The following is a 72,089-nucleotide window of genomic DNA, read 5'->3' on the forward strand; positions in this document are numbered from 1 at the left end:
GTGACGGGCAACAACTATAAAGGTGATGTAAAGGAGACATTGTCGCATCGTTTAAAAAAATCTCCAGAGTGGTTTATGTTCGAAAATCTGAAGTTACGGTTAAAAAAATGAAATTGTAAAATTGACAAAATGAGATTGGGGGGTAGGCCAATTTAAGTTAATTTTGGACCAACTTCAAGAGATTGTGACGGGCAACGACTATATAGGTGTTGTAGAGGAGACAGTGGCGCATCGTTTAGAAAAATCTCCAGAGTGGTTTATGTTCGAAAATCTGAAGTTACGGTTAAAAAACTGAAAATTTTATTGTGAAATTGACAAAATGAGATTAGGGGGGTAGGGCACTAAAAGAAAAATTTGGAATATTTTAAAGAGATTATGACGGGCAACGACTATATAGGTGTTGTAGAGGAGACATTAGCGCATCGTTTAGGAAAATCTCCAGAGTGGTTTATGTTCGAAAATCTGAAGTTATAGTTAAAAAACTGAAATTGTAAAATTGACAAAATGAGATTAGAGGGGGTAGGCAAATTTAAGTTAATTTTGGACCAATTTCAAGAGATTGTGACGGGCAACGACTATATAGGTGTTGTAGAGGAGACAATGGCGCATCGTTTAAGAAAATCTCCAGAGTGGTTTATATTTGAAAATCTGAAGTTACGGTAAAAAACTGAAATTGTGAAATTGACAAAATGAGATTGGGGGTTAGGCCAATTTAAGTTAATTTTAGACCAACTTCAAGAGATTGTGACGGGCAACGACTATATAGGTGTTGTATAGGAGACATTGGCGCATCGTTTAGGAAAATCTCCAGAGTAGTTTATGTCGAAAATCGGAAGTTACGGTTAAAAAACTGAAATTGTGAAATTGACAAAATAAGATTAAGGGGGTAGGCAAATTTAAGTTAATTTTGTACCATTTCAAGAGATTGTGACAGGCAACGACTATTTAGGTGTTGTAGAGGAGACATTTGCGCATTGTTTAGGAAAATCTCCAGAGTGGTTTATGTTCGAAAATCTGAAGTTACGGTATAAAATCTGATATTGTGAAATTGACAAAATGAGATTGGGGGTTAGGCCAATTTAAATTAATTTCGGACCAACTTCAAGAGATTGTGACGGGCAACGACCATATAGGTGTTGTAGAGGAGACAATGGCGCATCGTTTAGGAAAATCTCCAGAGTGGTTTATGTTCGAAAATCTGAAGATACGGTTAAAAATCTGAAATTGTATAATTTACAAAATGAGATTTGGGGGTAGGCCAATTTAAGTTAATTTTGGACCAATTTCAAGAGATTGTGACGGGCAACGACTATATAGGTGTTGTAGAGGAGACAATGGCGCATCGTTTAGAAAAATCTCCAGAGTGGTTTATGTTCGAAAATCTGAAGTTACGGTTAAAAAACTGAAACTTTTATTGTGAAATTGACAAAATGAGATTAGGAGGGTAGGGCACTAAAAGAAAAATTTGGACTATTTTAAAGATATGGTGACGGGCAACGACTATATATGTGTTGTAGAGGAGACATTGGCGCATCGTTTAAGAAAATCTCCAGAGTGGTTTATGTTCGAAAATCTGAAGTTACGGTTAAAAAACTGAAATTGTGAAATTGACAAAATGAGATGAAGGGGGTAGGCAAATTTAAGTTAATTTTGTACCAATTTCAAGAGATTGTGACTGGCAACGATTAAATAGGTGTTGTAGAGGAGACAATGGCGCATCGTTTAGGAAAATCTCCAGAGTGGTTTATGTTCGAAAATCTGAAGTTACGGTTAAAAAACTGAAAATTTTATTGTGAAATTGACAAAATGAGATTAGGGGGGTAGGGCACTAAAAGAAAAATTTTGACTATTTTAAAGAGATTGTGACGGGCAACGACTATATAGGTGTTGTAGAGGAGACATTGGCGCATCGTGTAAGAAAATCTCCAGAGTGGTTTATGTTCAAAAATCTGAAGTTAAGGTTAAAAAACTGAAACTTTTATTGTGAAATTGACAAAATGAGATTAGGGGGGTAGGGCACTAATAGAAAAATTTGGACCATTTTAAAGAGATTGTGACGGGCAACGACTATATAGGTGTTGTAGAGGAGACATTGGCGCATCGTTTAAGAAAATCTCCAGAGTGGTTTATGTTCGAAAATCTGAAGTTACGGTTAAAAAACTGAAATTGTGAAATTGACAAAATGAGATTAAGGGGGTAGGCAAATTTAAGTTAATTTTGTACCAATTTCAAGAGATTGTGACGGGCAACGACTATATAGGTGTTGTAGAGGACACATTATCGCATCGTTTAGGAAAATCTCCAGAGTGGTTTATGTTCGAAAATCTGAAGATACGGTTAGAAATCTGAAATTGTATAATTTACAAAATGAGATTTGGGGGTAGGCCAATTTAAGTTAGTTTTGGACCAATTTCAAGAGATTGTGACGGGCAACGACTATATAGGTAATGTAGAGGAGACATTATCGCATCGTTTAGGAAAATCTCCAGAGTGGTTTATGTTCGAAAATCTGAAGTTACGGTTAAAAAACTGAAATTGTGAAATTGACAAAATGAGATTAAGGGGGTAGGCAAATTTAAGTTAATTTTGTACCAATATCAAGAGATTGTGACGGGCAACGACTATATAGGTGTTGTAGATGAGACATTGGCGCATCGTTTAGAAAAATCTCCAGAGTGGTTTATGTTCGAAAATCTGAAGTTACGGTTAAAAAACGGAAATTGTGAAATTGACAAAATGAGATTGGGGGTTAGGCCAATTTAAGTAAATTTTAGACCAACTTGAAGAAATTGTGACGGGAAACGACTATATAGATGTTGTAGAGGAGACATTGGCGTTTCGTTTAGGAAAATCTCCAGAGTGGTTTATGTTCGAAAATCTGAAGTTACGGTTAAAAAACTGAAACTTTTATTGTGAAATTGACAAAATGAGATTAGGAGGGTAGGGCACTAAAAGAAAAATTTTGACTATTTTAAAGAGATTGTGACGGGCAACGACTATAAATGTGTTGTAGAGGAGACATTGGCGCATCGTGTAAGAAAAACTCCAGAGTGGTTTATGTTCAAAAATCTGAAGTTACGGTTAAAAAACTGAAAATTTTATTGTGAAATTGACAAAATGAGATTAGGGGGGGTAGGGCACTAATAGAAAAATTTGGACCATTTTAAAGAGATTGTGACGGGCAACAACTATAAAGGTGATGTAAAGGAGACATTGTCGCATCGTTTAAAAAAATCTCCAGAGTGGTTTATGTTCGAAAATCTGAAGTTACGGTTAAAAAAATGAAATTGTAAAATTGACAAAATGAGATTGGGGGGTAGGCCAATTTAAGTTAATTTTGGACCAACTTCAAGAGATTGTGACGGGCAACGACTATATAGGTGTTGTAGAGGAGACAGTGGCGCATCGTTTAGAAAAATCTCCAGAGTGGTTTATGTTCGAAAATCTGAAGTTACGGTTAAAAAACTGAAAATTTTATTGTGAAATTGACAAAATGAGATTAGGGGGGTAGGGCACTAAAAGAAAAATTTGGAATATTTTAAAGAGATTATGACGGGCAACGACTATATAGGTGTTGTAGAGGAGACATTAGCGCATCGTTTAGGAAAATCTCCAGAGTGGTTTATGTTCGAAAATCTGAAGTTATAGTTAAAAAACTGAAATTGTAAAATTGACAAAATGAGATTAGAGGGGGTAGGCAAATTTAAGTTAATTTTGGACCAATTTCAAGAGATTGTGACGGGCAACGACTATATAGGTGTTGTAGAGGAGACAATGGCGCATCGTTTAAGAAAATCTCCAGAGTGGTTTATATTTGAAAATCTGAAGTTACGGTAAAAAACTGAAATTGTGAAATTGACAAAATGAGATTGGGGGTTAGGCCAATTTAAGTTAATTTTAGACCAACTTCAAGAGATTGTGACGGGCAACGACTATATAGGTGTTGTATAGGAGACATTGGCGCATCGTTTAGGAAAATCTCCAGAGTAGTTTATGTCGAAAATCGGAAGTTACGGTTAAAAAACTGAAATTGTGAAATTGACAAAATAAGATTAAGGGGGTAGGCAAATTTAAGTTAATTTTGTACCATTTCAAGAGATTGTGACAGGCAACGACTATTTAGGTGTTGTAGAGGAGACATTTGCGCATTGTTTAGGAAAATCTCCAGAGTGGTTTATGTTCGAAAATCTGAAGTTACGGTATAAAATCTGATATTGTGAAATTGACAAAATGAGATTGGGGGTTAGGCCAATTTAAATTAATTTCGGACCAACTTCAAGAGATTGTGACGGGCAACGACCATATAGGTGTTGTAGAGGAGACATTGGCGCATCGTTTAGGAAAATCTCCAGAGTGGTTTATGTTCGAAAATCTGAAGTTACGGTTAAAAAACTGAAACTTTTATTGCGAAATTGACAAAATGAGATTAGGGGGGGGGGGGGGGGGGGGGGTAGGCCAATTTAATTTAATTTTAGACCAATTTCAAGAGATTGTGACCGGCAACGATTATATAGGTGTTGTAGAGGAGACAATGGCGCATCGTTTAGGAAAATCTCCAGAGTGGTTAATGTTCGAAAATCTGAAGTTACGGTTAAAAAACTGAAATTGTGAAATTGACAAAAACGGAAAAATTGATAAAATTTTCGTTTCCGTTCTCTAACTTCAGTTTGCCTCAACCAAATGTTATGAAACTTAGACACAGTGCTTATTACCACAAAACGGTCTCAACTGTATGTGGAAGTTGACTCATGCATATTTAAAATCTTGAAAAATACACCAACACTCATCCTTAATGTTTAAAATTAATTATTTCCCAATTAATCAAAGTGACAATTTATATACCTTCAGACATTTATTGACATGTACAATATATTTCAGATCACTTGAATTAGTATTGGCAGTAATTTTAAAGTGATCATTTGATTAAGCATTTGATGGGCTTGATAATGCTTTCTTTTTGTGTGAACCCCTGAGGGTTCACGCATATTTATTAATTAGAAATATAGTCTATGGAGAAGTATTCGGAAGCTAAATTATTGTTCATTCGGAACAACTATTCATCTTATCTGTATTAGCTTCCTGCAATTAAGAGCACCTCCATACGGTGTATCTAAGATATTTAAAACATGGCAATAAAGAATTTTCACAGATCGCTTATTCACTTATCTGATATATGATAATAAACAATCTATAGATCCTTTTCAAACATGTATATTTATTGTAAAGCTACATTTTATGCATTGCAAGGGTTTACTGACTTGAGCAAATTTGACAGTTGTACTCTTTGATAAAAAAGTGAAAGTTAAATGGTCAAGATTTAATTATAACGACCTATGGTATCAAACATCTGTTTGTAGATATTCACAGAGAGATATTTTAAAATAGTGCTGTGGTTTCTACATAATGAGTTATAGTGGGCTTTGTGATTTGATTTGTAACAATAAAATCATTATGCACACTTGTCATTTTGACAAATCAGATAAAAAAAAATCTGTTTCAAATGAAAATAAAACAAGTAAAATAAAGACTGTTCGTTAATATACATTTTTACAACTTTTACTTATTCCGTTTTACAGTATTCTCTATGAATTAAGTTATCTTGAAAGTTAATTAAATGTTTATTTAATTCATTGATGTCACTATTATTTCAGTGACCGCTGCAGAAAGTCTTCAAGAGACTACTGCATGCACATTAAATTTCAAGTCCCATGTTTTTATTTGCACCATGTATAAATGTTATGTACAGCACAAATTATTACCTTTCTGTTAAAATTATTTTTGGACTTGTTAAGTATGCAAGCGCACACCAAACAGTGACAGGATAGTCAACCAAATGACGGTGGTCACTTAGTGGTAGAAGTAGAAATTTCTTATATTATTCACACACTGTAATGCTCTTAAATTTATGTGTTTTTTTGGATGTGCACTAGTGATTGGTAAATATTGATACGTTTCTGTGTTTTTAATATATGTGACTTAACATTAAGAATTCCATTTTTATGGAATCGTTCACTTTTGTACACTTCGGTATCTAAATAGGGGGTGGTAAAAGGGAGGGTCTGAACACGGAAACACGTGAAATAACAAATCGCAAAAACGTTGCACGGAAAAAAAAACACTCTGGAAAAACGAAGCCAAGGAATAAAATCGTAAATATTAAGGAAAAAAGTACCAAAAGTTATTACTCAGCCGTTCTTGGAGATCATGCAGTCATTATAAATGGACATGGCGACCCTGCATGTGGTCACCTTTTAGCGTCCGTTAGTTGCATCCGATTTATCATAGTAATACAATAGGCTATTAATAAATATCTTGGGACCAGTTAATTAGTTTATAATTCAAAACAATATTTGGGCTGACTTTGAATTAGTCCCGGTTTACTTTTTAATCAAATGCTTGACAAGCACGGGAAAAAAAGAGAACCGACACGAAACACGGAAAATAATTAAGGGAAAACACGAAGCACGCACATCGAACCAAACACGAGAAAACGAGAAATAAAACGTCGAAACACGGAAACACGTGAAATAAAAAGGCCGAAAACGTTGCTCGAAAATAACCCTTTACCACCCTCTAAATAGGCCATACTAGATGTCGACACCTCATATTAGAACTTAAGTAGATTAAAGAAATCTTCAACTTGCTCTAATTTGCCTGTGAAGACCATAAAACCGTCATCCCTATTGACAGTGTAATTTGATGTTTTCTCTCCATTGGAACTTATCTAAGATTTTAATGAATAGGACAGACAGATGCGGATCTGTGCATGTTGGTGACAATGGGTGCTCCTATAATGTGTTTAACAGTCCATTAAACTCAAATTCATTGTTTCTAAGAATTAATTTAACAAATGCAGTTAAATCTATTTTGTTTTGAATCTTTAAAGTATATTCTCCTGTGTGTCATTAAATTCTAATGCATTGATAACAGTTTCTTCTTAATTATCAATGATCATATTTGTGTACATTGACGTACATCATAGGCAATAAGAATGCATACTTTTTTACCTCGTGTGACTCTATTTTATTAATGATTTTTTTTTGTATCTTGAATGTAAAAATTATGCCTCTTCAATAATTGGATGTTGGATGTGTACTAATTGATAATTTAGTCTTAGATGCATGATTTTTTTAATTAGTTGTTAGTGGCTTTGAACTAGCTGTCAGTAACTGCGAGTACTCTCAGATTTGTACTTAGTGTTTATTTATTGTTGGGATATACAAGTACCCGGCCACGTCCACTCTGTGTAGTATTTCTGTTTGTACCCATCTGATGAGTTAAGCCTTTTTCAACTGATTTTTATAGTTCGTTCTTATGTTGTACTGTTACACCACTGTCCCAGGTTAGGGGGAGGGTTGGGATCCCGCTAACATGTTTAACCCCGCAACATTCGGTATGTATGTGCTTGTCCCAAGTCAGGAGCCTGTAATTTAGTGGTTGTCGTTTGTTGATGTGTTACATATTTGTTTTTCGTTCATTTTTTTGTACATAAATTAGGCCGTTAGTTTTCTCGTTTGAATTGTTTTACATTTGTGATTTCGGGGCCTTTTATAGCTGACTATGCGGTATGGGCTTTGCTCATTGTCGAAGGCCGTACGGTGACCTATAGTTGTTAATGTCTGTGTCATTTGGTCTCTTGTGGAGAGTTGTCTCATTGGCAATCATATCACATCTTCTTTTTATATTTATAATTAGATCAAGTAAGTATCTCTCGCGGGAGAGTTACACTTATTGATGATTGGTCGGTAACGAACATTAATGTGTCCTGCTGGCTGACCAGTTCGAAATGCCTCATTACTTATTTCTAGATTAATTTTATGAATTTTTGGAAGAAGGTACATGTGTCCTCCCATGTTTTGAATTATCATTATTCTTTCAGAAATTATACGTCTGGGAATCTTTTTTTTTACTCTCCTTGCTTTATATTTAACACTTCTCTCAACATGCCAAAATTGTAATGATTTACAATAAAAAGAAAATATTATCCTCCACACACATGGCCAAGATAACACTGATATATAATTTCTTATTCAGTTGAATTATTAATTAGAATAAAAAAGTTCTAAGACGTATTGTCTTTTTTTTTTAAAAACCAACTTGTTTCGATATCTCACCTTGTGTAGTAGTCATTCAAAATTCGTAATTAGTCTAAATAAACATATCTTTAATAAATAAATATCACTAAATAATAAAAAAAAAAACATACGGAAACAGAAGAGGGCAAGTGGCCGAAAATGGTTTATTTATTACAATAACAAAAATAGACATAATTTGAAAGTCACAATTATGAAATGCTTACGTTTTTCTTTTTCTTTAGATTACTACGTATTCGTGAACATACACATGCAAACAAATAAATATTTTCCTCTCATTCTACGTTTAGAATTAACAATGGGAATGGAATTAAATGAGGTTTTTCTAAACATTTAATTATGTTCTTAATTACTTCATCTAAGATTTAATTTAAGGATGAAAATGCAAAGGGATACTGAATTGCACATAACTATAACATCTTATTTACTTTTGTTTTAATGAGTTTAGACAGACGGGCATAAATCCTTCATTTGAAACAATTAAACTTGTTATAAAATATTGTAAGAGGAAATCTGTCACTGAAACCAATTAATCCACCTTAAAATTTGATGGTTCACACAATAAAATTCTAACCTTAGAGATTTGGTAAATTGTTTTAAATGGCTTTCTATAATCATTATCATGATAATCTATCATGTGTCTCTAGATTTCAATTCATGTTTTATTAAAGAAACAGGGGGGGGGGGGGGGGGGGGGGGAGGAAACGATAAAGTCGTGTTTTTCTTCCTGAAAAGGTTCTGTTTCGTACACATCGCTATGTGTGATTTCTCGAAATTTCTACATTTTCTGCTATTAATCCGTAGCAAGTTAACTTCTCCAGCTAAAAACTTTACCGCTGGTAAATCATTTGTTAGTTGTCTCATAATTGTTAAATTCATATAATGGCACTAATACATATAAGTTTTATAACATCAAGAATCAATTTCAAATAAATTTCAAACCTTCGTTCAGTTTAATAAAGGAAATAAAATACGAAACATTCTTACACATTTTTCAAATATTCACAAAATGGACCTTATATACTCGTATATATACTGTTTTGGTGAAACACTTATATGTTCTTTCCTCCTTCATATTCAATTGACTTGCCGATTGTAGCCTGCAACCAACAGTCCGCTCCGGTATCACTACTTCCAACTCTCTTTATTGGAATGATTGAAATCTACATTGTAATCACAAGTCAATTTATCTACAAAACTACTTTTGAAATACTAAATGGTTTTTTTTCAATTCTTAATTTTCATCCTTATGATACTTTACTTCAGAACTTGTTCCTGTATTGTTATAAATTTCAGTTAATGGCCAATTTCTTTGTGAAGATTCGTCTAAATTCCATTTAATAGATACATTTAATAACGCTTACCGTTACCTTGATGGCATTTTTGCTTCAAATAATAAAGAATTCCCTAATCATACTGCTGAAATTTACCCCAGAGAACTTACTTTAAATAAAAATAATACTTGTATAAACAGCAATACTTTTTGCAGATTTTGACATATGATTACATTTCAGTTTCATACGAAAAAATTCGTATGGGTTCCGTGGAACCCAGTGTCTCGCCTACTTTTTCTGTTAGTCGCAGGCTCAACAAAAATGGGGAAATAATTATTACAAATTTTCCTCTAGATACTATCTGTTGATTGTAAGAAGCTTCTGTTCAAGTTTGGAAGGAATCCAGGATGGTTTATGAATTTAATAAATGTTTTAAAAACTTTAACTGCAGACTGTATGTAATGTAAAGTGGAAGAAAAACTAAGTCAATTTATAAGTAATATACGGAAAAACAGGAAATTTTATTTTACAAAATTTCCTTCTAGATACTAGCGTTTGATCATAAACAAGCTTCTGTCCAAGTTTGGTACAAATCCAGGATAGTTTAAGAAAGTTATTAAAAGTTTGAAAACTTTAACCACAGAGTGAATGTAATGTTAACTGGCAGAAAAACTAAGTCCATTTATAAGTAAAATACGGATAAACAGGATTATTTTTTTAACAAAATTAACTTTTGAATACTATCTTATGATCATAAACAAGCTTCTGTCCAAGTATGATACAAATCCAGGATAGTTTAAGAAAGTTATTAAAATTTGAAAAACTTTAACCACAGAGTGAATGTTATGTTAACTGGCAGAAAAACTAAGTCCATTTATGAGTAAAATACGGATAAACAGGATTTTTTTTTACAAAATATACTTCTGGATACTATCTTATGATCATAAACAAGCTTCTGTCCAAGTTAATTAGAAATCCAGGATAGTTTAAGAAAGTTATTAAAATTTCAAAAACTTTAACCACAGAGTGAATATTTGTGGACGCCGCGGACGACGCCGACGACAACGCCGACGACGGAATGTAGGATCGCTATGTCTCGCTTTTGCGACAAAAGTCGCAGGCTCGACAAAAATCAAAAGAAAACTTCACGACGACAAAATAGACGATTTTGTGCCCTGGATCGTTTTCAAGCGTGAATTGATCGATCTTTTTCGAGTGTTATCATGTTTTTTTGTGTGAATATGGTGTAAAATGTTAACAAACAGACTTCTTCTCTTTTCGTGAGACGGGAAATAAAAGTTTAAAAAAAACGTCAAAGGTAAAAACATCAATTGAAATTATACACGTTGAATATAAAATTATCCTTAGAATGCTCTTTTTGAATATTCAAAAATGTGTAATAAAGCAATCTGTAGGGTGTAGGTAGGTGAAATTCTAACATAAAAACCGATCTTAAATTGATACTTTAAGTCAGAAGAGCATAAGTTATGGACCAAAATAACATTTGGTTGAGACAAATTGGAGTTAAAGAGAATGGAAGTGAAAATTTCAGCATTTTTTCTATTTGTAAAGGAGTATAACTCTAGAACGGTAAAAGTGACGCCACCAAAATTAAAATTTGATCTGTGTTTTGTGGTAATAAGCATCGTTTGTTGATGTGGTTCATAAGTGTTTCTCGTTTCTCGTTTTTATACGCCCGTCAAATTTTTGACGGGACGTATTATGGTATACAAATGTCCGGCGTCCGTCCGTCTGTCTGTCCGTCTGTCTGTCCGTCTGTCTGTCTGTCCGTCTGTCTGTCCGGCGTAAACATGTCGCACCGTAACTTGAGAATGACTTATCCAAATTTCATGAAACTTAACATAGTTGTTTCTTATGATGGTCAAACGATCTGTATACTTTTTGGTGAAAATAAGATTAAAACTTTTTGAGTTACGGGACTTAGTAACTAAAACAGGTGTGTGTTTTTTTTCACATGTCGCGCCGTATCTCAAAAACAATTTATGATTATTGCTTAAAACTTTACACACTTCTTAGTTATATTAATCTTAAGATCTGTATACTTTTTGGTGATGATTCAAAATTTTATTTTAGAGATATTGAGTATTTTGTTAAAAAAGGGGGAGGGGTTTTTCACATGACGCGCCGTATCTCAAAAACAGTTTATGATTATTGCTTAAAACTTTACACACTTCTTAGTTATATTAACCTTAAGATCTGTATACTTTTTGGTGATGATTCAAAATTTTATTTTTGAGTTATTGAGTATTTTGTAAAAAAAAGGGGGAGGGGTTTTTCACATGTCGCGCCGTATCTCAAAAACAATTTATGATTATTGCTTAAATTTTTACACACTTCTTAGTTATATTAATCTAAAGATCTGTATAATTTTTGGTTTTGATTCAAAATTTTATTTTTGAGATATTGATTTTTTTTTTTTAAAAGGGGGATTTTCACATGTCGCGCCGTATCTCAAACACGATTTATGATTATTGCTTAAAATTTTACACACTTCTTAGTTATATTAATCTAAAGATCTGTATACTTTTTGGTTTTGATTCAAAATTTTATTTTAGAAATATTGAGTTTTTTGTAAAAAAAAGGGGTTTTTCGCATGTCACGCCGTATGTCAGAAACTATTTATGCTTATTACATAAAAATTCACACACAAGACGACGGGCGTATCATGCGCTCATGGCGCAGCTGTATATTTTATATAGATTAGACCGTTGGTTTTCCCGTTTGAATGGTTTTACACTAGTAATTTTTGGGTCCCTTTATAGCTTGCTGTTCGGTGTGAGCTAAGGCTCCATGTTGAATACCGTACTTTGACCTATAATTGTTTACTTTTATAAATTTTGACTTGGATGGAGAGTTGTCTCATTGTCACTCATACCACATCTTCTTATATCTATACATTGTGTATAAGTTTTATGACAATTGGTTGAGGCAAACTAAAGTTAGAGAACGGAAACCAATTCTGGGACGTACGGACACATGGACGTTCAGACGGACAAGGGTAAAGTTTAATGCCCCTCCGCTACGGCGGGGGCATAATAAGCTAAAAAATATTGATAGGTTGTCGAGTTCCTTTTTGTGATATATGATTTTTTTTTTTAAATGGGGCGAAAAGGATGACTCGGACTTTTACATTAAATTTAGCATTGGCATTATTTGGGACATACGGATGCACGGACGTACAGACGGACAAGGGTAAAGCTTAATGCCCCTCCGCTACGGTGGGGCATAATAAGCTAAAAATATTGATCGGTTATAGAATTCCTTTTTGTGATATATGTTTTTTTTTATGGGGCGAAAAGGATGACTCGGACTTTTACATTATATTTAGCATTGGCATTATTTGGGACGGACGGACGCACGGACGTACAGACGGACAAGGGTAAATCTTAATGCCCCTCCGCTACGGCGGGGCATAATAAGCTAAAAAATATTGTTAGGTTATAGAATTCCTTTTTGTGATATTTTTTTTCACTAGAATTATTTCACACGCGAGTAAATGTAAATATATTTATTTTCTAAAAAAATATAAGTTCGATATCGCACAGCTAATTCTTCTAAAATCTAGAAACAACTGATTAACATAAAAGTTGACAAACACTAAAATTGGAACACGTGCAACCTAGTTCACGAGAAAGATAATAAACCGTTATTAGCTATCACAGACGAACATCTATCAACTCTTGCCATAAACTTGCGTATCGTCCCCATAACAGTTATGAATTTTACAGATGCTGAGTTCGGACAGAGAAAACAATGAACATTGATATAAACATCTATTAAAATTTTAAATTCAAATCAAAGTTGTGTTTTAAATTTTGTTTTGTATTACTGTTCTCTCATATTTTCCATTATTTTGTAAAAAAAAAATTGAAATTGTCTCAGTCAAATAATTTGACAAAGTTTATCAGAAGTTTAGCTATTACCCTATTATACTCAACGAAGCTCGGAGATAAATGTACGTTCACCCGTTAGAACGTTTAACGACCGTTGACTCGTCGAAAAAAGGGAAGGGGTGTGGTTTGGTCATTCAACAAGACAATTCCAAAGCTTTCAGACAAATTACTTCTTTATTTCAGCAATCACTTCTTTTTTATTAGTAAAATAAAATTAAAAGGACTGTATTATATTTCTTTCCATTTTTGGGGACCATTATTATCAGTTATGTTGTGTGCAGTATACAAATATGTAATAATGTGCACGTTTACAATCATCCATGTTTTATGTGGATGGCGAAGGAGTTGACAGAAAGAGATATGCAAAAAGAATATAAAATGACATTGTCAAAGTTTTAGGACCCTGTTATTTCAATATAAAAAAATACTTACTTCATTGTCGTGTTTGTGGACTACCGACTCAAGAGAAAGTGTGTTGTAAACGGTGTATACATACTGTCGGATAAATTTCGCGGGCAAAAATATTGATGTACTTTTTTTATACAAGTATAAAAAGTAACATCATTCCATTATACAAGGTAACCCCCCCCCCTATTTTTTTTAACCTAACTTCAGATTTCCAAACATAAACGATTCTGGAGTTTTTCTAAATAAATACGCCAATGTCTTCTCTAATGTCTCCTCTACGTTACATATACAGTCTTTGCCCGTCACAATCTCTATAAATTGGTCTTCAATCATCTTAAGGTACGCCATCCCTCGTTTTTACAAGTTCAGTTTTTTAACCGTAACTTCAGATTTTGAGCATAAACCACTCTAGAAATTTTCCTAAACGATGCGCCAATGTCTCCTCTACAACACTTATATAGTCGTTGTCCGTCACAATCTCTTTGAAATGGTCCAAAATTTCCTTTTAGTGCCCTACCCCCTAATCTCATTTTGTCAATTTCACAATAAAATTTTCAGTTTTTTAACCGTAACTTCAGATTTTCGAACATAAACCACTCTGGAGATTTTCTTAAACGATGCGCCAATGTCTCTTCTACAACACCTATATAGTCGTTGCCCGTCACAATCTCTTTAAAATGCCCTACCCACCTAATCTCATTTTGTCAATTTCACAATAAAATTTTCAGTTTTTTAACCGTAACTTCAGATTTTCGAACATCAACCACTCTGGAGATTTTCCTAAACGATGCGCCATTGTCTCCTCTACAACACCTATATAGTCGTTGCCCGTCACAATCTCTTGAAATTGGTCCAAAATTAACTTAAATTGGCCTAACCCCCAATTTTATTTTGTCAATTTCACAATTTCAGTTTTTAACCGGATTTTCGAAGGAAATATCGGTTATTAAAATGGTGATGTACGGCGGGCGGCTGGGCGGATCTACGGGCGGCTGCCAAACAGTGTCAGCACAATAACATGAAAACGCTTTAACAATTTTTTTTCAAATTTAAATATGTTGTTTCCTGTGACTTAATGAAGGTCTAGTTCAATTTTCAAGATTTTAGTATATCTCCTTTGTGAGTTATCGCCATTTTTAATATCCAAAAGTAGAATTTTTAAATATTTTACTCTTGTTATCATTTTATGACTTGTCTTATCTCACAATAAAAATTGGATTGACAGATTTATTTGAAAATTATCTATTTCCTAAGTGGTGATGATTATAACCTATATTATTAGACATTTTGAAGATTATTACATTATTAATTATTAATTAGATCTGGGTTATATCTTAGCATATGATAATCATTGGAGTGACAGATTTATTTGAAAAATTTCTGTTTCCTGATCTGTAGGACTGTATATATAAAGTTTGAAATTTACTAGTAGCACTGTATAAATGAAATTTGAAATTTACTGTTCATTATTAGACATTTTGTAGATAATTAAGTCTCCCTAAACCATATATATTCTTACCCCACCCCTTTCAATTTGACGACCACCCCCAATTCCCTTCTTTTTGAAAACTTGTAAACGGTCAAGCTCCCCACCCTGAAACCATATATATTCTTGTATTGGACAATAAAACAAATCAAATGAAATATAAGGCGAGTCCCCTGGGGTCACCCCCACCCCATCCTGTTTGAGAACTTGTAAACGGTCGAGATCCCCACCCCTAAACCATATATATTTTTGTATGGGACAATAACACTAATCAAATGAAATATAGGGGAAGTCCAGGGGGGGTCACCCCCAACCCCCTTCATTTTGAAAACTTGTAAACGGTCAAGATCCCCACCCCTAAACCATATATATTCTTGTATGGGTCAATAAAACAAATCAAATGAAATATAGGGGAAGTCCATGGGGGTAACCCCCACCCCCTTCTTTTTGATTTGATTTTTTTGATTTTTGGTGTTTAACGCCACTTTTGAGCACCGCTTTTGGACTATTTCGTGGCGGCCAGTTTTTATTGGTGGAGGAAGCCGGAGTGCCCGGAGAAAACCACCGACCTTCGATAGGAAAACTGACAATCCTAGTCAATTAAGATTAGAGTCGAGTGCACCCGCACGAGCGGGGTTCGAACTCACAATCTCAGTGTTGACTGGCTAGTGATTACAGTGGTAACTACTTAGACCAGTCGGCCACCGAGGCCCCCTCCCCTTCTTTTTGAACTTGTAAAAGGTCGAGATCCCCACCTTAAACCATATATATTCTTGAATGGGACAATAAAACAAATCAAATGAAAATTGAGGGAAATTCCCCTGGGGTAACCCCCCCCCCCCCTTCTTTTTGAAAACTTGTAAATGGTAAAGATCCCCACCCCGAAACCATATATATTCTTGTATGGGACAATAAAACAAATCAAATGAAATATAAGGCGAGACCCCTTGGGTCACCCCCACCCCCCTCCTGTTTAAGAACTTGTAAACGGTCGAGCTTTTCATTATTAATAAGATAATACCACATTGAGGTCCAAAGGGTCCTAAATTAAACTTTTGTTTAATTTCATCAAAAATTGATTCTTTGGTTCTTTGATATGCTGATTTTAACAATGTTTGAGTGTTAAATCATATCTAATTTTAGAGAACTTAGTCATCACTGGTTGTTGTTATTATATTATTGATTATAATTTGAAAAATTGCATCATATCTTATTTTAGCGAACTATTCACTCCAGTTTGAGTTATTTCCATTTGCACAGAAAATATTAGTGATAAAATTAACCTGTGTTTCATTTCAACATAAATTAAATATATATAGGGTTCTTTCAAATGCTTAATCTAAACTCTATTTAAATATTAGATTTTTAGGCCCAGTTTTCAAGTTGGTCCAAATCAAGGTCCAAAATTGAATTTTTGGGGTTCTTTGAAATGCTGAATCTAACCATGTATTGGGATATTTTGGATTTGTGGGCTCCTTTATCAAATTGGCCCACATTGAGGTCCAAAGGGTTCTAGATTAAACTTTTGTCTGATTTCATCAAAAAATGAATTCTTGGGGTTCTTTGATATGCTGATTCTAATATGTACTTATATTTTGGATATTGGACCATAATAGGTATTTAAATGACTTAGTATTTAAATGTCCAATTTCAAATATATCAGTTCTTTGTGACTACATTCCTTTTGTGGTACAAACCTATGATGTGTCAAATATTCAATCACAATCCAAATTCAGTGCTGTTTTAAGTTTAAATGTAGTGTCCATACTTGCTCAACTGTTCAGGGTTCGACCTCTGCAGCAGGAAAATCCGGTTTGCTGTCTCTCTGACAGCCTCTTGTTTAACCGTAACTTCAGATTTTCGAACATAAACTACTCTGGAGATTTTCTTAAACGATGCGCCATTGTCTCCTCTACAATACCTATATAGTCGTTGCCCGTCACAATCTCTTGAAATTGGTCCAAAATTAACTTAAAGTGCCAAACCCCCCTTATCTCATTTTGTCAATTTCATAATTTCAGTTATTCAACCGTCACTTCAGATTTTCAAACATAAACCACTCTGGAGATTTTCCTAAACGATGCGCAAATGTCTCCTCTACAACACTTATATTGTCGTTGCCCGTCACAATGTCTTGAAATTGGTCCAAAATTAACTTAAATCGGCCTAACCCCCAAACTCATTTGTCAATTTCACAATTTCAGTTTCTTAACCGTAACTTCAGATTTTCCAACATAAACCACTCTGAAGATTTTCTTACACGATGCTCCATTGTCTCCTCTACAACACGTATACAGTCGTTGCCCGTCACAATCTCTTGAAATTGGTCAAAAATTAACTTAAATTGGCCTACCCCCAAATCTCATTTTGTCAATTTCACAATTTCAGTTTTTTAACCGTAACTTCAGATTTTCGAACATAAACCACTCTGGAGATTTTCCTAAACGATGCGCCATTGTCTCCTCTACAACACCTATATAGTCGTTGCCCGTCACAATCTCTTGAAATTGGTCCAAAATTAACTTAAATTGGCCTAACCCCCAATTTTATTTTGTCAATTTCACAATTTCAGTTTTTAACCGGATTTTCGAAGGAAATATCGGTTATTAAAATGGTGATGTACGGCGGGCGGCTGGGCGGATCTACGGGCGGCTGCCAAACAGTGTCAGCACAATAACATGAAAACGCTTTAACAATTTTTTTTCAAATTTAAATATGTTGTTTCCTGTGACTTAATGAAGGTCTAGTTCAATTTTCAAGATTTTAGTATATCTCCTTTGTGAGTTATCGCCATTTTTAATATCCAAAAGTAGAATTTTTAAATATTTTACTCTTGTTATCATTTTATGACTTGTCTTATCTCACAATAAAAATTGGATTGACAGATTTATTTGAAAATTATCTATTTCCTAAGTGGTGATGATTATAACCTATATTATTAGACATTTTGAAGATTATTACATTATTAATTATTAATTAGATCTGGGTTATATCTTAGCATATGATAATCATTGGAGTGACAGATTTATTTGAAAAATTTCTGTTTCCTGATCTGTAGGACTGTATATATAAAGTTTGAAATTTACTAGTAGCACTGTATAAATGAAATTTGAAATTTACTGTTCATTATTAGACATTTTGTAGATAATTAAGTCTCCCTAAACCATATATATTCTTACCCCACCCCTTTCAATTTGACGACCACCCCCAACCCCCTTCTTTTTGAAAACTTGTAAACGGTCAAGCTCCCCACCCTGAAACCATATATATTCTTGTATTGGACAATAAAACAAATCAAATGAAATATAAGGCGAGTCCCCTGGGGTCACCCCCACCCCATCCTGTTTGAGAACTTGTAAACGGTCGAGATCCCCACCCCTAAACCATATATATTCTTGTATGGGACAATAACACTAATCAAATGAAATATAGGGGAAGTCCAGGGGGGGTCACCCCCAACCCCCTTCATTTTGAAAACTTGTAAACGGTCAAGATCCCCACCCCTAAACCATATATATTCTTGTATGGGTCAATAAAACAAATCAAATGAAATATAGGGGAAGTCCATGGGGGTAACCCCCACCCCCTTCTTTTTGATTTGATTTTTTTGATTTTTGGTGTTTAACGCCACTTTTGAGCACCGCTTTTGGACTATTTCGTGGCGGCCAGTTTTTATTGGTGGAGGAAGCCGGAGTGCCCGGAGAAAACCACCGACCTTCGATAGGAAAACTGACAATCCTAGTCAATTAAGATTAGAGTCGAGTGCACCCGCACGAGCGGGGTTCGAACTCACAATCTCAGTGTTGACTGGCTAGTGATTACAGTGGTAACTACTTAGACCAGTCGGCCACCGAGGCCCCCTCCCCTTCTTTTTGAACTTGTAAAAGGTCGAGATCCCCACCTTAAACCATATATATTCTTGAATGGGACAATAAAACAAATCAAATGAAAATTGAGGGAAATTCCCCTGGGGTAACCCCCCCCCCCCCCCCCCCTTCTTTTTGAAAACTTGTAAATGGTAAAGATCCCCACCCCGAAACCATATATATTCTTGTATGGGACAATAAAACAAATCAAATGAAATATAAGGCGAGACCCCTTGGGTCACCCCCACCCCCCTCCTGTTTAAGAACTTGTAAACGGTCGAGCTTTTCATTATTAATAAGATAATACCACATTGAGGTCCAAAGGGTCCTAAATTAAACTTTTGTTTAATTTCATCAAAAATTGATTCTTTGGTTCTTTGATATGCTGATTTTAACAATGTTTGAGTGTTAAATCATATCTAATTTTAGAGAACTTAGTCATCACTGGTTGTTGTTATTATATTATTGATTATAATTTGAAAAATTGCATCATATCTTATTTTAGCGAACTATTCACTCCAGTTTGAGTTATTTCCATTTGCACAGAAAATATTAGTGATAAAATTAACCTGTGTTTCATTTCAACATAAATTAAATATATATAGGGTTCTTTCAAATGCTTAATCTAAACTCTATTTAAATATTAGATTTTTAGGCCCAGTTTTCAAGTTGGTCCAAATCAAGGTCCAAAATTGAATTTTTGGGGTTCTTTGAAATGCTGAATCTAACCATGTATTGGGATATTTTGGATTTGTGGGCTCCTTTATCAAATTGGCCCACATTGAGGTCCAAAGGGTTCTAGATTAAACTTTTGTCTGATTTCATCAAAAAATGAATTCTTGGGGTTCTTTGATATGCTGATTCTAATATGTACTTATATTTTGGATATTGGACCATAATAGGTATTTAAATGACTTAGTATTTAAATGTCCAATTTCAAATATATCAGTTCTTTGTGACTACATTCCTTTTGTGGTACAAACCTATGATGTGTCAAATATTCAATCACAATCCAAATTCAGTGCTGTTTTAAGTTTAAATGTAGTGTCCATACTTGCTCAACTGTTCAGGGTTCGACCTCTGCAGCAGGAAAATCCGGTTTGCTGTCTCTCTGACAGCCTCTTGTTTAACCGTAACTTCAGATTTTCGAACATAAACTACTCTGGAGATTTTCTTAAACGATGCGCCATTGTCTCCTCTACAATACCTATATAGTCGTTGCCCGTAACAATCTCTTGAAATTGGTCCAAAATTAACTTAAAGTGCCAAACCCCCCTTATCTCATTTTGTCAATTTCATAATTTCAGTTATTCAACCGTCACTTCAGATTTTCAAACATAAACCACTCTGGAGATTTTCCTAAACGATGCGCAAATGTCTCCTCTACAACACTTATATTGTCGTTGCCCGTCACAATGTCTTGAAATTGGTCCAAAATTAACTTAAATCGGCCTAACCCCCAAACTCATTTGTCAATTTCACAATTTCAGTTTCTTAACCGTAACTTCAGATTTTCCAACATAAACCACTCTGAAGATTTTCTTACACGATGCTCCATTGTCTCCTCTACAACACGTATACAGTCGTTGCCCGTCACAATCTCTTGAAATTGGTCAAAAATTAACTTAAATTGGCCTACCCCCAAATCTCATTTTGTCAATTTCACAATTTCAGTTTTTTAACCCTAACTTCAGATTTTCGAACATGAACCACTCTGGAAATTTTCTTAAACGATGGGCCATTGTCTCCTCTACAACACCTATATAGTCGTTGCCCGTCACAATCTCTTTAAATTTGTCCAAAATTAACTTAAATTGGCCTACCCCCCAAATCTCATTTTGTCAATTTCACAATTTCAGTTTTTTAACCGTAGCTTCAGACTTTCGAACATAAACCACTCTGGAGATTTTCTTAAACGATGGGCCAATGTCTCCTCTACAAAACCTATATAGTCGTTGCCCGTCACAATCTCTTTAAAATGGTCCAAATTGTTCTTTTAGTGCCCTAACCCCCTAATCTCATTTTGTCAATTTCACAATTTCAGTTTTTTAACCGTAACTTCAGATTTTCGAACATGAATCACTCTGGAGATTTTCTTAAACGATGGGCCAATGTCTCCTCTACAACACCTATATAGTCGTTGCCCGTCACAATCTCTTTAAATTTGTCCAAAATTAACTTAAATTGGCCTACCCCCAAAATCTCATTTTGTCAATTTCACAATTTCAGTTTTTTAAGCTAACTTCAGATTTTCGTACATGAACCACTCTGGAGATTTTCTTAAACGATGGGCCAATGTCTCCTCTACAACACCTGTATAGTCGTTGCCCGTCACAATTTCTTTAAATTTGTCCAAAATTAACTTAAATTGGCCTACCCCCCAAATCTCATTTTGTCAATTTCACAATTTCAGTTTTTTAACCGTAACTTCAGATTTTCGAACATAAACCACTCTGGAGATTTTCTTAAACGATGCGCCATTGTCTCCTCTACAACACCTATATAGTCGTTGCCCGTCACAATCTCTTGAAATTGGTCCAAAATTAACTTAAATTGGCCTACCCCTCTAATCTCATTTTGTCAAGTTCACAATTTCAGTTTTTTAACCGTAACTTCAGATTTTCGAAAATAAACCACTCTGGAGATTTTCTTAAACGATGCGCCAATATCTCCTCTAAAACACCTATATAGTCGTTGCCCGTCACAATCTCTTTAAAATGGTCCAAATTTTTCTTTTAGTGCCCTACCCCCCTAATCTCATTTTGTCAATTTCACAATAAAATTTTCAGTTTTTTAACCGTAACTTCAGATTTTCGAACATAAACCACTCTGGAGATTTTCTTAAACGATGCGCCATTGTCTCCTCTACAACACCTATATAGTCGTTGCCCGTCACAATCTCTTGAAATTGGTCAAAAATTAACTTAAATTGCCCTACCCCCCTTATCTCATTTTGTCAATTTCACAATTTCAGTTACCGTATAGCGGGTTATTTTCGCGGGGTGTAAATTTTCGCTTATTTTCGCGGATAGAACAAAATCGCCAAAATTAATTCAGCTAATTTAAAAGTGCACATGCAATGGTATTGATAAAAGATTTGAATCCGCCAAAAAAATTAACCGCCAAAATATTTTGTATACCTTATTCAATGAAAATCACGAAATTTTACACCCGCGAAAATAACCCGCTATACGGTATTTAACCGTAACTTCAGATTTTCGAGCATAAACCACTCTGGAGATTTTCTTAAACGATGCGCCATTGTCTCCTCTTCAACACCTATATAGTCGTTGCCCGTCACAATCTCTTTAAAATGGTCCAAATTTTTCTTTTAGTGCCCTACCCCCTAATCTCATTTTGTCAATTTCACAATTTCAGTTTTTTAACCGTAACTTCAGATTTTCGAACATAAACCACTCTGGAGATTTTCTTAAACGATGCGCCAATGTCTTCTCTACAACACCTATATAGTCGTTGCCCGTCACAATCTCTTTAAAATGGTCTAAATTTTTCTTTTAGTGCCCTACCCCCCTAATCTCATTTTGTCAATTTCACGATTTCAGTTTTTTTACCGTAACTTCAGATTTTCGAACATAAACCCTTCTGGAGATTTTCTTAAACGATGCACCAATGTCTCCTCTACAACACCTATATAGTCGTTGCCCGTCACAATCTCTTTAAAATGGTCTAAATTTTTCTTTTAGTGCCCTACCCCCCTAATCTCATTTTGTCAATTTCAAAATTTCAGTTTTTTAACCGTAACTTTAGATTTTTGAACATAAACCAATGTTTCTTCAACAACACCTATATAGTCGTTGCCCGTCACAATCTCTTTAAATTGGTCCAAACAACTTAAATTGGCCTACCCCCCAATCTCATTTATTCAATTTCACAATTTCAGTTTTTTAACCGTAAGTTCAGATTTTCGAACATAAACCAATCTTGAGATTTTCTTAAACGATTTGCCAATGTCTCCTCTACAACACCTATATAGTCGTTGCCCATCACAATCTCTATAAGTTGGTCTAAAATTAACTTTGAGTGCCAAACCCCCAAATCTCATTTTGTAAATTTCAGTTTTTTAACCCTAACTTCAGATTTTCGAACTTAAAGTGATCTGGATTTTTTTTCTACACGATGCGTCAATGTCTCCTCTACAACAACTATATAGTCGTTGCCCGTCACAATCTCTATAAATTGGTTCAACATTAACTTTTAGTGCCCTACCCCCCTAATCTCATTTTGTCAATTTCAGTTTTTTTACCGTAACTTCAGATTTTCGAACATAAACTTCTCTGGAGATTTTCCCAAACGATGCGGCAATGTCTCCTCTAAAACACCTATATAGTCGTTTCTTGTAACAATCTATTCAAATTTGTCAAAAATTAACTTAAAATGTCCTATACCCTAATTTCATTTTGTTAATTTCAGTTTTTTTCTACCACAATTTAAGATTTTCGAACATAAACCACTCTGGAGATTTTCCTAAACGATGCGGCACTATCTCCTCTTAAACACCTATATAGTCGTAACCTGTCACAATCTCTATTTATCGGACCAAACAACGTAAAGTGCACCCCCATTCCCTAAAAATGCATTGTGTCAATGTGTTAACTTATGGTCATTGTAATCCAGCTGTCTATTGAATGCCTTATGTGGATTTATTTAGTTAGGAACGAAAAGCTTTGTATTCTTTATATATGAAGTATGGTTTCCTTTTTGTTTTAAGTTAGTTTTTTCGTTTTTGTTTAAGATTGTATGTATTTTTGTATTTTCCTTTTTGTTTTAAGTTAGTTTTTTCGTTTTTGTTTAAGATTGTATGTACTTTCATAATTGTTCGCTAGCTCGAAAAAACGTGATAACCTTATGTGATATTGTGGTTTTTAGTTATACCTCCTAATTGTTCGCTAGCTAATTGTTCGCTACAATTGTTCGCTAGCTTGAGCCAGGTCATTTTTAGTATGAATTTTGTCGCTGACTGGCCAACAGATCTAAGACGAATATCTAACCAAGAAAACGAAACGGAAATTATCAGAACTTGCTGTGGGAGATAATGTCATTATACCAATTCCTCAGTATGATCGTGCCCCAACTGATCCTCGAAATAACTTAGGTGTAATTATTGAATCTGGTGAAGAATTTGGGTACCGCATTGGAACAGCTGTAGTAATTTTAACAGGATATTTGTCGAGAAATCAAATTGAAGCTGTTAAAGACACATCTTTATTCGCAGTAACGGTTCCTGAGCTTCAACTCTCGCTACGTGAAGCAGTTAAAAAGCTTTCAAAAACTGGTGGTCAGCGGTTTCTTTCGTGTAAATGCAAAGGGGTGCAGCACTTAATGTAAATGTAAAAAGCAAAAGATATTGTGCAATTCACGATGCTATAATTCGCTCACATGATCAAACAAATGATACAGAACTATTTTTTGTATTTTGTAAAATAAGGTTTATTGTGTGCATGGTCATTGAATAAAAAAAAATCGTAGTGTGTATCAATGCTTTTTTTTATAATAAAATCCATACTTTAAATTATTGTACAAGTTATAAGTGAATTTTAGTTAAATTTTGTACAAATTGTAATTTGTAATTTGTACAGCCTACAAGCACTTTTTGTACAAAGTCAAAATACATATTATAATTTGTACAATTTTTTTTTGTACAAATTATAATATATACAAAATGATAACTTGTACACAACAGATATATTCCTGGCACAATTGTGATTTTAATTCGCTCTCTTAGTCCGTTCTTAATTCCTTCTTCCTAGCTTTGTTGTGCATTTGCAGGCGGGAAACAAGCGGCATTCGCAATCACGTGGTATCTTTTCTAATCGCAAAGATCATGACATGTTTAGGCTCTAATAAAAAATGCATGTATGAAGACCCAAGAAACATAGTTTTAATAAATTATGCACCATTTTCGTGAATTTACCAAACCAAGATCATCATATTTGTGCTTTCCTAGGGAAATTCCTTCAAAAAGTGTTATTGTATTAAAAGTGTGAAAAGGGAGACAATTCTTACTATACATCTGTACTGAATAAATTATTGATGCAAACTGGGCTTAACCTCTCATCTATAAATAGCCATGATATAAACAATACATAAATAACAATATATATATAAATACAAACATACTGATTCAGTCATAACAGGAAAAACTGTTAGATCAAACAGGTACAATAGTACGGATATTATATTTTGAACAGGTATGTTATAATTTCTACTTTAATGCATTCACATGTATTTGTAAATAAAAATATACTCGATAAAATACGTCACAGTTCATCGACATTTTTACTATTGACGATTCGTTGTTTACAATTTTGTAGTTAAGTCCTGGATCATTAATTGCGGTAAAAATGTGAAATAAACAATTCATATAGTTTGAAAATTTTTAATTCCCCACTTTCTCGAGGATATTATATTTCCTTCATAGTTTGAAATCCAAAACCAAGCATCCCTCTACAGAAGTAAACAATACTGTCCCACTTTTAAATCAGGCATCACTGTCACGTGCACTGGTGCAGAGATATTTTAAAACAGATTTTTGGATAGATAAACCGGTGAAGAGAGACCAAAAGAGCCGAGTTGTGCACATCTTGGATATAAAGTTTCTTTTTAAAAATGTCTCTTAAGGAAGGGAAGCATTATTTGGGATTCCTTAGTTTGTTACAGTTTAAAAAAAAACAGTGCTTGGATATTTAATTTACAAATTATACAAACTTCAATTGTCTCTTCAATCCTTGGGGTTTAATTCTTGCTTTGCGAAAAGGGTTTTCTTAGTTCCAAAATATATAAGTTTTAAAATTAAAGGTATACTTTTTCGATGGGAGTTTAATCTGTAAAATACAACTATATATATCCATCAATATTTAATATTTTGTAGAATAAGTATTGTAAAAAATAATGAACGTTAATGATATCCGTATTGTAGATGTTATGTAGTAGGTTGGTGTGCTGATGGGTTATTCCTTCTGGACCCATACTCTCAACAGAAGAATGTCTCTGTGAGAGTTAGTACTTGATTTTTACATGATGGGGGAACTAGCTGTGAACAATGCCTTTAATAGTGTATTGGATTGCTGCCGATGTAGAGGGGGGGGGGGGGGGGGGGGGGGGGCAGGAGGATTTTGAAAATAAATAACTCAGCCTTGATAATCACAAAATAAATGGTTTGTTCTGTGGTAGTTCGAAAATAAATAACCTGACTTACAATGTATTGAAAATAAATAACTCGGCAGGTCTTTAAGCCTTTTTATAAATGCTATTCGAAAGTATGAGGTGGCACCAGATTCTTCATAAAATTCATCTCACCAATAAGTTTCAAAATTCAAACGTTTTAATAAAATGAATAAAAACAAAATAGAATACAAAACAGTTACAAACAACAATAAAGAAAAAAAAATATTTTCAATTATTTCCCTAATAGAAAACAATAAATATTTCGATAAACTTTATATATGAAAACTTTTAATTATCTTTATTTTAGTTTAACGTGTTTAGAAATATTTTACTTTAAATCTTAATAATTTCAAAATCATGACTTTAATACCTATAAGTTTCAAAATTCAAACTTTGACGTCTCAAGGCAGAATTTTTACTTATATAGCAATTATTTATTTGATGGTATGCCAACATCACTTTCTTTGTCAGCAAAAAATTAGAAATTATCAAATATGGTTATTGTCTGAAATAGGGTTAAAATGTTGTATAAGTAATTGTCCCATATATAATAGAGAGAGAGGTCACTTTAACAATGGTGATCATAAATAAACTTTACTTGACCGGAGAAAAAAATGGGATAAAATGTGATAAACATAAAATTTAAAGAATAATTGTAACGTCATCTATGTCCAAAATATATGTCAAATATCTGTCACAATATAAGCCCCAGTTTTTACCCTGTATGTTTAAAAAATGAAGATATCCATAAAATGTGTATGACTAAAGAGAGAAGAGCTAGAACTCGTTTGAAGTGGTTTTATTTTAACGATGGTGTGGTTTGAAATAACTAATTCTTAATCACTGTTCTTATATGCATATATGTATATATATACCAAAACATTTTCCCAAATTATGTATATATACCAAAACATTTTCCCAAATTATGTATATATACCAAAACATTTTCCCACTGTACATCCTTAATTCTGTTTGGAAATACTGATGGACTAAATGTTGTTTGCTTAGCATCCAGTAGCAGAGGGACCTCGGTGGCCGAGTGGTCTAAGTAGTTACTACTGTAATCACTAGCCAGTCAACACTGAGGTTGTGAGTTCGAACCCCGCTCGTGCGGGTGCACTCGACTCCAATCTTAATTGACTAGGATTGTCAGTTTTCCTATCGAAGGTCGGTGGTTTTCTCCGGGCACTCCGGCTTCCTCCACCAATAAAAACTGGCCGCCACGAAATAGCCCAAAAGCCGGGCTTAAAAGTGGCGTTAAAACACCAAAAATCAAATCAAATCAAAATCAGTAGCAGATATATCATTGATAACCAGACATTCGTCTAATTTTTATACCGCGAAACTACGGGAGTGATAGTAGCACTGGAACTGACTCAAAAGTCACCAGACGAACAGGGTTCTCAATAAGGATTTTTGAAGGCGAGTCCATTTTTTGGCCATGGTGAGTCCAACAGTAAGAAGAAGATATTTTATTGCAATAAAATTTATCATTTTAGTCTCCATGACCTAATAGACTGAGTAATGGAATGACATTAAATTCAGATTTCTTTCAAACTTTTGCTATAAAATGATCATATGTGTGTTTAGTTTATACAAAATATTTCAATCTTGGTGCATCTTTGGACTCACCAGTTTTGAAAGTGGTGAGTCCAGACATATTTTCATGAGTCCTGGACTCATGGACACGCCTTAGTGAGAACCCTGAGAAGGAGCTTATAATATAATAGTAAGCCTAATTATGGTTTTGACCAAGATTTCATGGTTCACCGAACAATGGAAAATGATTGAGCGAAGATGGCATGACAGGGACACATTTTTTTCTTAACTTTTTTTTTTTGGGGGGGGGGGGGGGTTTAGTTTGCCAGAAACGGCAGTGTCATCATGCAGCTATAGTTAATGAAAGTACATATATTTACACAAATTGTAGGTCAACAATTTATACGCAACATGTAAAAATGACAGAACGTATTGGAAATTGTTTGTTGTGTACTGTTATAACAACAAATAATTCTTTTTCAGATGGCTTCAAAGATTAAAAAAGAAGATGTACAGCTGCCAAAACACTTTAAGAAATCTCTGGCATTTGTATTATACAACGTTTTCACGAAAGAGGTAATATATATTTTGAATTGGAAATTAATACACGAAAAAACGCCGCCAAATTCTGATTTGATTTTGATTCGGTTTGGATTAAATAAAATTGAGAATGGAAATGGCGAATGTGTCAAAGAGACAACAGCCCGACCAAAGAGCAGAAAACAGCCGAAGGCCACCTATGGGTCTTCAACACAGCGAGAAAATTCCGCATCCGGAGGCGGGCTTTAGCTAGCCCCTAAACCAAAATGTGCACTAGTTCAGTGAAAATGAACTTCATATTAAACTCCAATACATACAAGACTAACAAAGGCCATACAGAAGCTCCTGATTTGGGAAAGGCGGAAAAATGCGGCGGGGTTAAACATGTTTAGTGAGATCTCAACCCTCCCCCTATACCTCTAGCCAATGTAGAAAAAAACAAACACACAGCGATACGCACAGTAAAACTCAGTTTAAAAGAATGTATATTTTTCAATACTATCATTGTACAGCGATAAAGTACATGTTTTTAAAAAGTTATAATTTATATATTATTTTATCGACTGAATGTTATCATCTCCAAGTCCAGTGGAAAATATTTCTGGCATATTCAGGACGAAAACAAATATATGATAATCAATAGGTGGGTTTTGCAAATAAAATGTGTCCACCTGGTTGAAGGATGAAATTTTTAGACTGCCACTGATAATCAAAGGAGTGTAGGATATGAGCTTTTTTACAAAAGGCCAACTACAAAGGTTCTTCGACGTGTAGAGAGTGCGAAGTTCTTTCTGCACAAGGTATCGGAATTAAAGCCCAATTCCAACTGGACGTGGTTGTGTGTTATATATTTCGCAATAAAAAAACAAACTATGCTTTTGTTTACCGTATGGGTTTTATTGCCAGTTCGGAGAAGTCCAGGTTACTATAGTCTTTACGACAGTGAACCATTGGGATTATCAATATAGAAAAAAATGTTCGAAAGGTGAATCTTTGGGGAATATAAGTTTTGAAGAAATTAAGGTTGTCATAGAGACAATATGTTTGTTTTAGTTGATTTGATTTGTATCTCGGTATGGTATTGCGAGTTATAACTCGGTGTGAAACAGAATAATTTGTTTTATGAAAAAGAATTGTACACATTTTGACAAATTTTGCAGATTCAAAGGCATTTCACATAAAAATGATAAATCAACCATATATGAATATTTGTTTTCAGGAATGTGAAGAATACATAAATATCGCAGAGAAAAAAGGTTTTGAAGAGGCACTTCTTAATGCTGGAGGAGATAGGTAAAAATACACGAATATTTTATCAAATAGCTGTGATTGACATGTGTTTTTTTGCATAGAGCGGGTATTGATAGATGAAATTAACTTTTTAACCGTGAGTTTTGAATTCAAAATTGTTCATCAAATGTTTTACGCAAAACGTAAATTAGTCTGGGAGAAGAAAATGTACGAGTCAACATGAAATCTATCATGATGTCATTCTATTTATAGCTGACGCCATCTATAATGCTATCTCAGGAAAAAATCGGCGGGCGTTTCGACCAAAAGTACACAATCTTAAATCTTGCGATCAGACTCTTTTTGGGCGAATTTAGGATAATTGAATGATAGATACGCCGGAACGTTGTCATTGTGCCTGATCCCTTTCTTGTTAAATCAAGAACGATAAACCAATAAAAAATCAAGTGTAGTTTATACCATGCTTCAAAAAGATATAAAATAAAAAGGTATGGATCAGGGAGTTTTCTTAAATACAAGTTGTGTACATTTTTTAGATTCTGTATAGATTATACATGGACAAAGCAATTTTGTTCCTGTGAATAGAAAGAAAACCAAACAATATCTATTTTAAACAAAATATGAGAAGATATATTAACTCTTTTTCTTCATTCACATGAAATATTGGTATTACTAACGAATTGCATTCCTTTCTCAAAATTTAAATAATTCATCGAATAGACTGATTTTTTTCTGCTGTTTTACAATCCAAGATGGCGAAAGACACCTGATTTACTTAAAATTGAAACAATTGTAATATTTGATAAAAACGGCCTTCAACAGCATTGTTTATGGTTAGATAATATTTGAATGAAATGATTCTTTTCGAAAGACGTGTAGAAATCTGTTATTTATTATTAATTTAATGTTTACACTCCGCTAGCTTTTCAAGAATGCCAATGTGTGTAATACAAATTGTGTGTCAACCAGGTTAGTTAGGGGATCGAGGGTAGGCGCCATCAAACTAGTTTAACCTCACCACATTCTACATGTGCCTGTCCCAAGTCATTAGCCTGTATAATTCAGTGGTTGTCGTTTGTTGCTGTGTATCATATTTGTTTTTCGTTCATTATTTTGTGTTTAGATAAGGCCGTTAGTTTTCTCGTTTGAATTGTTTTACATATGTCATTTCAGGGCCTTCGATAGCTGACTATGTGGTTTTGCTCATTGTTGAAGGCCATACGGTGACCTATAGTTGTTAGTTTCTGTGTCATTTGGTCTCTTGTGGAGAGTTGTCTCATTGGCAATCATCCAACATCTTTCTTATTTTTATAGATACAGGGGAAGGAGCCATATACCCTTTTCTCCATAAATATGTTTAACGTGTAATAAAGAGTTCCGTAAAGAAAATGGTTTGCCGAAATCTTAAAGGGGACATCAATACAACAAACAATTTTGTTAAATAGCATGCTTAAAAATACAAAACTGATTATTTACAGACAAGTATTAGCCACAGATGTAAGAAAGAGTTCAAGATGCATATGGGATACCACTGAAGAGGTTGATAAGATGTGGAAAAGAATAAAAAAATATATTCCTGATGTATGGTGTCACAGAGAGGTGATGGGATTGAATGAAAGGTGCAATATTTTAGGAAAATTCATTTTTTGAAACAAACCTTTTTATTTCCAATAATAATTATATATGAAAAAAAGAGAGGATATGGTATGATTGCAAATGAGACAACTCTGCATATACACATATAAATTTTTATTTCAATTTATTTAGTAATAATTCTTATAGGATTTGCATGTTAGGGAAAACGTTTATATGATTGGTCGAGAGGACTTCCGGTAGTGGTTCTTGACGTTGTTTATTTTTCGATAGACGACGTTGACCGAACTACTTTTTTTTACCAATCTAAACAAGATGGCGACGATAATAACACAATCCGGATCGACGTTGAAAATAATTATTTTCACTTCACGTTAATCGTTATATCAAATAATAAACACAAAACATTCATTTGAATGATAATAAGATGTTTTTGTAGTTTATTTTTTATCATATAGCAAATTTCATGGAGTACATATTTTTGCGTTCACCACTGAACAAATATATTCATGCGCCAGGCCAATTCTATGACACAAATATACACTTTACATGTGATAGAGATTACGAGTGACAAAATAAATTCCTTATCTCCAGTTTTAAAGAATTATAAGTATTAAACACCTTTTTAAAGGAATTTATTGGTGTATAAACTGGACCAAGTCACTCACAAACATATCATAAAAGTCCGAAGGACTTTTATGATATGTTTGTGAGTGACTTGGTCCAGTCGGACTTTTATGATATGTTTGTGAGTGACTTGGTCCAGTCGGACTTTTATGATATGTTTGTGAGTGACTTGGTCCAGTTTATACACCAATAAATTCCTTTAAAAAGGCGTTTAATCCTATAGAATTTTATGCATTCTTAAAACTTTAAAATCTGACGAACAAAACTCTATCGTGAGTGTTCAGTTACTCATTCAATCGCATGGTTGAAATTGGAATAAATCAGAATAATTCAATTGGACAAGAAATAGCCATGATCAATTAAATACCGCAATAATACATGGATCAAGTTTATTTGGAAGACAATTTCTACGAGAGGAAATTCAATCGAAGCAAAAAAATCTTTCTGATTTCTTTTCAGAGTCAGAATGGGTTAATGCTAACGATGTTTAAAATAATGAAGATCGTTTAACAAGGATACCCTCATGTGTAGTCAATTAAACACCCCCTAGTAGTAGTAGTATAACAAGGGTGTTTAAACAAGGAAAAACATATAAGAATAGTAGCCAAATTTTTGTAAGAATGGCGGTACCAGAAACAGTTTAAAAATTAAAATTTTGCAAAATCTGGAAGCTAGTCGGCTGTAAATTTGATGATAAGAAAAAGGACGACAAAATTCAAGGTCAATGCCGAACAATAACAAATAGACACTTGATACACTTTAATTGGGAGCTGCCAAATTTCAGTTTTGGAATGGGATGCCAATTTAATTATGAGGTTTATTAAATACGGGGTCGCAGCGGGATCGTTAACTCCGGAGTCAAAATTTGGCATAACCTTACCCGTATCAAAAACTTAAAAGTAATGACATTACATGCAAACCAGTTTAGTAAACTCTTCATCCTATTTTTAGTGGGAATACATGTATTGTGATAAAGTAATTTAGCTTTTTTATCATTTCAAAGTCACAGTTACACTTGAAGTAAGGTCTAAATTCATTTACTTTTTTATCTTTTAGATTAAGAATTCTTAGATATGATCCAGGCGAATATTTCAAACCTCATTATGATGGCTCGTATAAACGGGATAATGGAGAGAGAAGTTATGTGACTGTCCAGATCTATCTGAACGAGGTAAGTTTAGAAGACTTCTTTAATTACCTATGTGGCCGAGTGGTCTTAGTAGTCGAACTACTGTATCACTAGCTTGTCAACACTGAGGTTGTGAGTTCGAATCCCGCACGTGGCAGGTGCACTCGACTCCAATCTTAATTGACTAAAACTGTCAGGTTTCCTACCGAAGATCGGTGGTTCTCTCCGGGCACTCCGGCTTCCATAACCAATAAAAACTAACGGCAACGAAATAGCACAATAGTAATGAAAGTGGCATTAAACATCAATCAATCGATCAATCAAAATTATTAGTTAACCATGGCAGAGTCGACTGTATGTGATCTAAGAGTTAGATGAAAGGAGGATTGAAAGTGTGGTAATAATATATGTATGTGTATAAAATACATTTGTTTGACCTATATTAGTGACATATTTGACCGAAATTGGCCATTTCATACATTCTTTTTAGCAAAACTTGTCTATAATGAAAGAATTCTAGAGAACTGATGAAAGATGTTATTCAAATTTTGATATATATGTACTATTTTGAGGTTCAAATTTAATGGACCATAACCCTAGAATCGAATAGAATCAAATTATTTGATATAAACTTTTATTTGATGAAATTGATTTACAGGGGTTTAAAGGTGGAAGTACAACATTTTTAGGAGTTAATTCAGATGAACGAGTTGAAGTTGTACCAAAAACAGGTAAATATCTATTAAAATAATCAGAAAAATGACAAAATTATATCATTATTCTATTCAAAACCTGCTTTTAAGATATGCACATGACATTCAGAGCTTTTTTCAAACGGTGAACTAGACGTACAGTAATTTAATTTTAGATATATGACATGAATGAAAATGGTAGCTATAAACAAACAACAACTGAAAAAAGTATAATATATGGTCTTCATATAAAATGTCTATTATATTCTCAAACATGAATTACACGCTCTGCAATGATCTTTTCTAGGGGCGGATAAAGAATTATTGAAAAGGGGGAAGGGGGGGTGGGGGTGGGGGCGGCGTTATTCTATAAAAAACTGAATGAATACAGCTGAGCGTAGCGAGGCAAAACATAATAAAAAGGACAATTGTTTGCTTCAAATGATTTATTTTCGAATTAAAAGGGGGAGACTTTGTTATGTTACCTTTTTTTTGTTAAGTAAAAGATTTTCAGATTGTTTTTTTTGTCAATATTTCGAATTTTTATTACCAATTTAAGGTAGATCACGTTTCTTCCGCCATTGGATTGTAAGGTGGTTTTAACATTCTGAACCACAATTCAGACCTTCTGCGAGTTATATGAAACAAGGTCCTGCAATTCTTTTACAGTGAAATTTTATTCCTTCAACAATTACCAGAAAATAAACCCTTTAAATCATGTGTATAAAGGCATATTTTGGTCTTTATAAAAATAAGGAGATGTGGTATGATTGCCAATGAAATAACTATCCACCAAAGTTCAAATAAAGTTGATGTAAGCAATTATTGGCAACCGCACGGCCTTCAACAATCAGAAAAACCCATACCGTATAGTCGGCCCTTCACTCTTTTGTCCCTCTTTACTTCCACTGCAATGGTTGACTAGCATGTAGAAATATGGCCACCCGTACTTCTCTAATCCGGCGGTAAAGCCTTTGCTAAAGAAGGATGTCTATTTTTCGGTATGGGATATATAAAAAAACGAAGCCAAGTCCACTAAGTGCCGGGACTATAAATCAGATGCCCTGTTTACGGAAAGTGCCAAGCCCTTTGTACTTAAGAACTATTTCATCAACTCACCAAGAGGTTCGCATGTGGCATAATGAAAGGTAAAATGTCCATCTCATGTAATTGTGGCATTCGAAATTTCCTACCAATAGAATTTATTGTTAACTGGCCCCCTCCTGAAAATGCATGACATATCTACCAAAAGACATTAACCGAAAAATCAATACATGATTAATCAATCAAAATGAACAATTATTACTGCTGTGAACTGTATGTACTTTTGCATATTTTTTCTAGGTTCTGTCGTAGTTTTTGAACTGTATTTTTTGGTGTATCTTTTTAGGCTCCGTACTGGTTTTTGAACATCCTATACTTCATGAAGGATCCGAACTTATTGCTGGAAGAAAATATACAATAAGGACAGATGTAATGTATTCATCTGAAATAACAGAAGCTTCAACAACTGATAAAACTAAAAAAAAGTCGAATTTTCTTAGTAAACTATTTGGGTGATTTTTATACGACCGCAAAAAAATTTTTGTGGTCGTATATTGGTATGACGTTGGCGTCGTCGTCGTCGTCCGGCGTCGTCGTCCGAAGACGCATTAGTTTTCGCACTCTAACTTTAGTTTAAGTGAATGGATCTCTATGATATTTTACCATAAGGTTCAATACCACAAAAGGAAGGTGGGGATTGATTTTGGGGGTTATGGTACCAACAGTTAAGGAATTAGGGGCCAAAAATAAGCATTTTCTAGTTTCCAGACAATAACTGTGGAACGGTGTATGGATCTCTCTGAAATTATACTACAAGTTTCCATACCACAAAGGGATGGTTAGGATTTGCTTTGGGGGGTTATTGCTCAAACCGTTTAAGAATTAGGGGCAAAAAAGGGGGAAAAACAAGGTTGTCCTCATTAATGGACAAATACTTTAGTACAAAACATAATTTAAAGCAGTGTAAGGGAGATAAATCAAATACATCATTGAAATTATCTCCCTTACACTGCTTTTAAATTATGTATAAAGTAATGGTTAATGAACAATTAGGATAATTTAAAACAGTGTAAGGGAGGTAATCCAAATACAACGTTTTGGTTACTTCCCTTACACTGCTTTTAAATTATGTTTAAAGAAATGCATATTTATAAAGGAAGACCAGTATGGCGCATTAGATTTGTAAAATCTTTGACCACATTTATTTATTTGTTATGCCGAATCTAACCGTGTATTTAGATTTTTAATTTTGGGTCCAGTTTTCAAATTGGTCTACATTAAGGTCCAAAGGGTCCAAAATTAAACTTTGTTTGATTTTAACAAAAATTTAATATATGGGGTTCTTTGATATGCTGAATCTAAACATGTATTTAGATTTTTGATTTTTGGCCCAGTTTTCAAGTTGGTCCAAATTGGGGTCCAAAATTAAACTTTATTTGATTTCAACAAAAATTGAATATATGCGGTTCTTTGATATGCTGAATCTAACCATGTATTTAGATTTTTTATTTGTGGACCCCGTTATCAACTTTGTCCACATTGAGGTCAAAAGGGTCCAAAATTAAACTTTGTTTGATTTCATCAAAAATTGAATTATTGGGGTTCTTTGATATGCCGAATCTAACCGTGTATTTAGATTCTTAATTTTTGGTTCCGTTTTCAAATTGGTCTACATTAAGGTCCAAAGGGTCCAAAATTAAACTTAGTTTGATTTTAACAAAAATTGAATTCTTAGGGTTCTTTGATATGCTGAATCTAAACATGTTTTTAGATTTTTGATTATGGGCCCAGTTTTCAAGTTGGTCCAAATCGGGGTCCAAAATTAAACTTTGTTTGATTTCAACAAAAATTGAATATATGGGGTTCTTTGATATGCTGAATCTAACCATGTATTTATATTTTTGATTTTTGGGCCCCGTTATCAACTTTGTCCACATTGAGGTCAAAAGGGTCCAAAATTAAACTTTGTTTGATTTCATCAAAAATTGAATTCTTGGGGTTCTTTGATATGCTGAATCTAACCATGTATTTAGATTTTGGATATTGGACCATAATAGGTGAATGTCCAATTTAAAATTTTTAAGTTCTTAGACCACATTCAATCTGTGTTAGAAACCTATGCTGTGTCAAATATTTAATCACAATCCAAATCCAAAGCTGTATCAAGCTTGAATGTTGTGTCCATACTTCCCCCAACTGTTCAGGGTTCGACCTCTGCGGTCGTATCAAGCTGCGCCCTGCGGAGCATTTTATTAGGTAATAGATCTCTATGAATTTTTACCAGAAGGTTCAATACCACGAAAGGAAGGTTGGGATTGATTTTGGGGGTGATGGTACTAACAGTTTATGAATTACTGGCCAAAGAGGGGCCAAAAACAAGCATTTTTGTAGTTTCCGGACAATAATTTGTGTTTTTAAGTGTATGGATCTCTCTAAAATTGTACTACAAGGTTCCATATCATTAAAAGAAGGCTGGGATTGAGTTTGGAGGTAATTATTCCAAAAAAAGGGGGGGGGGGGGGGGTTCAAAAAGTTTGGTGATTTTTTTTTTCAAATTTTTTATTTGCGTCGTATAATGCTATGACGGCGTCGTAGTCTGCATACGTCGTCGTCCGAAGATACATTTGGTTTCCGGACAATAACTTTAGATTTTAGGTAATGGATCTTTCTGAAATTGTACCACAAGGTTCCATATCAAATAGGGAAGGCTGGGATTGAGTTTTGGGTTCATTGCCCCAAACGTTCAGGAATAAGGCCAAAAAAGGGGCCAAAAACAAGCATTTTTCTAGGTTTCCAGACAATAACTTGTGTTTAAGTGTATGGATCTCTCTAAAATTGTACTACAAGGTTCCATACCATTAAGGGAAGGCTGGGATTGAGTTTGGGGGTTATTATTCCAAAAAGGGGGGGGGGGGGTCCAAAATGTTGGGGGATTTTTTTTCAAATTTTTTTGGGGGGTTCATTTTTTTTCTTCTAAATTTTTTTCAAATTTCAAACTTTTGAAATCTTCAATTGCACAGTATTGCGCAATAGCAAGAAATCTTCAATTGCACAGTATTGCGCAACAGCACAGTATTGTACAATAGCACAGTATTTTGCAAAAGCAAGAAATCTTCAATTGCACAGTATTGCGCAATAGCACTGTATTGCCCAATAGCACAGTATTGCGCAATAGTAAGAAATCTTCAGTTGACAGTATTGCGAAATAGCACAGTATTGTGCAATATCACAGTATTGCACAATAGCACAGTATTGCGCAATAGCAAGAAATCTTCAATTGCACAGTATTGCGCAATAGCAAGAAATCTTCAATTGCGCAGTATTGGGCAAAAGCACAGTATTGCACATTAGCAAGAAATCTTCAATTGCACAGTATTGCGCAATAGCAAGAAATCTTCAATTGAAAACAAATACAAATGTTTTAACCAATTTCGATGGGATTAATTAAGTGTTTAATTTTTGGGGGTTCTAACCTTGTATAATTTTTTGGATATTGGGCCCCATTTTTAAATTGGTCTACATTGAGGTCAAAAGGGTCCAAAATGAAATTTTGTTTGATTTCATCAAAAACTGAAGTATTTCGGCTGTATGATTTGCTGAATCTTATTGTGCATTTAGATTTTTATTTTGGGCCCTGTTTTCAAATTGGTTCATATTAAGGTTTGTAGGGTCCAAAACTAAACTTAGTTTGATTTCAACTAAAATTAAATTATTGGTATTTTTTATATGCTGAATCTAACCATGTTGTTAGATTTTGGATATCAGACCATTCTAGGGTAAATTAAATGTCCCATTTCAGATTTTTAAGATCTTTGACCACATTTATTTTGTGTCAGAAACCTATATTATGCCCAAAATTTGATCACAATCCAAATCAGACAGTATCAAGCTTGAATATTGTGTCCAAACTTGACCCAACTGTTCAGGGTTCGACCTCTGCGGTCGTATCAGGCTGCGTTCAGTGAGGCATTTTATTGCAACTGTATTAAATTTTTAAATTGTGAATTGATGATCAACTCTGTGATACTAGTCATTATTTAAATGTTACTCGTTTATGATGTTGTCAGTTATAAGCTTAAAGTTTATTTTGTTACATGTGTATTTTATACCCAATGTTATATTTCTTAATCCTCTATTAGATTATATTGAAGTAGGTGTTTTGTAAACTTAGTTATTATTGCTTTATATTAAAGTAAAAATTTGTGTAAACTTGTTTTATTTACAAATGCGAAGCAGCTATGCATTTGTGTAGAGCTTCCATCTCTGCTGGTTGAGTGATAGTCCCTGTTTGTATCACCAGTCCAGTAGCCAGTTCTTCGGTACTGACACATTGAGAAAAACGAATATACTAGTAGTTTAATTAAAATTTGATGTATGCCTCGAGCATCACTGAGGAGAAAAATGTTGAAATGCGCATCTGATGCAGCAAAATTGGTAGCGTTAATGATATTGAAGTACTAATTTTAGCTCAATAAGGAAACGTAATTGTCAAGTTTCGGATCTGTTTTCACTCCCGTTTTTGTTATATCTTCAAAATGTTATTTTATCGTATTCTGAAACAACCGAAAACGATAAAAAAATAAATATTGCTAAATTTTAATTGTTACCCTAACATCCAGTAGCAAATATTTCATTCATATCCAGGACAACAAATTGACAATAAATCCAATTGGTAAATAGACTAGGATGAAGTGTAAATAGAAGGTTTGTTTGATAAGGAAGAAAGTATACTTAGTCAAGTCTGTGTTACTATTTTGGAGCCCTTGTTCAATTGTACCTTGGATTATTTACAATTATTCAAACCTGTGATTATAAAGTATCTTTCCTCTGCTTTGCTTACTAATTTCCTTAAACAATACGTGACCGCGAATTGGATGGTATATGTGTGCTTTTATACAGTTGAAATACACTTATGAAATATTAAATTGTTATTTTGGATATTGTATCCCCCGGCTTCACCATATTTGAGAGATTCCGAGTTAAATAGATGCCAAAGCAAACATTTTGACTTTCAGATTATGTCTTAATATTTACCAAAAATATTGTTGATGACAGTAAAATGGTGTAAGGAATGATATTCTGCTTTCTTTCGGTTGTATTGTGTTTGATTCATCTCTCTCTTGACAGGACCATATAACAATTAATCAATAAATTTTACAGAGCTTTAGATTTAACGGTTTCCGAACTTTTCGAAAAACAATTTTCCTGAAATGTTATTTTGATGCATCCTGATTAGTCAGCCTATATTTCGTAGACACGAACTGCTAATAACCCTTCCGATGCACCCGAGGTCACATCCGGTTTTAGGTGGAGTTCATGTTGTTTGTGAACTATTGTCTATCTTTTCTTATTTTGTTGTCGATCGATTTTCTTTGACTTGCCATCGTTATTTCTTCTTACATTTATATAACATTGTAATTTTATACTTTTCTTTGTGAAATGTTTTAGAAGGCTGCCGTTTGTCTCCCTCGGGATTCTTTACTTAAAGGATAGCTTGGGTTAATACGTGTGGCTATTTGAATTACAATGCGTGGTAGAAACATCATGGCTTCATGTTTTGTGAAATGTTATTTATTACTTAAAAAGTTAGTGAACTTAAATTTATTTATAAGTCCCTACAAATAGACAACTTTCAATACACCAAAGGAATTTTTTATCAGACCTCTTCATATTGTAGTAGATTTGAAAACACAATATTTATTATGGAAGTGTCGGAAGGAAGAAAATATAAACCATTACAATTTATTTCCAACAAGTGTTTTAACAGTGTTAACAATTGAACGTGATTAAAACGTTCAGCTGATTTTTACAGAGTTATCTCCCTGTAGTTTTATGTACCACATTAATTCCAGACAATGTACCTTTTTTCAGTTCTTGCTTATCTTACATTGCTGTGTTGATTGTCTGGTTGTATCCTTTTAATTTTGGAGAATAACTTAGCTGTATTTATTGGATAATTTGGTTTACAATTAATGATCTATCATTTGTGTAAATAACATTCAAATCTTTTGTCTTGCACATGCAGCAGAAATCAACACAATAAACTACATTTCTGTCTTTGAATAATAGATCTAAGTGTCTTGGGTGAATAAGATGGATGTTTCTGGTGTAACATAAAACTGAATAATGTGTCAATGAGACAGCAAGACCATGGGGTCAAGACCATCCATAATGGAAATTTCCTAAAGAAAATATACAAACAAGTCAACAATACAAAGCATAGAACAGCAAAGTTTTACCAACATGAACCCTATCAAAAACTTAGGGTTAACTCAAGTGGTAATAAAGGTCCATTGGCGGATCCAGGGGGTGTTCTGGGGTTGGAAACACCCTTTTTCAAAATGTCTGGATCCACGCCTGTGGCAATTCCTACTCAACTAGTGCTTAAAATGATGTATTATAATAAGCAATGTTGCTTTCCATCACGTTGTCTTTTTCTGAATTTTATGCCGACATGCGAGACATTATCTCTGTGTCAACAGTTTATCATCGTATTAGAGTTACACTTTGAGCAAAATAAAGCTTCAGATAATATACTAAAAACATGCCTATTGTTGAAGACCATTTGTTGACCGTGATTGTTACTGAAGAAGAGTGACCTAGATTTTATTGTCTTACCTCAGGTGATTGCTACTGAAGACAACACTTATATATGTTTAACTATTTCTAGTGTAAACCATTTTTGTCTCGCCTTGACGGAGTCAAAAAGCGAGACATAGGTATGCTGTTTCCGGCGTCGGCGGCGGCGGCGTCAACAATGTATTAGTTTTTGATCAATGACTAAATGGAAAATTTGTATTACCAAGGTGTTGTGAGGTTATCTTCTGTTTAATTTAAGGAAAAGGTCAGCTTCTATTATATTTGGTTGGTAGAAACATGTCTGTCTTGCAGGGTTCACCTCAACTCACCTTGATCTTTGATTTATTAGGTAGGCATGTAAAAATAAGAAGATGACGTGGTATGATTGCCAATGAGAAAACTCTCCACAAGAGACCAAATGACATAGAAATTAACAACTATAGGTCACCGTACGGCCTTTAACAATGAGCAACACCAATACCATGTCCATCTGACAGGATTTACCTGACCTTGAACTCATATTAATGGATCATTTATTCAGTATAGTGACATGTAATAAGATTTTGATATCAAAGACTGTCTTTAACTAAGCAGAGATGTGCTATTTGTTTGTCACATTGGTTTTCATTGACATTATTAGCTTAAAGAGAGAATATAGAAAAATATAATAATGATAGGATACAAGGGTAAACTCATGCAGTTAACACAATGTGTATATTTTTTAGCTTCATTATGACACAAGATACAGTTTTGTACACAGGATTAAAAAATGTTAAGGTACAAGAAGTAGTCGGATACTTGTATACACGTTTGGGAAGTTAAGCCGCTCTCTGTGTTTAGGGTTCACAGATGTTATACCTTAGCTCTAGGTATAGTAACGTCCCCTACCATACGTACGAAGTATCCACTATTACTAGTACAAACTGAGTGAGGGGGCTCAGTTTGACCAAGTACGGTGGCTGGTCAAAAAAACTTTTCGGGCTGGGGATATTTTATCTACCATACGTACCAAGTATCCGCTACAAATGGTACAAACTGAGTGAGGTGGCTCAGTTTTAAAAAGGGAAGGGGTATTTTATTATCTTTATTAAATTTTGATTGAGAATATTTTACTGTTTTTATCAAAATTTTAAATGGGATATTTTACCTTTTTTTCCAAAATTTTAATTGGGGATTTTTTTACTGTTTTTTTTTTATCAATTTCGATTGTGGATGTTTTACTGGTTTTATTGATTGTAGTTGGAAATGTTTTACTGCTTTTATTAACATTTTAAATGGGCCATTTTATTGCTTTTATCAAAATATAATTGGGTATTTTTATCGTTTTTATTAATATTTTAAATGGGTACCTTATTTCTTTTATCCAAATTTTTAATTGGGGATTTTTTACTGATTTTGTTGATTTTTATTTGGGATTTTTTACTGTTTTATCCAAATTTCAAATATGATATTTAATCGCTTTCATCAAAAGTTTAATAAGGAATGTTTTACTGTTTTTATCGAATTTTAAATGGGATATTTTTCTAGAGTTATGCCCCTTTATAAATGAAAAAAATTGCAAAATTTTTAGTTTCCGTTCTCTAACTTAAGTTTGCCTCAACCAAATGCTATGAAACTTATACACAATGCCTATTACCACAAAACAAAGATCAAGTTTGAATTTTGGTGGCGTCACTTTAACCGTTCTAGAGTTATGTCCCTTTATAAATGGAAAAAATGCTAAATTTTTATTTTCTTCTAAATATCAAATAATTTTTAAAATTGGAGTTATCTTCCTTTGTCCATGATTATAGTTGAATCAACTACAATCAATGCTTTATACAAAGCAATGTTTAGTTTTGACTTCCAATGATAAAACACAGATCAAGTTGAATTTGGGTAATGTCACTTTAACCATTATTGAGTTATGCCCCTTTATAAATCGAAAGATTGCAAAAATGTTTAGTTTCAATTCTGTAACTTAAGTTTGCCCCAACCAAACATTATGAAACCTATACACAATATTCATTACCACAAAACTTAGAATCAAGTACAATTTTTTTGTTTCCGTTTTCTAACTTATTTTGCCTCAACCAAATGTTATGAAACTTATACACAATGTTTATTACTACATAATACAGATTGAGTAAGAAATTTGGTGGCGACACTTTTACCATACTTGAGTTATGTCCCTTTATAAACATACAAATTGCTGATTTTTTTTAGTTTGTCTCAACCAAATGTTATAAAACTTATACACAACTTTTCTAGAGTCATGCGTGTTTACAAATAGAAAAATTGCTGAATTTTTAGTTTCTTTTCTCTACTTAAGTTAGCCTCAACCAAATGTTATGAGACTTACACACAATGCTTATTAACACAAAACTCAGATCAAGTTCAAATTTGGGTAGCGTCACTTTTACCGTTCTTCAGTTATGCCCCTTTATAACTATATGATATGCAAGCGGGGGGCATCATCTGTGTCCACATGTGGACACTATCCACATTTATTTTCAAATTTTGAATGGGGTATTTTATTGCTTTTATCAAAATTTCAAATGAGAACGATTTACTGTTTTTATCAAAATTTTAATTTATGAGTTAGGGATTTTTTTTTACTTTAGTGGAGAGGATATTCCAAAGTTATCTTCATTTTAATTGGGTGAAAAGGAATATAAATACATCTTTTTTTCCATTTGGGGATGGGGGATAAATGCGATATTTTACCTTTTTTTTATAACCAAATTTTTAAGTTGTACACTGGAGAATGTTTTATTTCAATTTAATCTTGCAGTTAAATTTAAGCGCCAAAGTCTAATCAGAGACTTAAAAAAACTTGTATTCCAAAAGGAAAAGGTTAGTGTCTTACTGTTGGTATTTATTTGTCTTGGTGAACTAGCACCTTTAAATCCAACTTACCCACAGGCCGGCTGGCTAGTACAAGCAGACAGCTATTTCTTATATACCATTTGGCTTTTTTTTTTTATTTATTTTTGCATTTTATCTTATGGCTTTTTTCTTTTAGCATTTTGCTTTATACATTTTTAATTTATTTGGATTTTTAAACTATTTGGCATTTTAAAATTTATTTTTTTCACTTTTTGCGACTCTTTTTATAAAAAACGCACAGAAACACTTCAAAATTAGAGTTAAATGCATGTATACACTTTTGGCATTCATAATGATTATCAATAAAAATAGCATTTTTTTTTTTAAATTACATTACACAATTTGGCTTTCTGTAACTTTGGCTGTTAATCTTTTGTATGGATGCTATGATGACCATTATTTCTAAGAAATAAAAACTACATTTTTCAAAATTGGCACAGGATCATATATTTATGTTTTTTCAATTAGTTCTAAATCATCTTGATATTTCTAAAATGTAAGTTGTTCCATATTTGGTACATCTTATTAAAATCATATTCATCTACTGATCCAATTTTCTTATAGGGACTTAACACCAAGCAGAAGGGGTATAGGTGATAGGTGGTTAAGGTTGTTATGAATGGGTAAACGGGTGAGAAAGGGAGGGAGAAAAAGAGAATGATTGAGAGTGTGAGGGTATATGATGAGAGTGGTATGTAGAGAGGGAGAGAAGGTGTGTGAGAATGTGATTTCAAAGTAAGGGCAATATGTACTGGACAAATGGAAGTACAGTTTTCTGCTAAGTCTCATGTAGTTTCTGTTTTCTTCAGTAATCTGATAACTTTAAATATTTAGATTGCTGCTGTCTAAAGTTTCACAGGTTAACAGCCTTTCTTGTTACTGTTTATGTGCTACTGATATATAAACTTCTCAGTATCTAGATAGAGTTGTAGCTTTTCATCAGTTTTAGCAGCAGCTTCTGTACTGTCTATTTTGGAATGACAACAGGTGTTGATACGCCTGAGTTTTTCTTTGAATATGAGAAATTGTCTTTTTCTTTCCAGAAACTGAACTTAGTCTAGTAATTGCATATATTGGTGTGAAGTTTCTCATTTAGTCTTTTCAAGGTGGTTATTTGATTTAGTCATTTCAAATTTATTGTTTACAGATTTGATAACGGGTTAGCATTATACTGTTGTTCAATATGTATAAAAATAAGGAGATGAGGTATGATTGCCAATGAGACCATACCGTATAGTCTGATATAAAAGGCCCCGACATGAAAAATATGAAACAATTCAATTCAGAAAACTAACGTCCTAATTTATAACAAGACAATTCACGAAAAACAAATATGACAGACATGAACCAACGACAACCACTGAACTACAGGCTCCTGACTTGGGACAGGAACATAAAGAATGTGGCAGGGTTAAACATGTTTGTTAGCGCTCAACCCTCCCCTAACCTGGGACAGTGGTGTAACAGCACAACATAAGAACACTATAAAAATCAGTTGAAAAAGGCTCAACTCATCAGATCAATAAAAAGCAGAAAAAACATCAAACATAAACAGACAGGAGGTGGCAGGGTATATATCTATCCCTCATCCCTAACAACAAAAAAGGACACTAAGTACATATCTCAGAGTATTTCGCAGTGTTTGTTATATACTGCCCCATATATTTCCTTGGGCATAGTCATCTTTTTGTCAGTCCATACATTTTTGTGTACCTCTGTCCGTCTGTCTACCCTCTCGGTCATCTGTCAGTATAAAAAAAAATGGTTTCCCTTAATTGGAAAATATAGGGAAGGGGAAGAGGCCAATTGAATTCGGGGTCAATAGGTAATAAAGTTGAAGGTAACGGATACTTAAAATAGAATTATTATGGAAAACCAATCGTGCGAAACCCTCATGGATAGTCAAGGTCGTTAAACCGCTCTAGTAGTATTATGGGAAAATGGTTTCCAGATGTTTACTTGAATTTCAATCGCCAGATTGAAGACATATGGAATGGGACGAGAACTATTGAATATTATAGTTTACATGTCACTGATCATGCTCACTGTGACAAAAATGAATATTCTCAGTTTGAGAAAAAAACTATTGATTCCAGATGGTAACTTGATTTTCCTTGTTTGATTGGAATGATACGTATAGATTACAGATTCGGGAAAGTAAAAGATGCCAAATGATTATGGAGCTATAGATCAAAGTTCAAGGTTACTGTTACTATAAATACTAACTATTGGGAAATAGTTCGTTTTCTTGAATCTTAACCTTTTTTTAGTATTGACAATGTACCTGGCTAGCAATAGGCAAGGGGAAAAAATTCTGAATTGCCTGTCCCAAAAAGACAAATTTCTGAATTCTCTGTAGAAAGTATTGGTGACAATTTGGATTCCAGATACATGACTTATTATACTCCCTGGAGCATATACTCTTTTCAAGCTACGCCACGTGTTTTTAGCGATAACTCCAGTATTCCATTATGGAATTAAAACACGGATACAGGTACAAAATTGGCCAGAACAGAGGGTCTGGATGTGGTTTACAGAATAGAAAATAAATATATTTATCAATAGTTCCGGAAGCACATGTATGTGGTTGATTATGTTCAACACGTGTTGATGAGCACATGGTTGCATACCTGATCGACTTGTTATTGTATGTCGCAATGCAGGCCCAGCAGGCACTCGACGTTGATTCAACGTTGAAACAATGTTGTTTCTTAACGTCGAAACAATGTCTTTATGTTTGATTTTGAAAATTTTAATCGACGTTGAAATTTCAACGTTGACGTTTCAACATCATTCAACGTTGATTCAAGTTTGAATAGTAGTTCAAAGTACATTTATAATAAAATATATTATATACATTGTAGCTGCACACACATTTTGACCCGTTTTCCAAATTTTTGCTGTTGTTATTGATGCTAGACATGCAGCTGGTGTACATGGTTTTTTAATGTCTTGGTTTTTTTCAGAACCAAATACATAGGCTTAATGGGAGACATCTAAATACATGCATAAACTGTTACTGAAACAACATTCCGTTCTAAGATGGTACAAAGTCAATAATCTAGACCATAAATGTCATATCTTAACATTTTTGTTGGCCTCTGTGTCTATTTTCTCAGTAAAGTTAGTGGTTGGTGTGATCTACTGTAGTGTCATATATATTTGGGAGTGCTTGTTAATTTTATCGAATCATGAATATTTGTTTATTGAGAACAAGAAAAAATACAAGTAGGAATAGCTGAAATCAGTGAAATGATTGTGTGTGTCCACTTGTATAAAGATAACAATATATAATTGTCTATAAACAAGTCTAAATTGAAAACAACGTTCAAACCTGAACTCGGAAATATGAAATCTTAAATTTATTCAAATCGAAAGGGAGCTCATGTCAATAGGTATATACACAATTCAAGTTTCGTGAAAATTAATTGAAGTGTTTTGGAGTTATTGTCCGACATGTTGACGACGGACAGACAGACAACGGTATACCATCATACGTTTCGTAAACGGGAGTATAATAATAGAAAATATAAAAAAGGGTATAAAAATATTGCCCTGTATATAATCTTTTGATCATAAAACAACTTCCGTAAAGGTTTCCTAAAATCCCACGAACGTTTGAGGAATTTATTGATGTCTATAAAAATGTAACCTAATAATTGATGATGCTGGTGTTAATAAGAATTTTATTAATCTAATCAAGAACCCATAAAGGGCATCATTTACAACAATATTAAGCACAATATGATTGGAAAAAAGAAAAACTATATCCTAATATAATACTATCATATATTGGACAGGATCAGAGCCTAACACATCATGTGTCTTACATAACATTAACAATAATTGCATAATAATTTTATATATTTTGTATCCACCTGGATCTTATTTCTAAACACTTAATTATATAATTGCCTAGGCACATAAGAGTTGGTAAATGCTCATTTGTGAACAGCCAGAAATATTTTTTATCCTTGGGTAATTCTTTAAAATTATTACAAAAACTGTTTACTTTATCCCATAATAATTTTCTCTGTTCGTTATATAAAGGACAACTTACTGTGAAATGGGTCTCATCTTCAATAGAATTTGATCCATGTGATAGGCAGTGATGACATAGACGCTGACTTCTCTCTATGTATTTTTTACTATACCTATCTTTCTCAATTTTAAGATCATGTGCACTTATTCTCAATTTACATATAGCTCTTCTTATATTAAAATCTTTAATTGATAAATAAGCCTCCTTTACGAAGTCAGTCTTGAGGTTGAAATAATTTTCTAATTTACTATTACCTTGTGATAAGGTATCAGATCTTTTGACCCCCCAAAATGTTTTAAAACTGTTACAAAGTTTACATTTTACAAATTTAATTAATCTATTGAGCTTTGTATTCAAATTTTGTATATCAAGTGATTGAAGGACATATCTCATAGATGAATACCAACAATTAATGTTTCCTGCATCTAAAATTTTATTACAAACATAAGCATCATAAAGTAACCCATCGTCCAATTTGTTAAGCCTGTGTACATATTTTACCATAGATATAATGACAGAAAAATAAAGAGGAAATCTTGCAACCTCTGATAACACTGCCAAATTTGAGGCTTTTTTATTTACACCAAGAATATATTTTAGATACCTGAAATGTGATTTTTCCAAATAATCATTTATGTAAATTAATTCAAATAGATAATCACTTTTTTTCTTGCAAGCAGCAGAGTTAATCTTAAAGGTACCCCAGATTTCACTACAATATAATAAAATTGGTTTTATTGTGTGATCATATAAATGGATTGCAGTATCAATACTTGGATTACAAGCTGACATGGATTTTTGTAGTTTAAATTTTGCCTTTAAGGACTTTTTGAATAGCTCTTCTTTCCCCTGCTGAAAAAGACCACTGGAAGTAAAGACTATCCCTAAATATTTATATCTGTTAACACATTCTATAGCCTCATTATCTAAACAAAGTGATTCCTTCAAAAATTTTCCAGGCTTGTTAAAAATTAAAACTTTTGTTTTGGACAAGTTAACATCTAGACACCAATCAATACAATAAGTTTGCAGGTTATCAAGTCGGGTTTGCAGACCCTGTTTAGTGTTTGATAATATAATAATGTCATCGGCGTACATAAGACAATCAATTCTACGCCCATTGATATAAACAGCATCTGGACTCGACTCAAATCTTGGAGGCAGATCGTTAATGAAAAGCTTAAATAAATTTGGGCTTAGAACATCCCCTTGCCTAACCCCAACTAGCGAGCTGAAAGATGGCGTTAGTACATTACCCACTTTCACCGACATTTCATTTTTTCTGTACATGTCTTTTAAAATAGTATAAAATTTTCCAGATATGTTATTTTCCAATAATTTGTATCTAATACCACAGTGTATGACCCTATCAAAAGCCTTTTTAAAGTCCACAAAGCAAGCATAAATTTTCCCCCCTTTTCTGTTAGTATATTTATCTAATATGGTTTTTAAAACAAACATATGGTCAGATGTTCTGCTCTTTTTTGAGAAACCAACCTGACATGGATGAATTATATTATTTTTATCAAGATGAATGTCAAGTCTTTTATTAAGAATACTGTTAAATAATTTTCCAATGCATGAATTAATTGCTATGCCTCTGTAATTTTCAGGTTTACTAGGACTCCCTGCTTTAAAAATTGGACATATATAAGACAATGACCATTTGCGAGGGTATGTTCCAGAGCAGAATATCAAGTTAAAAAGTTTCTGCAAAACAGGTGCAAATATAATACCCCCTGATTTTAATATCTCGTTTGGGATACCATCTAGTCCTGCAGCTTTATTATTCTTTAGTTTATTTATAGCATCCAAAATTTCTTTTAGGGTTATTTTGTAATCCAGTTCACAAAAAGTTGGATTATTTTCTAAATTTTTTACTTTCTTGTTAATTTCCTCTAATCTGTCTTTAAATTTGTCAGAGTTGAGATTTAAAGATTGAAAATATGAAAACCAGACGTTAGTTTGAATAGAATGTTCTGGACCATCCAAATTGTCTTCTTTTAATTCTTTGATGAGATTCCAATAACTCTTTGGATTATTATCCCTTAGATTATCCAGACTGTCAAGAATGTTTTGTTTAAATTTCCTTTGTTTATATTTACGTAGCTTATTATACTCCCTATAACATTTATAGTAAGACCCTTTTATAATTGGGTCCCAGGGGAATTTTGATAACAGCTCACCTTTAGAAATAAGGCTTTTACGTTTTTGTACCAGGTCTTTGTCAAACCATTTTTTGTTTTTGTATTTACGTGCAACTTTTTTCTTGGTTTTACGGAATATTAAACATTTACTGGCAGCATTATCTATTATATCAAAACATTCATTAGCTGCCTTTTCAATATAGTCCTCTGAAAGATTAAATTTTGTGTCTAAAAAATTTTTGATACTATTTCTAATAATTGGCTGGCATAAAGTATCTTGAAGTTTTTGTGTAGAGGTTTCTGACCATATATATTTTCCTGGAAATAAAATAGTATTGTCTTGCTCCTTAGCTTTATGCGAGTAACTAGCTAACAGGCCAAATGTCAGTTTACAGTGACAGTCTGACAGAGTTGATAAAAAATCAGCAACATGAAAAAATAAAGTATCTTCAATCAAGTCTTCCGACATGATAACATAGTCAACCACACTACTACCTACTGCTTTTATACAAGTGTATTTACCATAAGAATCGCCCCACATTCTTCCATTTAAAATACGTAATTTGGACGCAATACACAAGTCCAGAAGTTGTTTACCTCTTGAATCTACTTTCATATCATAACTTAATCTCTTTTCTTGAATAATATCACAACTATAATTATCATACATTGGTATATGTGTATCATTAACATCATTTATTATAAAATCTGGCTCTGACCCTGTCCTTGCATTTAAGTCCCCACACAATATAATACTACCTTGATGGCTAAAATTTATGATATCTTTTTCTATGTTTTCTAGTGTGTCATCTTCTGATTGATCAACATAAAATGAAGTAGCTGGTATAATATATGCCAAACATAGGAATATATCTGTACTTAGATTAAAATAATGTTTATCAAACTGTAACCATTGATAATCTTTATATGTATTTATCAAAATCTTGATGCCCTTGCGAACTTCATATTTGATCAAAATACCTAAGCCCCCATAGTATCTAGAGTTAGCTGATTGTGGTCTACAAATAGGGTAATAGTTAAAACCCTCAATATTGACTGTAGTGTTATAACCTACATGGGTCTCAGTTAATAGTATAACATCATATTTTCTTATCTCTTGAAGAAAAAGGGGATCTGTTATTTTATCATGATGCTTTGAAATAAGCCCACCTATGTTCCAAACACAAAATGTTATGTTGTGAAAAAAATTATTTCTCTTTTGACTGGTCATAATTGCTTTTTTAATAGTAATCTTTTAAAATTCCCTCTCACCACTGGTTAATTGTACAATAATCTTTTATTAACTTTGACAGTCAGCTTTTGGGCAGGTAATATGAATATGAAATCCTTGTAAAATAATAAAACTCTTTTCCCTCTTATAAAATAACAAACTCCTCTAACTAAGGAAAGGCAAAAATGAAATTATCTTTTTATTGTCCTATATAAATGACAATTTAAGTTTAGATAAAACAGAAAGCAAAACAAAATCTAGCTACAATTGTTTACAATATATCAAACAAAACTTAATTATAACTGGCAACTTTATCTTCTTTACTAAGGAAATCTAAATACAAATGTATCAGCATATTAAGGCTGCCCATATCCACGACCCCGACTTTGATAATTGTTATAAGTGTTATAACCGCGACCACGATATCCACCACGCCCACGATATCCACCACGTCCACGATATCCGCCTCTTGATCCGTTATTCAGGTTAACATTGCTGTTATAAAAAGGTCTACGTTTTGGTAGATCTAGTGCTTCATCAACTATATCCCGAATATTTGCTGCAAACACGTTTACACCTTGATCTGAAAGGTGATATTTATCATCCTCACTAAGAAATCTAGGGATTGCTCTGCCTTTATTAGCTAGGTTACTGTGATCACACAGATAAACTTTTTCGGTATCAAAGTATTCCTGCTTCAATAAAGCACTTATCAACTGACCTTTCATATTGAAGCTTTCGTTGTCAGCTCTAGGTGTTGGTGTAGATAAGATAACTTTTGAAGATGGATATAATATATAATAAATAATACCCATACTGAACGAATAAATGCCTTTAAGTTATAAATGATATAATCTACAGAACTTTACTAGAATACTTTAGATTAGACAAAAATAATATGGTTTAAAAGTCCCAAAAATAGAATAAACAACAGATTTAACATGGAACACAAATGATAACTACAGACAAGCAAAAAACCTACCTTTGATGATTTTATAGATTGGAATTCCCAAAACTGAATTTTGATTTTGCTCCACTAGATTAATTTCAGCCATTGATTTGTTTGACCATATATAGATATAATATCCATAGATAAAGTACTCAGAATATTGCCCCCTGAGCACCCTCTAGTTCCCTTTGTAAAATCAAAGGCATGTCACTAGGTGTGGTGGTCTATGATGTAGATGATATTTACCGACATCCTATGATATATGAGAAATACCTTGCGTAAACATTATTTATTTTTCCAGTAAGGAATAAACTATTAGTTTGAGCATGATGACTTTATTACTGCCATTAAAAGATTTTTTTTTTTGTAAATGAAGAAGAAGGTGAAATAAAAATACAGTAGTAGATGAGCTATTTTGATACACATTTCCTGCTTTCTTTTGAATATATTTAGAAATGTAAACCATACTTACCATCATGTATAACAATATAACTTTCAGCCGACTGGTTCGATGCCGAGTCTCAAATTAATTTGCGAAATAAGGGAGAAAGTGGAACTAGAAAATTAAAATGTTTGATATATGTGAAGTACTTTTATAAATAAAACCTAGGTGCCATCTACCATTAATGTAAAAGCGAAAAGGTTTTAATACTTGCAAGAATTAGCTTCTTAATTCTTTTTAATTCTTTTTTCTCTGTTTATTCGTCACAAGGATTTCTATACAAATCCTTGTTCGTCACAAAAAAATCAAACTTTCAAGAAGTACTATGAATTTCGTTCGTGTGGAGCAAATAAACTAAAAAGCTATCCCCCGAAAAGGATTAATAGACACCCAACAACAAAAATCTCTAGGAATAGGCCGTTTTAGAATCTAAAGGACTAGGTAATTTTATCCTGCAATCACCTAACTATTGTACAAATAACAGGTACACAAATAAATATTTGCTTTATTTGTTACCCCGCTTCCATGTTGAGCTAGCGGAAATGTGGATATTTCTTTTTGCGTACCAGTTCATTTTGGGGTCCTCTTCGCGGTCCGCGTTTAAATATGCCGATTTCTTTGAAAAATTAGAGACAATGATTTAAATTTTTTATATTGTATATTTATTGTTCGTACCCCGAAAATAACATCACGTCATTCGTTGAATGTCAATTGTTAAGGACGTTTTTAACCAATCACGACGCTTTGGTGTACACTTTTGAAAATATTACCCAGAATGCATTAGATTCTGAAACGGCGAATTGACTTTGCAGTCAATCAGTGAAATTTTTAACACATGCCACAAATCCATCGGGTTACAAAAATACATTTATGAATAAATACCGGAAATAATTTGTGAATTGAACATTTATATACATGTATAACAGGCTATTGGTTTCGATGGGTAAAACAAATCAAAATCTGCTCTTTACGATTCCAAAATCCATTGTATTAAAATCCGGGAAGTCGGAACAACCTTAGACAAAAATTTGCTGCACACGTGTTTTGGAAGTCGTTTTATTGTACAGTATATGATGTAGTAATAGCCAGTTATAAGGTTGTAGGGCCTATAACTATGATATATTTCCGGAGAAAATATTGCATTCACAGTCTTAAAATCACGATTTCTTCACATCTAAACAGCGTGAATCTCAATACACAAGTGTATTCCCGCATTTATATATACTAGTAAACAAGAAAACCTCCGAAATGACAGATCTACATACACGATGTCGCTTTAAAGACATTGGGCATTAAATGAAAAAAAAATATGGATAATTAACTCCAACCGTGACGTTTCACTTATAAGTAAGTGATGAAAATTCGGTTTCTCTAATTCTTCGTCAATTTATCCCTTTCTGCACCCATTGTTTTAAAAAAATTTAATCAACGTGTGGTTCGTTTGATCTCAGTTCTTCATTGGTTAAAATCCGATTATGACGTCGAATTTTCTTGCTTTCCTCTGAATTTCCTATTGTGACGGCATGAAAAAAGGCGACCATGCCTGATGACGTCACATAGAAAGAACACATCTTTTTACAGTTGTAATTGTTGTATTGTTTGAAAATTATTAGAGAAACAGATTCCACCACCAAATCTCGTGTAATACGATATTTATCCACTCTCGACAGTTAAATTTTGAATATTTAACTGTCTCGAGTGGATAAATATGGTATCACACTCGATGCAGTGGTAGAATCTATATAAATATCATCTGCTTTTGATGAGGCATACTTTATCTATAACTATCATATCTAAATGGTTTGACAAACTTCTGTAAAATAGTATTTTGATTTAATACATGTTCACGATAATGGAAGGCTGTTGTAAGTAAACGTTCAGCTGCAGGTTAAATATATTTCTCTAATTCTTCGTCAATTTATCCCTTTCTGCACCCATTGTATAAAAAAAATTTAATCAACGTGTGGTTCGTTTGATCTCAGTTCATCATTGGTTAAAATCCGATTATGACGTCGAATTTTCTTGCTTTCCTCTGAATTTCCTATTGTGACGGCATAAAAAAAGGCGACCATGTCTGATGACGTCACATAGAAAGAACACATCTTTTTGCAGATCATTCGAAAAGAAGGAATAACTTTGCCTGCATATTGTTAGAAAATCATTAGAGAAACAGATTCCACCACCAAATCTCGTGTAATACGATATTTATCCACTCTCGACAGTTAAATTTTAAATATTTAAAACGCTCGGCGAGCCTTGCGTTTTAAATTTGAAAATTTAACTGTCTTGAGTGGATAAATATCGTATCACACTCGATGCAGTGGTAGAATCTATATATACACATTCAGGACGAGTACATGATAATGTTTTATGAATACGAAGTATACGAATATTGTCAGAGATAGTTTTCACTGTGTAAGTCCTCAATTATGCTGAACGCAATCTTGACTACATCCTTTATTCTGAATTCAGCTTATTCTTTTTTATTGTATTATATGTATAATTGTCACCCTTCACGTACCAAATAATTGTCTTTGTCGAGAATACGTACATATTTACATATTGTTGAATTACTCTTAGAATGTAGAAATCTCGTATCATAATTATATGAATATGGAGATATGTCATTACGCTTGGATATCAAATATCTCCATTTTTATCAAACTTGGGCATACAACAGTATAAGATTTTACGAAAAATCATTATGGAATGATCATTGAATATATATCATCATATATATATCATATCCATTAATTTAACGCATACAAATACATTTTAAAAGTGACAAGAAACATAATTTTAATAAATTATGCACCATTTTCGGGAATTTGTTAAAACAAGAACTTTCCTAGGGAAATTCCATCTATTAAAAAGTGTGAAAAGGGAGACAATTCATACTATACATCTAATGGGGATTAACCTCTCATCTATTAATAGCCATGATATAAACAATATAAATAAATACAAAATCAAAACAGGAAATTTTCGATCAAACAGGTATAATAGAACGAATATAATATTTCGAGCAGGTATGTTATAATTTATACTTTAATACGTTGACAGATATTTTGTAAATAAAAATGTACTCGATAAAATACGTTTAGTTCATATTGAATCAACAATATCGACATTTTTACTATTGACAATTCGTTGTTTACAATTTGTATTTAAGTCATGGATCATTGATTGCATTAACATTTTGTAATAAACAATAAATATTTTGAGAATTTCCAATTCCCCACTTTCTCAAGGGTATTATGTTTCCTTCAAAGTTTGAAATCCAAAACCAAGCATCCCTCTACAGCCTGCTGTACAGAAGTAAACAATAATATGTCCCACCTTTAAATAAAAGCGTAAACAGGAAGACTTCCTTTTCCCTTTTTCCTACATCAATGCTTATTTAAAGTCTATCAGGAATCCTCGCATTCACATATGAACTACTGCAGAGATATTTTAAAACAGATCTTTGGAAAGGTAAAGCGGTGAAAAAGACCAGAAGAGCCAAGGTGTGTATATCTTAATTGTAGTTTATTTATATATATGTATACGTGGATATACATTTATTAAAAAAAATATCTTTAAAGGAAGGGAAGCCTTATTAGGGACTCCTCAGTTTAGGACATTTTTTGTTAAAAACGGTGCTTGGAAATTTCATTTACAAATAAAAACTTCAATTGTCTCTTCTCCCGATGGAAATATGCTCATATTGCAAGTGTCCGTTTGGCTATGTTGGATGCAAAAATACGGCAATCAATCAAATTATCGTAAGAAAACACCCCACTTTAGCAAAAGTTTGAGTAGTTCTATCCGACGGAAAAGTGCCGGTATAACCATATTTCTACACCCCAGTCAACCCTTGGGGTTTCTAGCTTAGCGGAAAAGGTTTTCTTAGTTCCAAAATATGAGTTTTGAAATTGAAGGTATACTTTTTCGATGGGAGTTTAATCAGTAAAATACAATGTATCTATCAATATTTAATATTTTGTAGAATAAGCCCCAAAACGTAGATATCCATAAAATGTGTACGACTGAAAAGAAAAGAGAAATAATTTTAAAGTTGTTTAATTTAAATGTCACAAATAGAAACTGGGTGTGTCTTGTTACTGAGTTATATGTGTTGGGCTGCAACCACACACACACAATAAACAATACCACGAGTCTGCACCGACTCCGACTCTGGGGACTAACTCTTGCAACAAATGACGACTCTGGTTTTCGCGATATATGGTTTAATACTTCAGCATGGAATACAATTGTACAGAGTTGGAACTGTTCAGTGTAAAACTAAATCCAATCTGCCATCTCGAAATAATACTAGATATGGACAATGCCACCCCTTTTCTGATCTGCCATATGCATGAGTATAGTTCCACATATTTTAGATTCGACAAACAGTGATGTTGGCATACAACTTGAAATTGTTACCCTGTCTGTAAGAGACAAATGATGCCCCCGCCTGACCAAAAAAAAAATGATTAAGAAATTCTGAAAATGACAGGTAGTTGGACTTAGTCATTTTTTTAGTACTAGCTGCATAAAGAGATCATGGGTTGTCTGGCTATCTCCTCCTACAGTTTTGGAGGTACTACAATTGGCTATTATTCAGACATTATATATATATATATGTATACCAAAACATTTTTCCTTTTATTTTGTTTGGAAATACAGATTGATTAAATGTTGTTTGATTAACATGTAGTGGCAAATAGTTAATTCATCTCCAGGACCGTCTAATTTGTATACCGCGAAGGTAGGGGGGATAGGGGTGGAGGAGCGGAAGGGGTTGAACTGTCTCTAAAGTCAGAAGAATAAGCTTATAATATATATGCCTAGTTATGGTTTGGACCAAGATTTCATGGTTTACTGAACATGGCAAAATAAATGAGCGAAGATGACATGGTGTCCTATGGACACAATATTTGTTTGTTAACTTTTTTTGTTTGGTTTGCCAGAAAGGGCAGTATTATGCAGCGAAAATTAATAAAAGTACATATATGTACACAAATTGTAGGTCAAAAATTAATACGCAACATGTAATAATGGCAAAATGAATTGGAAATTATTTTTGTGTACTCTTTTTCAGATGGCTTCAAAGATTATAAAAGAAGATGTACAGCTGCCAAAAGACTTTCAAAAATGTCTGGCATTTGTGTTATACAACGTTTTTTCGAAAGAGGTAATATACATTTTACATTTTTAATTTGTTTTTTATTACCCATATTATGAGCAAATTCATCTTTGTTATATTTTTTTCGAAACACATTTACATAAATTGATGATTGTTTTGTTTTCTTTCCAAGAAAAACGCCGCCAAAATCCTGGCCGCGTGATTTGGATTTACAGTATATTTTCAATAATATTGTAAAAGAGAGGCAAAAGATACCAAAGGGACATTCAAACTCATAAGTCGAAAATAAACTGACAACGCCATGACTAAAAAAGATAAAGACCAACAGACAAACAGTATAATAAACAAAACACGACATAGAAAACTAAAGACTGAGCAACACTACTAACCCAACCAAAAACTGTGGGTGATCTCAGGTGCTCCACATGTGGTACCCGTCGTGTTGCTCATGTTAGTAAAGCGATAAAGTACATAGATTGTAAAAAGTTTTTATTATTTGATCGACTGATTGTTATCGTCTTCAAGTCCAGAAGATCTCACGACGAACACAAATTCATGATAATCAATAGGTGGGTTTTGCAATTAAAGTTGGTCCATCTGGTTGAAGGATGAAAAATTTAGACTGCAACTGGAAAACGAAGGAGTGTTGGATATGAGCGTTTTTGCAACAGGTCAACCATGCACAAAGGTTTTTTTTTATCGTGCAGAGAGAGCAACGTTCTTCCTTTTAAGCCCAATTCCAACTTGGCGTGGCTGCGGGTTTATATAACCCGCAATAAATAACCAAACGATGCCCTTCTTTAGTATGGGTTTTATTGCCAGTTCGAAGAAGTTCAGGTTATATATATACTTTACCAGAGTGAACCATTGGAAATTTTAATCAATCTAGAAGAAGTTGTTTCCCAAAGTGAATCTTTGGGGAGTATCGGTTTTGGAGAATTAAAGGTTGTCATAGAGACAATAGGTTTGTTTTAAATAAGCCAATTTAATTTGTATCTCGGTATGATATTGCGAGTTGCAGCTCAGTGTGAAACAGAATTATTTTTTTGACAAATATCACATTATGCAATTGTGCAGATTCAATGGCATTTCACTTAAAAATAATAAAAAAAAACTATATACAGTGTATAAATATTTGTTTTCAGGAATGTGAAGAATACATAAATATTGCAGAGAAAAAAGGTTTTGAAGTGGCACTTCTTAATGCCGGAGGAAATAGGTAAAAATACACGAATAATAACTGTGATTGACATGTTCTATTTTGCATAGAGCAGGTATTAATAGATGACACTCACTTTTCAAACCGTGAGGTTTGAATTAGAAAATGTTCATCGAACGTAAATTAGTCTGGGAGAAGAAGATGAACGAGTCAATAATGACGTCTATCATGATGTCATTCTATTTATAGTTGATATAAAATAAGGAAATGTGGTATGATTGTCAATGAGACAACTATCCACCAAAGATCAAATGAAGTGAATGTAAGCAATTATAGGCAACCGTACGGCCTTCAACAAGGAGAAAAGCTCATACCGTATAGTCGGCTTTAAAAAGCCCCGACATGAAAAATTTGAAAAAAATCAATTGGGAAAACTAGCCGCCTAATTTATAACAAAACAGTTTACGAAAAACATATATGACAGACATGAACCAACGACAATTAACCACTGAACTACAGGCTCCCAACTTGGGACAGGCACATAAAGAACGTGACGGTATTAAAAATGTTTGTCGTCAAGCATTTAATTTACTGTAATCTTCGGAAGAGTAGGCGGGCCTTTCGGCCAAAAGTACACAATCTTGAATCTTGCGATTAGACTCTTTTTGTGCGTATTTAGGTTAATTGAATCATCGATAAGGAACGTTGTCATTGCTTTTGATCCCTACATATGGTTAAATTAAGAACGAAAAAAAAAATAATACTTTGCCTAGGTGTAGTTTATATCATGCTTAAAAAGATTTAATGAGATATAAAAATAAAAAAGTATGTAACAGATTTTTTTAACCAATTTTGTGCCGTGAATAGAAAGAAAACTAAACGATAATTTTAACAAAATATGAGAAGATAACTCTTTTTATTCATTCACATGAAATATTGATATTTCTAATGAATTGCATTCCTTTCTCAAAATTTAAATGTTTCATTAAAGGTCTAGACTGATTGTTTTCTGCTATTTTACAATCCAAGATGGCGAAAGGCGCCTGATATACCTAAAACATACAACAATTGCAATAGTCGATAAAAGTTTAAGGTGAAATAATATTTGAATGAAAGGATTCTTTTCTAAAGACGTGTAGAAATCTATTATTTATTATTATTTCAATATTTACACTCCGCTAGCTTTCCGAGAATGCCCTTGTGTGTAAAACAGATTAGATTAAGGGAAAGCGGCCATATACTCCTTTCTTCATAAATTCGTTTAACGTACATTTTGTATTATAAAGAGTTCCATAAATGAAATGATTTTCTAAAATCTTCAAGGAGACATCAATACAACAAGCAATCTTGTTAAATAACACGTATAAAGATACAGCACTGATTATTTACAGACAAGTATTAGCCACAGATATAAGAAATAATTCAAGATGTATATGGGATACCACTGAAGAGGTTGATAAGATATGGAAAAGAATCAAAGAATATGTTCCTGATGTATGGTGTCACAGAGAGGTGATGGGATTGAATGAAAGGTGCAATATTTAAACAATTTGAAACAACCTTATTTATTCCAAAATATCTATATATACACATTTTAATATTCGGTTTTGCATTTATTTGGTAGAATTTTATGCCTTCTTAAAAACTATTAAATTCTTATATGAGTGTTCAGTTACACATTCATTTGCATTGTTAAAATTGGAATAAACCATAATCATTTAATGTTTGACATGACGTAGTCGAAACATTTATCAATACTATCGTGAATTTTTGATATCGTAATACTATTTTGTAATTGAACAGAATAATGAATACTAAGTATGCTAACTAAAGTTAAAATCACAAGTAATAGCTTTTCTAAAAAGCTAGCCGTCTCATAGCTGATAAAATTTGAAAATGTTTTTCCATGCAGAATAGCAAATGTATAGTGAATTACAAAAAATAAACGGCAAATACTAATTTTGAGATTTCCAATTTTAATGCGCCCGTTTACGGACGTATTATGGTATACCGTTGACCTTCTGTCCGTCTGTCGTATTATGGTATACCGTTGACCGTCTGTCCGTCTGTCCGTCCGTCCGTCGTCAACATGTCAGACATTAACTCAAAAAAGCTTTAACCAATATGCATGAAACTTTGGTGAATTGTTTATATCTATTGACGTGAGCTCCCTTTCGTTTTTGTATAAATTTCAGATTTACCGTTTCCGAGATTTGGGGTTTTATTTATTAAAAAAGGGGGGATTTTCCAGTTTTCTGACAATAACTCAAGAATGCTTTCATCAACTTGCAAGAAATTTTAGTGAATTGTTTATATCTATTGACATGAGCTCCATTTTGGATTTTTATAAATTTTAGATTTGATGTTTCCGAGTTACATGGTTTTATTCATAAAAAAGGGGGATTTTCCAGTTTTCTGACATTAACTAAAAAATGCTTTCAGCACTTCTCATGAAACTCTGGTGAATTGTTTATATCTGTTGATTCAAGCTCCCTTTTGATTTTTATAAATTGTAGATTTTACATTTCTGAGTTATGGGGTTTTATTTATTAAAAAAGGGGGATTTTCCAGTTTTTGGACAATAACTCAAAAATGCTTTCAGCAGTTCTCATGAAACTTTGGTGAATTATTTATAGCTATTGATGTAATCTCCCTATTGATTTTCATAAATTTCAAATATAACATTGAGAAGAAATTGAACTTTATTTGTTTATAATAGTCTGACAACAGATTTACTAAGTATTGCGCAACAGCGCACAGTGTATTGCACAACAGCACGAAATCTTAAATTGAATATAAATTCAATTCATATAACCAATTTCAAGTTCTTTGACTACATTTATTCAGAAACCTATATTATGTCAAATATTTAATTACAATCCAAATTCAGACCTGTATTAAGCTTGAATATTGTGTCCATTTTTGCCCCAACTGTTCAAGGTTAGACCTCTGCTGGCGTATCCAGCTGCGCTCAGCGAAGCAGTTTATTTTGTTGGGAATCTCATGCACTGGTCTTTGATTTTTCATATATATATATATATATATATATATATATATATATATATATATATATATTATATATTAAAATATACTTTTTCACTTTTTTGGTCTTTTGGAAAATGTTGTTTGTGCTGTATTTAGACCCCTCTAACAAGAAATTTGTTTTGCATGCACACGTATAAAAATTGCGGTTTTTATCCAACGCAATCATAGGTTTGAACGTTGTTTTCAATTTAGACTTGTTTATAATTTTTCGTTTGGGCTTGTATTATATTTGCCTTCGGGTTTATATGATCCGTTCATCCTATTTTGACTCCTCAAAGTTCAAGAGTCTATCCTAAATTGAGGTAAATTGTATGGCTTTCCAAATACCGTTTCGATTCCTAACATCACTGAAGAGACATTCATTCTCGAAATCCGGATATGGTGTACACAAACCTTTGCACCTTTTGTTTGCGGTATACCATCTTTTCTGCAAGTTTATTGTTTTCTGTTTAGTGTTAAATTTATAATTAAGATCCATTTATTACATCGGTGATCCGTTTATTTGGCAATCGCCAATGGCAGTCAGCAGGGTTTAAGAACATTTGTTGTTCGACCTGTTAGTCAAATGCGTTTTGTTAAAATATACTTTTTCACTTTTTTGGTCTTTTGGAAAATGTTGTTTGTGCTGTATTTAGACCCCTCTAACAAGAAATTTGTTTTGCATGCACACGTATAAAAATTGCGGTTTTTATCCAACGCAAGAATAGGTTTGAACGTTGTTTTCAATTTAGACTTGTATATATATATCAAATGCCTGTAGGGGAATGTATAGAACACTGAAAAAGGGGGTATACTTACTCAGTCATCTGCGTTTGTATCAGTTTTTCGATTACTTTTTTTTTCAAAAAGAAATTTTATTCATTTACTTCTTCCAAGATCAGTTGTTTATTCATTTGTGTGTTAAAAAATATGATTACTCCGCCTGTATCTGTTGCATTCATAGTAGGTCTCGAAAAGTGTATAGAGTGTGAAACGTAGTAAAATTCAAACACTAAAGAACACACAATTATTTTTCAAAAGAGTTCCCACATCTTTTCAAAATGATCCTTAAAACTTATATTGAACAATCTTTTATCTGTCTTTTGTCATTCAAAACTTATGATAACGAAAAGTGTTGAGATCTAGAAAAACTTAGCTTAAGCATTGACCTAATAAAGTTTATGTACTGGTCCCTGGTTACGATTGTCCAGATAAATCAACTCATCAACGTTTAAGGCTAAATGAGTTGGACAAGGTCAAAATATTACTACATAGTATATCGAACTTAAAATTCAAATTTTGCTTGATGGCTGTGATAACAATGAAACACGTTAAACAATAACCATAGATAAGATATCATTCTTTGACGACACAGTTAAAATCAATTTCAATTTCCCGGCAAACACTAAGAAAGCAGGCCGCGAATTCCATTCATTTTCAGAACAGGAAACAGCGCAAGCGCAAAAATCGACAAACAAATCTTGCAACATTATGCTTATTATACATTTATAATAAATAAAATATCTGATCAAAATTGTTAGTTTGTCGTATACAGCGTTTTATACCATTCAAGTCTAAATTTCGTTGAAATCCATAAGATTTGAAAAAAATCATCAATGTCTGTTTTTGGTGCCTTTTTCGGGTATACATTTCAATTTGTCGCTTGATGGATTTGATCGATATTGGGAGAAATTTAAGGCCTTTATCGTTTTTACCCTTCAAAGCTAAACATGCTGAATTAACATATTCTTCTGTGGGAGAGCCTTTATATGTTTAGATGTCTTTCTGTTTTATTATCGTAGTGTTTGTATGTATGTATACATGATTTTAAATTCCTCTAGAAAACATCCATTTTCATATAATCAAATGCCAACAGTATTGTCGTCTTTTAGATGTATATCTATTTTCTTTCTCTTTTTCGTATAGCATGTTTAGTATAGATAGTCAATAAATCTCAAGTCAAATAAAAACGATTATTTCTGACTCTGTTCATTGTTTTCAGTTATCATATTAGTTCATTTTTTGCCAAAAATATTTTTACATTTATTCACAATTTTTATGACCCCGCCATAGCGGAGGGAACATGAAGTTTTACCCTTGTCCGTCTGTACGTCCGTCCGTACGTACGTCCCAAATTTGGTTTCCGTTCTCTAACTTTAGGTTGCCTTTACCAAATGTTATGAAACTTATAGACAATGCTTATTACCACAAAACACAGATCAAGATGAATTTTGGTGGCGTCACATTAACCGTTTAAGAGTTTAATATGCCCCTTTATGAATGGAAAAAATACTGATCTTTTTAGTTTCCGTTCTCTAACTTAAGTTTACCTGAACCAAATGTTATGAAACTTATACACGATGCTTATTACCACAAAATACAGATCAAGTTTGAATTTTGGTGGCGTCACTTTTACTGTTCTAGATTTATGCCCCATTACAAATGGAAAAAATGCTTATTTTTTTGTTTCCGTTCTCTAACTTAAGTTTGCCTCAACCAAATGTTATGAAACTTATACACTTTTAACGTTCTTCAGTTATGTCCCATTATAACTATATGATATGCAAGCGGGGGCATCATCTGTGTCCACATGTGGTTACTATCCACATTTATTTTACCAATTTTAAGACGTAGTAGCACACGGAGCAAAGGTCTAAAATCATTTTACTTTTTTATCATCTAGATTAAGAATTCTTAGATATGATCCAGGCGAATATTTCAGACCGCATTATGATGGTATGTATGAACGGGATAATGGAGAGAGAAGTTATGTGACTGTCCAGATTTATCTGAACGAGGTAAATTTAGAGGACTTTTTTAATTACCTATATGGCCGAGTTGTCTAAGTAGTCGAACTACTGTATCATTGGCCTGTCAACACCGAGGTTGTGAGTTCGAATCCTGCACGTGGCAAGTGCGCTCGACTCCAATCTTAACTGACTAGGATTGTAAGTTTTCCTACCAAAGTTTGGTGGTTCTTTCCGGGCACTCCGACTTCCGCCACCAATAAAAATTGACCGCCACGAAAAAGCACAATAGTGCTGAAAGTGGCATTAAACACCAATAAATCAATCAACAAATCAATCAATCAATCAAAAAAATTAATTACCCATGTCAGAGTCGACTGTATGTGCTATAAGAGTTGAGGTGTAGTTTATAAATGTACATGGTCTGACCGGAAATCTTATACATTTTATTTAAGTTCTATTTAAATGCAAAAAGAACATACTTATTAGACTAAGTTAATCATTTGTTTGATAAGAAGAACGAGTGAAAAAGGCCAGTATGAATATTTCTAAATCTCAATTAAAGCAAAAATATCAAAATTTGACAAAACGTTTACGGTATTAATATCCTGTAGTTATTATTTATAAAAGGAGGATTGCAAGTGTGGTAATTCACTTAATTATATTTGATAAATTATATATATTTATGTGTATAAAACACATTTGTATTGTCACAGTAACGTCATATCATTAATGGCATATTTGACCGACATTTTCCCATTTCATACATACTTTTTGGCAAAACTTGCCTTTAATGCAAGAAGTCTTGAGAAAAAAGTAAATTAATAAAAAATACCGAACTCCAAGGAAAATTCAAAATGGAAAGTCTCTTATCAAAAGGCAAAATCAAAAGCTCAAACACATCAAACGAACGGAAAACAACTGTCATATCCTGACTTGGTACAGGCATTTCCTTATGTAAAATATGGTGGATTAAACCTGGCTTCATAGCTAGCTAAACCTCTCACTTGTATGACAGTCGCATACAATTCCATTATATTGACCACAAAACACATAAGCAAGAATGAAAGACAAGAATAAAAAAAAAATGACTATAGTACAATATGTATAAATACCGAGCCACGCCAAAAGGATATTACCAAAAATGGAGAACTCATCAAAGATGTCATTTAAATTGTAATGGATTTGTACTGATTTGAGGTTCGAACTCAATGGGCCACAAAAGTGGCTTATAAGAAATTGTAAAAATCTGACAAATTTAAAGGAGACAATATTTTCAACAGATTCCACTGATAAAAATAAGATACCAATTTCTTGAATAAACAGACAATATAAGGCTTGAGTCAGAATGCAGTCCTCTTTTCATCGATTTTCGGACTAACGGACATAATGGAACACGACGGGTGACACAAGGGGAGCATGATTTGCCAACCTTTCTTATTACCTGTATCTGTCATTTTTATACGACCGCAAAAATTGAAAATTTTTTGGTCGTATATTGGTATGACGTTGGCGTCGTCGTCGTCGTCGTCGTCGTCGTTGTCGTCGTCGTCGTCGTCGTCGTCCGGCGTCGTCTGGCGTCGTCCGAAGACACATTGGTTTTCGCACTCTAACTTTAGTTTAAGTGAATGGATCTCCATGAAATTTTACCATAAGGTTCAATACCATGAAAGGAAGATTGGGATTGATTTTGGGGGTTATGGTACCAACAGTTAAGGAATTAGGGGCCAAAAAGGGGCCAATAATAAGCATTTTTGTAACTTCCAGACAATAACTTGTGTGTAAGTGTATGGATCTCTCTGACATTGTACCACAAGGTTCCATATCACAAAGGGAAGGCTGTAATTGATTTTGGGGGTAATTGCCTCAAAATGTTAGGAATTAGGGGCCAAAAAAGGGGCAAAAAACAAGCATTTTTCTAGTTTCATGACAATAACTTGTGTGTAAGTGTTTGGATATTTCTGAAATTGTACTACAAGGTTCCATATCACAAAGGGAAAGCTGGAATTGAGTTTGGGGGTAATTGCCCGAAACGTTTAGGAATTGGGGGCCAAAAAGGGGCCAAAAATAAGCATTTTTCTAGTTTCCAGACAATAACTTGTGTTCAAGTGTATGGATCTCTCTGAAATTGTACTGCAAGGTACCATACCACAAAGGGAAGGCTGAGATTGAGTTTGGGGGTGATGAATCATAAGGGGGTTCAAAAAATTTGGGGGGGGGGGGGATTTTTTTTTTTTTCTTTTTTTTTTCTTTTTTTCCTTTTTTTTTTTCTTTTAAAATTTTCCATTTTAAGTTGGTTATTTCTGATTTATATTTAAAAGCAAATAATAATGATATGGTAGGAGATACACACCAAACAGGATGTGTAAATTATTATATGATAAGTATTGTGCAATAGCAAGAAATTTTCAATTGCACAGTATTGCACAATAGCAAGAAATCTTCAATTGCACAGTATTGCGCAATAGCAAGAAATCTTCAATTGCACAGTATTGCGCAATAGCAAGAAATATCCAATAGCACAATATTGCGCAATAGCAAGAAATTGTCAATTGTACAGTATTGCGCAATAGCAAGAAATAATCAATTGCACAGTATTGTGCAAAAGAAGATACTTCGTATAAATTGCTTATTTCTTGATCAATTTCAATGGGGTTTTATTCTTGAATTCTTGGGGTTCTTTAATATGCTGAATCTAACCGTGTATTAAGTTTTTAGATTTTGGGCCCCGTTTTTAAATTGGTCCACATTGAGGTCCAAAGGGTCCAAAATTTTACTTTGTTTGATTTCATCAAATATTGAATTATTGGGGTTCTTTGATATGCCGAATCTAACCGTGTATTTAGATTCTTAATTTTTGGTTCTGTTTTCAAATTGGTCTACATAAAGGTCCAAAGGGTCCAAAATTAAACTTAGTTTGATTTCAACAAAAATTGAATATATGGGGTTTTTTGATATGCTGAATCTAACCATGTATTTAGATTTTTGATTATGGGCCCAGTTTTCGAGTTGGTCCAAATCGGGGTCCAAAATTAAACTTTGTTTGATTTCAACAAAAATTGAATATATGAGGTTCTTTGATATGCTGAATCTAACCATGTATTTAGATTTTTGATTATGGGCCCAGTTTTCAAGTTGGTCCAAATCGGGGTCCAAAATTAAACTTTGTTTGATTTCAACAAAAATTGAATATATGGGGTTCTTTGATATGCTGAATCTAACCATGTATTTAGATTTTTGATTGTTGGGCCCCGTTATCAACTTTGTCCACATTGAGATCAAAAGGGTCCAAAATTAAACTTTGTTTGATTTCATCAAAAATTGAATATGTGGGGTTCTTTGATATGCTGAATCTAACCATGTATTTAGATTTTTGATTATGGGCCCAGTTTTCGAGTTGGTCCAAATCGGGGTCCAAAATTAAACTTTGTTTGATTTCAACAAAAATTGAATATATGGGGTTCTTTGATATGCTGAATCTAACCATGTATTTAGATTTTTGATTATGGGCCCAGTTTTCAAGTTGGTCCAAATCGGGGTCCAAAATTAAACTTTGTTTGATTTCAACAAAAATTGAATATATGGGGTTCTTTGATATGCTGAATCTAACCATGTATTTAGATTTTTGATTGTTGGGCCCCGTTATCAACTTTGTCCACATTGAGATCAAAAGGGTCCAAAATTAAACTTTGTTTGATTTCATCAAAAATTGAATATATGGGGTTCTTTGATATGCTGAATCTAACCATGTATTTAGATTTTTGATTATGGGCCCAGTTTTCAAGTTGGTCCAAATCGGGGTCCAAAATTAAACTTTGTTTGATTTCAACAAAAATTGAATATATGGGGTTCTTTGATATGCTGAATCTAACCATGTATTTAGATTTTTGATTATGGGCCCAGTTTTCAAGTTGGTCCAAATCGGGGTCCAAAATTAAACTTTGTTTGATTTCAACAAAAATGGAATATATGGGGTTCTCTAATATGCTGAATCTAATCGTGTATTAAGTTTTTGGATTTTGGGCCCCGTTTTTAAATTGGTCCACATTGAAGTCCAAAGGGTCCAAAATTTAACTTTGTTTGATTTCATCAAAAATTGAATTATTGGGGTTCTTTGATATGCCGAATCTAACTGTGTATTTAGATTCTTAATTTTTGGTTCCGTTTTCAAATTGGTCTACATAAAGGTCCAAAGGATCCAAAATTAAACTTAGTTTGATTTTAACAAAAATTGAATTTTTAGGGTTCTTTGATATGCTGAATCTAAACATGTATTTAGATTTTTGATTATGGGCCCAGTTTTCAAGTTGGTCCAAATCGGGGTCCAAAATTAAACTTTGTTTGATTTCAATAAAAATTGAATATATGGGGTTCTTTGATATGCTGAATCTAACCATGTATTTAGATTTTTGATTTTTGGGCCCTGTTATCATTTTTGTCCACATTGAGATCAAAAGGGTCCAAAATTAAACTTTGTTTGATTTCATCAAAAAATTGAATTCTTGGGGTTCTTTGATATGCTGAATCTAACCATGTATTTAGATTTTGGATATTGGACCATAATAGGTGAATGTCCAATTTAAAATTTTTAAGTTCTTAGACCACATTCATTCTGTGTCAGAAACCTATGCTGTGTCAAATATTTAATCACAATCCAAATTCAGAGCTGTATCAAGCTTGAATGTTGTGTCCATACTTGCCCCAACTGTTCAGGGTTCGACCTCTGCGGTCGTATCAAGCTGCGCCCTGCGGAGCATTTTATTGTAGAGTTCAGGTTACTCTATTTTTTAGTTTCTGTTGAGTGCGTGTACCCTTTTCTGATCGCTTGAGGTATCTGTCCTTTTTTGTAGATATCAGGTTGCTCTTTTTGTAGGTCTGTTGAGTGTATGTACCCTTCCTGATCTCCTGATGTGTCTGTTCCTTTTGTAGAGTTTTGGTTGCTCTAGTTTTAGTTTTTGTTAAGTGTGTGTACCCGTCCTGATCACTTGAGGTATCTGTTCTTTTTGTAGATTTCGGGTTGCTCTATTTTTATACGCCCGTTTACGGGACGTATTATGGTATACCATTGTCCGTCTGTCCGTCTGTCCGTCTGTCTGTCCGTCCGTCGTCAACATGACGGACATTAACTCAAAACTCTTTAACCAATTTACATAAAACTTTGGTGAATTGTTTATATCTATTGACGTGAGCTCCCTTTCGTTTTTTTTAAATTTTAGATTTTACGTTTCCGAGTTATGGGGTTTTATTCATTAAAAAAAGGGGGATTTTGCAGTTTTCGGACAATAACTCAAGAATGCTTTCACCAACTTGCAAGAAATTTTGGTTAATTGTTTATATCTATTGACATGAGCTCCCTTTTGATTTTTATAAATTTTAGATTTTACGTTTCCAAGTTACGGGGTTTTATTCATTAAAAAAAGGGGGATTTTCCAGTTTTCGGACAATAACTCAAAAATGCTTTCAGCAGTTCTCATGAAACTTTGATGAGTTGTTGATATCTATTGATGTAAGCTCCCTTTAGAATTTTATAAATTTTAGATTTTACATTTCCGAGTTATGGGGTTTTATTCATTAAAAAAGGGGGGATTTTCCTGTTTTCAGACAATCACTCAAAAATGCTTTCAGCAATTCTTATGAAACTTTGGTGAAATGATTATATCTATTGATGTAAGCTCCCTTTAGAATTTTATAAATTTTATTTGTTTATAGTCTGACTATAGATTTACTAAGTATTGCGCAACAGCATAGTGTATTGCACAACAGCAAGAAATCTTTAATTGAATAGAAATTCATTTCATATAACCAATTTCAAGTTCTTTGACTACATTTATTCAGAAACCTATAATATGTCAAATATTTAATTACAATCCAAATTCAGACCTGTATCAAGCTTGAATATTGTGTCCATTTTTGCCCAAACTGTTCAGGGTTGGACCTCTGCGGGCGTGTCCAGCTGCGCTCAGCGAAGCAGGTTGTTAGCTTCTGTTGAGTATGTGTAACCTTCCTAATCACTTGAGGTATCTGTTCTTTTTGTTGAGTTCGGGTTGGTCAATTTTTATACGACCGCAAAAAAATTTTGAGGTCGTATATTGGTATGACGTTGGCGTCGTCGTCGTCGTCCGAAGACACATTGGTTTTCGCACTCTAAATTTAGTTTAAGTGAATGGATCTCTATGAAATTTTACCATAAGGTTCAATACCACAAAAGGAAGGTTGGGATTGATTTTGGGGGTTATGGTACCAACAGTTAAGGAATTAGGGGCCAAAAGTAAGCATTTTTGTAACTTCCAGACATAACTTGTGTGTTAGTGTATGGATCTCTCTGACATTGTACCACAAGGTTCCATATCACAAAGGGAATGCTGGGATTGATTTTGGGGGTAATTGCCTCAAAATTTTAGGAATTAGGGGCAAAAAAGGGGCAAAAAACAAGCATTTTTCTAGTTTCATGACAATAACTTGTGTGTAAGTGTATGGATCTTTATGAAATTGTACTACAAGGTTCCATATCACAAAGGGAAAGCTGGAATTGAGTTTGGGGGTAATTGCCCAAAACGTTTAGGAATAAGGTGCCAAAAAGGGGCCAAAATAAGCATTTTTCTAGTTTCCAGACAATAACTTGTGTTCAAGTGTATGGATCTCTCTGAAATTGTACTGCAAGGTACCATACCACAAAGGAAAGGCTGGGATTGATTTTGGGGGTATTTGCCTCAAAATTTTAGGAATTAGGGGCCAAAAAGGGGCAAAAAACAAGCATTTTTCTAGTTTCAGGACAATAACTTGTGTGTAAGTGTATGGATCTTTATGAAATTGTACTACAAGGTTCCATATTACAAAGGGAAAGCTTGGTTTGAGTTTGGGGGTATTTGCCCTAAACGTATAGGAATTCGGGGCCAAAAAGGGGCCTAAAAAAAAACATTTTTCTAGTTTCAGGACAATAACTTGTGTGTAAGTGTATGGATCTTTATGAAATTGTACTACAAGGTTCCATATCACAAAGGGAAAGCTTGGTTTGAGTTTTGGGGTAACTGCCCTTAACGTTTAGGAATAAGGGGCCAAAAAGGGGCATAAAAACAAGCATTTTTTCCAGTTTCCAGACAATAACTTGTGTTCAAGTGTATGGATCTCTCTG

At 33.4% G+C, this 72,089-nt stretch overlaps 2 protein-coding genes across 4 annotated transcripts in view; both read left to right on the forward strand.

Moving 5' to 3' along the window:
- Positions 1–25,098: 25,098 nt before the first annotated feature.
- Positions 25,099–37,154, forward strand: LOC127702953 (uncharacterized). The gene is made up of 7 exons (XM_052207281.1): positions 25,099–25,250; positions 28,249–28,341; positions 29,525–29,598; positions 31,035–31,175; positions 32,833–32,947; positions 33,564–33,636; positions 34,988–37,154. The coding sequence occupies exons 2-7, from the start codon at positions 28,249–28,251 to the stop codon at positions 35,155–35,157; spliced, it is 666 nt and encodes a 221-aa protein (XP_052063241.1). The 5' UTR covers positions 25,099–25,250; the 3' UTR covers positions 35,158–37,154.
- An 18,671-nt stretch (positions 37,155–55,825) lies between these two features.
- Positions 55,826–72,089, forward strand: part of LOC127702908 (uncharacterized) — a 20,393-nt gene continuing 4,129 nt past the window's right edge. The window contains exons 1-5 of one of the 3 annotated variants that reach the window (XM_052207215.1): positions 55,826–55,928; positions 57,983–58,075; positions 59,173–59,246; positions 60,578–60,718; positions 64,894–65,008. In XM_052207215.1, coding sequence (XP_052063175.1) covers positions 57,983–58,075; positions 59,173–59,246; positions 60,578–60,718; positions 64,894–65,008 — 423 coding nt within the window. In that variant the 5' untranslated portion in view covers positions 55,826–55,928. Of the gene's footprint in view, positions 55,929–56,253; positions 56,406–57,982; positions 58,076–59,172; positions 59,247–60,577; positions 60,719–64,893; positions 65,009–72,089 lie in introns of those variants that run through there. The other 2 variants (XM_052207232.1, XM_052207224.1) reach the window with 2 other exon arrangements.

Source organism: Mytilus californianus, unplaced genomic scaffold (assembly GCF_021869535.1).
Source record: "Mytilus californianus isolate M0D057914Y unplaced genomic scaffold, xbMytCali1.0.p SCAF_1, whole genome shotgun sequence".
Lineage (NCBI taxonomy): Eukaryota > Metazoa > Mollusca > Bivalvia > Mytilida > Mytilidae > Mytilus > Mytilus californianus.

Excerpts from the sequence above, each read along its gene's own strand:
- LOC127702953 (XM_052207281.1), top strand. The coding sequence starts at position 28,249 with ATGGCTTCAAAGATTAAAAAAGAAGATGTACAGCTGCCAAAACACTTT. Across the intron at positions 31,176-32,832 it reads GTGATGGGATTGAATGAAAG|ATTAAGAATTCTTAGATATG; the intron begins GTGCAATATTTT and ends TTTATCTTTTAG. Across the intron at positions 33,637-34,987 it reads TGAAGTTGTACCAAAAACAG|GCTCCGTACTGGTTTTTGAA; the intron begins GTAAATATCTAT and ends GTATCTTTTTAG.